The sequence below is a fragment of the Bidens hawaiensis genome, unplaced genomic scaffold (genome assembly GCF_021521415.1).
Source record: "Bidens hawaiensis isolate Kalapana, Puna unplaced genomic scaffold, B.hawaiensis_p1.1 tig00022929_1, whole genome shotgun sequence".
Lineage (NCBI taxonomy): Eukaryota > Viridiplantae > Streptophyta > Magnoliopsida > Asterales > Asteraceae > Bidens > Bidens hawaiensis.
Genome location: NW_027493591.1, coordinates 97,686 through 169,774, shown reverse-complemented (window position 1 = coordinate 169,774; position 72,089 = coordinate 97,686). Strand labels below are relative to the sequence as shown.

The window sequence follows — 72,089 nt, the reverse complement described above, 5'->3', positions numbered from 1 at the left end:
TGAGAACGAGCATCCGACGCGGCTTGAGACGACGATTGATCGGCCGAAGTAGACGTTGTTTTTGACCGTTTGGACGGTCGCGGTGAAGATGTCGGGATTGGATGCCACTTTGGCGAGCTCGTGCATTTATTCCAAATTTCAAACATCCCCATGCCGAATTGGTTTGTATTGCTTCAACATACCCTTAAGAAGGTCGGCGTCGTTCGTGCCGCTTTTTCTGTTGTTCTTAAGGCGAGTGTGAATTGTGGAGAAGTGGTTCATTTTTAAAACCATTGCCTTCCATTTGTTGGAGACGGAATCATCCCCGCGGTAACGACCTCGACCCATTATCTCAAAAAACTTACCACGTATTTCTGCCCAAAATATCGCGGTGCGTTTACCGTCACCTAACACCGAGTCTTTGGATGAGTCGATCCACGCTTGCGCCAACGCCGCTTCCTCATCGTCTTCCCACTTCTTCCTGCCGTACAATTCGGTTGGTGTTTGATCGGCAAAGACCTTCTTTTTATGGCTTCGCTTGCGACGAACTTGGGTTTCGGGAATTTGGGTTTCGACAACTTGGGTTTCGGGTGTTTGGGGTGTTTGGGTTTGGGGTGGCGGGGCATAAACGACATTGGCATTCGATAAAACATATCGTTTGGAGGCATTGTGGGTACATGCTGGTTGGCAAAGTAAGGGCTGGTAGGGTCATTGTTTGCGAGTAAACTAGCGCACCACCTTTGAGACGGATCCCACGGGTTTGGGTTGGTGTTCGGGTTTTGGTTAGGGTTTGAGCTCGAGCTCGTGTTCTGGTTTGGGTTCGGGTTTGAGCTCCAGCCGGTGAAATTTGAGAAAGGATTCATGATAGAGAGTTGAGAGTTTTTTGTTTTGAAATTTGATAGTATTTGGTATTTGTTTGTGTATAGAATGATAAAATGAGTTAGTATTTATAATAAAATAATTAGTTTTTTTTTAAAAAAAACTAGCCATTCAAAATGAACGTTGGAGGGGGGGGGGACCCACCAAGGCGGCGGCGGCAGCGGCAGCGGAATGCGTTTGTCACTCAAATTCATTATAATTTAAAACATTTTTCATAATCGAATTTCTTATGGAAAAAATAAATAAATAATCCATTCCTTCAAATCCAAATCCGGATTCTGTGATAAATTTTAGTTTTCCTTCAAAAAATTCTACAAACCAAGCGCACCTCTTAAAGTCCTTATCAACATTTTCTTTCTTCGCATTGATTGTAGTCATTTCGCATAGTTTCTAACTCTTGAAATCCAAATGGTTACATGTTAACAGTTTAGCTAAGTTGGTGCTTCAATTCACATTACTTAATTGAAAAGGTTAACTGTCTATTAGTGTCAAGGACTAAACATATTACGTTTATGCAAAATTTTCACTGTTGTCACACGCTTATTTTTATATTTGTTTCGATATAAACTTTATACCATCGTTTCAACATTAATATTTTTAATTAGTAATGTACAAGTTGTCGAAACTGATCATTTTTATACTTTTTTTTAAAAAGAATTGTTATTAATTTCTTTTTGTTTATTACCTTTTTCTTTTTCTCATATTTTAAGATTTAATTTTTTTGCATTTTTTTATGTGTTTTACATTTCAGGTTGAATTCCCAAGTCCCCTTCACAGCGCGAGGGAAGACTAAGAAAGTAGTAATTGAAAATAGCTAAAACTTAAGGAAAGTCTTCATTTATGAAACTAGAGTCCTAGTCGATGGAATTCTCATTTAACATGATCTTGCTCGTAGATACATTTATGTCCACTAGCTACTTATGAGCCCTGTAACTCCACCCCAAGTTAGAGCATCTCCAATGCACATGTTCACTTTATATTTAGATCTAAGTGGAGCTTATGTAGATGAAAGAAGAGAGAGAAATAGATGAGAGAGAAAGTCTGACATTTAGTTTTTTAAACATGGGTGAACAAAGACTGTGAGAGATGATTAGGAGAAAGGAGAGAGAAGAGGAAGAGAGAGGAGAGAGAATAAGCTGACTAGACTCATCCACTTTGTTTATGCATTGTGGATGCTCTTAGACTGGTAAAGACCTTCTTTTTATGGTTTCGCTTGCGACGAAGCCATAAGGGTTTGGGGTGGCGGGGCATAAACGGCATTGGCATTCGATAAAACATATCGTTTGGAGGCATTGTGGGTACATGCTGGTTGGCAAAGTAAGGGTTGGTAGGGTCATTGTTTGCGAGTAAACTTGCGCACCACCTTTGAGACGGATCCCACGGGTTTGGGCTGGTGTTCGGGTTTTGGTTAGGGTTTGAGCTCGAGCTCGTGTTCTGGTTTGGGTTCGGGTTTGAGCTCGAGCCGGTGAAATTTGAGAAAGGATTCATGGTAGAGAGTTGAGAGTTTTTTGTTTTGAAATTTGATAGTATTTGGTATTTGTTTGTGTATAGAATGATAAAATGAGTTAGTATTTATAATAAAATAATTAGTTTTTTTTTTCTAAAAAAACTAGCCATTCAAAATGAACGTTGGGGGGAGGGGGACCTACCAAAACCCCACCAAGCGCGCCGGCCGTTTGAAAGCTGGAATCAACCGCGCCCAAGGAACAACCGCGCCCCACGGCGGTGTTCCGCGCCCATCGCCCCTTGCCACCTCAGCCAACCCCGCCCCATAGCGTATAGTCATTGGCGGATCCAGCATACAAACGGGTGGTTCCCCGGAACCACCCGAGTTTCGAAATAATAGTGTACGGATATATAGAAGACGCGTAGGAACCACCTTATAAATTAAGAGGGAACCACCTAAAAAAAATTCCTGGATCCGCCACTGCGTATAGTCTTATATTCGTTTTTATGTTGGGGCCTCATTCTGCCCCGTTTTCCGATCCAGCTAGGAGTCGGCTAGCTATTGAATCACCTCCTTATCAATTATCGAGTGAAGGCAACCAATGAATGATAAAATAGACTATTCCATACAGGATCCCAAGTCAATACTATATTCAACAACACTTGTGTGCATTGAGTAGCCAAATGGAACCTTGATGATATCTCAACTATTCTTTCAAGGAGGCATCAAGTAGTTCAAGTCAACTCTAGTTCAAGATTGTGGCCACTAGTTGAAGAATGTTATATATTCCTTCTACTCCATATCTTGTTCCATTTTCTTCATATCGATGTATAGGATTGGATTCTTTAAATCCAGAAACCGGATATATTCTTCCAAAGGTGGCATATACATGAATGGTAAGATGACCGGATATCTATAAATAGATGGATGTCTAAGACGATTAATGCAGGTAAGTTGATAAGACGATAAGAAGAGAGGTTCTTACATGAATAGAAGAGTCTTGTTTGGTAGCCAAGGATGACTTGCCTTGTGTCGTGACAAGGTGATAGAAAGTTTTAACACTTTGTTTGGCTTGTAAGGCGGTCACTCCTTGGCTAACTTGACAGGCTCTTTTTTCTTATGTTAGACCTATTGTTCTTGATTACACTAGTAGTTGTAGATGATATTAAAAAATGCAAGAGATTTATTGCTTTTTGGTAGTTTACATGTCATTTTTATAAATTGGTTTTCTAATGGACACTTTTGAAATTCTAGCTTCTTTTTTGTTATAAATAATTTGGCTAAAATCATTTAAGGTGATTCATTATTGGATTATTTGTAAACGAGCTATATAGTGAATGTATTAAGATGATTTCTGAATACCGGTTCCAAATATTTCAAGGTTTTTCTTATCGGTATTAAGGTTCTCTTGTCATCTCTAGTATGAAGGTTGTATCAAATTTTGTTGATGGCGAAAAGTCTATCCCTAAAGAATTTCTATTAGATGAATGAAAGTGAATTAAGTGCTATTTATGTATCTATTTAATTGTCGACCTTTGGTACTATAATTATTTCGACCACGGGGAGGAACCATATTGTTGCGACCACGGTTTGTGTTATGAGCCGAAAAAGCCACAGTTGGAGAGTTGATTTCATGGAGGGCTTTAATAAAGAGCTTATGACTTTCAGCTCTGGCAACTAACTCTATAAAAGTTGTTGATGGACGGGCTGAACGAATCGGCGTTGAAAAGCTTTCAAAGGTCGGACCCAATCCATAAAGAAAACAGTGTAGTTGCTCCATAAGGTCAACGAGATGACCGATTACACTTAATTGATCACAAATGGCTTTGCAAGAGCAACTAAAATCAGAGACCGGCTACAACCGTCCCACTCCATGGAAATATGATCAGTTTAGTTCCAACCGAAATGGTTTGAAATATCAATGGTAAGTGCCTCTTTGAAATATGATCAATTTAGTTCCAACCAAAGTGGTCTGTACATGTTTTGACTTTTGGTTTATATTGTGCTTTGTTTGGAAAAAAAAATGGAAAAGGTTTCTACTTGCTATTCCTTTGTTCCAACAACATTGAAAACTTTTTATCTTGGTAGTAAATCCAAAATAGTACGAACGATAAAGAGTGTAGCTTGATAACTTAGGTGTAGGATGAGATTCCAGTTATTTGATAAACTTTTGTTCGAGAAAATTACAATTGTGCCCCTGTGCTATATGAGTGGGGCTCTCTGTGTGTCCAATTCTTAAATTAAGTGATGTAGCGGGCTTTTTTGTGCCCTTCCGTCTGACTGTTAGATAACTCATTGACGGCAAGGGCATTACAGTCAATTTAGATCCCTTCTGCTAACCACACGCCTACGTCGGTCTCCCCTTATCACACAGACTTGAACAAAGTGTTGGACTCTTTTTATATTAACTGAAACTGATTATAAGATCATGGTAAAGTAAATACGTGAACCAGGAATGAATAAAATAAGCTACTGCACTATTTATTAGTTGATAAATAACAAAGAAAATACATGCTCACGTACTAATCCATTTCACCAATACACCTCCAAATAACTAATAGTTTGGTCTAGTGGAAAATTATACGGACTACAACTTAAATGTTGTGGGTTCTAGTCTCACTTGAGACATGGTAGAACGAAGTGGGCGACCGACCGAGGCCTAGTCTTCCAAAAGGTCCATAATAGTTAAAAAAAACTATATGTATATTATATATAATTTAGTTTTAAGAACAAAATCCTATAAAATGACTCATTGAGGCTTGATGCAAAATCATACTGTTACTTCTTTTTTTGATAAAGACGATGTTTTTTTGAAAATATTATTGGTTATTAAAAAGTAGTTAGAAAACTCATTTACTTGTCACACAGAACATATATTTCTTACTCTGTTCAATTTTTGAGCCAGTTTATGCATAGTTCTACAAGTTCACACTTGAGGCTAGCATTAAGACTATTAAGATATCTTTAAAAACGCTCTTGGTTGTGGTATTATGATAAATAAAGAGGGTGGTTTTGAACTAAAGGCTTACGCTCGTTCAAATTGGAAAAATGCTTAATTTTGTGTTTTATTAGGAAACTCTCTTGTTTCTTGGAAAAGCAAAAACAATTAACTATTTCAAGATCTTCTGCTACATAGCATTATGTGCTGCTGCTGGTGAAATAGTTTGGCTTGTGAACTTGTTGGCTGAGTTAAAAGTTTGTGCAACTCTGTCTGTCAAATTGTTTTGTCAAAATGTTTGTAAAATATTTAGAAAAACTCCAAGAAGAATTCATAGATCAACTAGGGGAATTTTCCCAAAGCAAACCCGACAAGGAAAAAAGAAAAGAATCAAAAGTAGTAAAACTCATTCTCTGTTCATAGTGAGAATCTCTGCAAAAGTTAATAATTCATCTTCATAATAAGAATCTCTAACAAAGCCCAATAGTGCGGACTTTAGATGCCAATATAAATGACTAGACTTCTCTCATAATTTTTTTTAGCTTTTATGTAATATTTTTTTTTCCAATTTATTTTTATGTGGTTTGTTTCTTTCCTGTATGAAAGGGGTTTAGTTTTTATTTGGAGACACGCTAATTCTTAGCACCTCCTCTTTTGCATCCTTGTAAAATATTCATCTTATTAATAAAAAAAACTTTAAGCTTTGAAGTCTTTGAAGTCTTACTAGTGTATCTTTATCATTCTGATGCAAGTAAGAAATTCTGATTCTATTATATTGTAAGTTAGTCAACATCATGATGGGCTAAGTCATAAACTATTTACTCATGCATAAAACACCCATTTAAGAAATGGTTCTAATATTATTTAAATAATAATTAAGTAAAGGTGAAAGAAATTTACGGACCAAGTTAAAAGTATTAACTAGCCGTTCGTATGTAAGGAAACTATGTCCGTATGCTTAGTTTGTTATTAGGACATCTTTTATTTCTTACAAACTATCTTGATGGTTTATTATTTTGTAAAAGATCTTATTGTTGAATCTTTTGCTATGAAAAGAGACAATAAATATACGTGACTGTATATGGACAGTAGAGGACACTGTAGAAGGCTTTAAAGCCCCCCTCTATTGTGAATAGCCTAAGGGCTTAAGTTTCCATATTGTAATTAAACAAAGAAACTATTATGGCTTATAAAGCCATGTGAAATAAACTCCACTCTTTGCATTTTAATATTTATACAATGAAGTTCTAACTACCCACTTTAAAGCTGATAACTACTACTTTCGTATCTATCTATATAAAAATATCATAATAATGGTTACATATCTCCTTCATTCAAAAGCCTCCTCCACTTTTTGATCTCCAACCACCATCTCCGGCTACCCTACCACCTCCGACCACCACCACAGCGTCTCATTCTCTCTCTGTCTATTGATCACCTTTGAAAGAAGATCTAGCTGGCTGGGTAAGTGAAGTCCTAACCTGGGGTTTAAGTTATTATAATGCTCTTGATATATGCTTTCCATAATTACGGAAAGTATATATCATGTGTTAAACTGCCATGTTATGTTTGAATCTGAGGATTTGTGTTTACTTTGGTATTATTTTCCATGAATGAGTGGGAGTTTACCTAAATCTTATTCATGTGTTAAACTGCCATGTTATGATTGGATCTGAGGAGTTTAGTGACTTGTACACAAACCAAGTTTTTCATGTGCAACTTCTGTAAAATACGTCCTAAAAACATAGTACCTTAAAATTGTCATTGTTTTGGTCTATTTCTTATAAAAGTTAATGATAAATTTGGTTTTGTTTTCTAGTTATTAAAGGTATATAATATAAGTTATTAGCAATTACCAACTTGTATGAAAATGGTTCCTTGAGGTTAAATAATATAATTGAGGTCAGATTGAAGCCGAAATTATGTAAGTTTCCCAAAATACAAGTTAGGTAGGTTTCATGTGTTCAACATTAAGTACATATATTGATTTCCATGAAAGAAATAGTATTTAACTGAAAAATATTGCAGGTAAAATGTTCTTGAGTTATTGGTATAACAATTTGGGTGTTTCTTCTCTTCTTCAAGATCTAGCTAACCCCAGAATAAATCCAAACCGACCGACCTCTTAACGGTCCAGTCAGTGGTCTGAACTTTCGTTGAGTTCGGGTTTTCGGTCCGATTCGGGTAATTCCGGTTAAACGTGTTTGCACACCCAAGGTAAAATAGTATATATAAATCCCTCAACTAAACATCATCATCTTCTTCTTCAAAACATCATCACCATTCAATATACACCATGAGCACAGATAAAACCAAAAATACCTGTACGTCAAAAAGTGATAATATCCACCATTGCCGCGGGAATTCGGTTCGGCTGGGCGTTGCAACTCTCTCTACTTACTTAGTACATCCAGCTTACCGGAGTTTCACACACTTGGGCGTCCTACATTTGGCTAGGTGGCCCCATCTCGAACATGGTGGTCAAACCCCCTTGTGAGATGCTACAGATGCACCTCCTCATTTGGACGCCGCCCTCCGTTCATTGCAGGACGAGTTTTCCTTCCCTCGGTACTTGTGCTTCTCATCAGCTACGTCGCCGACATTGGCGTGTAAATCGGAGACACGATAGGACAAAAAACGAAACCATTGTCCTATGTTGCCTCCGATTAGCAAGCCAACGTCGGCGGCGTAGCCGATGAAATTCATGGCTACAGAGACAATGAAAACTCCTCTTGCAATGAACGGGCGGCAAGGTTCGAAGCAGGAGGTGCATCTATTCTGTAGTACCCACAAGCGGGTTTGACTACCAAGCTTGAGATGAGGCCGCATAACCAAATGCAGGACGCCCAAGTGTGAAATTATGAGAAGTTGGATGTACGGGGTAAGTAGGGAGAGTTGCAGTGCCCATCCAAACTGTATTCCGGTGGCAATGGCCGATACCACCACTATTTGACATGTAGGCCTTTTTGGTTTAATATGTGCTCGTGATGCATTTTGAAGATATGTTTGCTCGAGGGAATATAACAGTGAATGAGGGAGAATAGTTCTATATTGCTTTGTTTTTGGTTTCTGAAGAAACACTAAGTGACCCGGTACAGATTATAGATAATCTGGGGGTTAAGTAATGTTTCCCACAAATGAGGTCTAGCTGAGAAGATTGTTCTTCAGGAGACCTGCAAAACAAACACCGTAAGCTCGTCACTGAGAAGGGGGGGTTCCTCCTTGTGACCACCCTCCGGCGTGAGAATCAGACTAGGTTGCTCTGAATATAAGTGTATATTAAGAGATTGCTAGATAACTGGATAGCAGATGATCTTACCATTCCAAGATGTTGGAGTATTTATAGCCGAAGGTAGGTTTTCTAGAAGGTACAGCCGGCTGAATAGTATTCCTGTTCAACCAACAGTGGATTACGCACAGGCCATACTGGTTGGTGGGTTGGTTACGGCCAACAGTAACAAAGTCGGCTGCACTATTCCACCAACTGTAGACTATGCACGTCCCACTTACTGTGGATTGTACGCAGGCCATGCTGGTTGGTGAATAGGTTACGGCCAACAGTAACACTATTCCACCAACTGTAGGCTGCGCATGCTCCACAGTAAGGGTTGGTGAGTAGGCAGCGGCTAATAGTGACAAACAGTACTAGAGGGTGCTCCTCCTCGCACTGTTGTCGGTGAGCTGTCACCCTGTGATTGGCTCATGGGCTGTTCTGGTCAGATCGTCTGTCCTATCCATACCTTGGTAGGTATGGTACAAAAGATCTTTCAGAATCAGACTGGCTCATTTGGGCGGGATTGTTCCCGCCCTGCTCATTCCTTCACGTGACTGCTGAAGTAGCTAGTGTCTTGTGCGTGTAGCCCTGCTGTCTGCGGGTAGCCTTCCCTGATGGCTTGTATCCGCAACTGCGGGAACAGGCGGGGTACTTCACCATTGGGAGGCTTTCCCTGCGTGTACAGCTTGCGTACTGCGCGTAAGATTCTATGAGCATGGTGGGTCCTGCGGGAGCAGATGGCCTTTGCGCAGACGTCCCTGTTCAAGGTGAGTCTTGCGGGACCAACTGGTCTCTGCTGGGACCTACCTCTTCAAGTCCCCCCAGTCCAATGTTCTTCTCACGAATGTTTAATAAAGTGAGGTGAACTTTTGGACTTTAAGCAAGGGGTTTTGAAAAGGGTTTAGTTTTAAGGTTCTCCGTGGGGATTCTTCCCGCGGGTTTCCTAATGTCACTTGCAAAAATTCCCGATTTTTATTTTTTTTTGCTTGATCTTTGGGTATGATGCGGGTAGGTATGTAACCTTCTCGCAAGTCAGGAGCGTTGAGTCTCACTTGTGTGGATTCTCCTTGAGGTTTTAGTGGTTTTGAACATAGTGATCAATTATGTTTAAACCACCAATTCCATCCTGGAGCCTCAAACAATGTAGTTCTCGACGTTCCCGCTATGCGGGGATGTTATTTCCGTTTCCGCAAGCATTGCCCAGAAGATCCTTCTTGGTTTCAATTCCCTGCGGAGCGCTAGGTACGTGAAGGGTTTTGCCTGAACACTGTACCCGCGCTCGTCTTACGGTTACTTTACTTTCAAGGTGCCCCTGGCATCAATTCCCTGCGGGTGCTAGGTATGTGAAGGGTTTTGCCTTAACACTGCACCCGCACCCGTCTTATAGTTACTTTGTTGCCGGGGTATTCTTGGCTTCAATTCCCTGCGGGTGCAAGGTATGTGAAGGGTTTTGCCTTAACACTGTACCCGCGTCCGTCTTATGGTTACTTGGTTGCCAAGGTAAGGGGTGTTTTCCCGCTTACTTTTGAATCTTTTTGAATTTTGAAATTCAAAAGGTTGGTAAGGATAAGAACAATCCAAACATCTGAAACGTCGTGCGACAGTTTCTTCTGACTGTGTCAGGACGTGCAGGAAGTTATGGTGACGTGACAGAACATGGTCATTCCAGTCGCTTTTTCAGGCGCGTGGGCGTGTTTTTTCGGGCGCGTGGCCGCGAAGTTACTGGCCCGTCCTTTCAACAGCTGTTGCCAGCTTGCTTTTTGCCACGTGTCATAGTTTCATTGCACTGTCGATTTCTCTCTCCTCCGCATTAAATTCACCGCATTAATTGCGATTACTATATAAAGGGGGAGAGGGTTATTTGCAATTCACACTTTCACCTCTCTTCTTCTTCTTCTTAGTGATTTCCGGCAAATACTCCCCTTTTTCAGGCAAGCATTTTCCCGAAATCACTCTTCTTTCTGCAAAAATGTCTTCTCATGATGCTGAAGCTGTAGCCGACGATAGGAGTACTGCTGGCGAGTGCCAGTGTGCTCTACCTGTCGATCAGTACCAGTACATCGTCAGGAAGTTCATGCTCGAGTCTCTCGAGCCTGAGTTTCCTGAATCTCACCAGACTGTGTACGATGCCCCCAGTGGCAAGATCGGGGTATATGCTGCATTCTTTGTATATGGAAACCTTAGGTTCCCATTGACAAAGTTTATGTACCGTGTCCTGGAGAGGCACGGGGTGCACCTGACCGAGGTGCATCCGATGGCGATTGCCAAGGTCCGGCACTTCGAGTGGGTGTGCCGGATTCTGGGTATTGAGCCCTACGTGGACCGCCTGATGACCTTCTATACTTGGAGGTGCGTCCAAGGGTGGTACACCCTGACAACCCGTATAAAGGGTTTAAAGATCTGCGTGACCGAGCGCAGTCTCCGATCGTGGAAGCGGGAGTTCTTCTACATCTCTGCCCGCGCCATCCCCATTGCTATGAAGTTCAAGAAGGGTCAAGCGCTTCCGAGCCTTCACGCTTCCAGCTACCAGGAGGCGGAATGGTTCGCGAAGATATCCCGGGTCCAATCTCCGGTTTACCGGTTTGCGGAGTCCGGGATGGTGCTGCTGGGGATGAGCCGGGTATGGAAGGATGCGTCTCGGTTTCCTATCCTTCTCGAATACGGTTTGAACTCTATTCCTTATGGTATGTCTTGTCTTTCTTGCTGATATTAGTTTATTTTCTAACTGTTTCTTTTCTTTCAGAGGGGAATAATTTGGAGTCGCTCCTGTTCCCGCGGGAGGCTGACAGTCCCGTGCGGGTGGGCACTCGTGCTCTGGACGACAATGAGTTGCCCATCCTGGAGCAAACGGCGGATAGGTTTGTGGAGGTCTATCCGCCGGGCCAAGAGATCCTGAGCCACCGGCGGCCAGGTAAGGAGATATTCTATCCTGAACCCCTCAATGCTGTACCCGCTGTTGGAAATCCTTACATCTTATCTTCTTCTGAGGAATCCGCAGATGGTCCTCCCCTTGTGCGGAAGAAGAAGACTGCTGCCGGCGTGAAGGGGAAGGAGAAGGCCACAGCTGATCCAGTGGTTCTATCTGACACGGAGTCAGATAGTGAAGAGGTGGCGGGGAAGCCCGGTGGTGAGAAGACCACTGCTCCGGAGGCTACGACCGTTACCTCCGGAGAACCAACGAAGACGACGGTGACCGGTACCAAGAGGCCGGCTCCATCGGGTTCCTCCCCGCCCGTCCGTACGTTCAGGGTCAAGAAAACCCGTAAGTATAATCATAATGCCTTTGTAGATTTGTCACTTCATAATTTTCTTTTAACACTTTCTTCTTTGTGCAGGCGTGGATGTTGACGCAATCCTGGGTGAAACGCAGGGGAGTACCTCCTCGCCAATGACGGTAGGCTCGGTCAGCCTTCCTGAGGCGTCGACCCAGTCGCCTGCGGCTGCATCCGCTGGTCCAGTTGCTCGTTCCATCGAGCCAACTGTTCCGGCCGAGATGACGTCACCGCCGGCCGTGAGTGCGATTTTTACAGCATCCTTCACGGAACCGGCGGTTACTGCTGCTTTTGAGGAGGCGGCGACCGCGGCGGAGACCACGACGGCGACCACGGCGGCTGCCACTATGCCCGCGCCACCGGCACCGACAGCCGGACCATCAGGTACGCGCAGGGCTTCCCGCCGATCTTTGCCACCTTCCCATCTGCCTGACCTGTTGGATGGATTTCCTTTAGGTTCAGGTGATGGGTTTGGCGGATATCGGCCTGTCATTGACCCTACAGGTGCGTAGGGTTCCTTTGTTTTTCCCTTTTTTTTTTTTTTTTTTTATCATCTTTTCCTTACTGTCTTTGTTTCTTTTGCAGTGTCGGATTCCAATGAAGTGTATGTTCCACGATGGAACATACGCCGAGGAACAACCCTTCGTACCCCTGTGGAGTGCGTGGACTGGGCTCGCCACGCTGCTCCTCATGGTGCGTTGGGGGAAGCCATGGCTAGCTACCAGGAGGGTAGGCTAACCAATGAGCTTCGGGTTCTCCAGGCCCGGATGCAGCCGCGCATCGAGCTGCTTTGTCGTGAAAACGACAAGTTGAAAGCCGCTCGCGCCAAAGACGTATCTGAAGCGCGTGCTCTCCGGGAGGAGAACCAACAGCTGGCGGCAGCTGCCGCCACCAAGGAGAAGGCCTTCAAGGCCCTCGAGGTTGAAGTTCAGGCGCGACTCGAGGCCCGTTCCAAGGCTGCCCAAGCTGTGAATGAACAGCTTCGGCTGGCCAGGGAAACTGCGCGAAACGCAACCGAGAGGGCTGCCCAGGCTGAAGCCGTTGCTGAGCCTCTGCGTTTGGAAAATGAGGAGCTGAAAGGCAAATTAGAGGCTCTCCAACGCGCTCATGATGCCTTGGCAATGGAAGATGCCAAGAAACTCCAGGAAATCCTGGACCAGAGGGGGGTGCTTGACCAAACCGAGCGGAAGCTTAAGGGCGTCGAAGAGGCTGCCGCTAAGGAAGTTTTACTTGCCAACCTTAACAAAAGCGAAGCCGAACGCGCCCATACCGAAGCTCAAGCTGCCCTCCGATGGCTTCTTCGAGAAGCGTTGCCTCAGGTATGTTTAGATTTATCTTCACGCATTTCTTTTGTAAGAAAAGGTTCTAATACTTGTATTTTTTTCTGTAGGTTGTGCGTCGGGTCTTTTCAGAGACCTCCTACGATGATGCTATGACCGCAGCCCTCAACGCTTCTCATGATGATGGGGAAAAGGCCGGCTTCATGCTTGGTCTAGGGTTTGTTGAGAAAGGCGTCCCGCCTTCCAACTTCCCTTTGTTCGATGTGGATACCGAAGCCATTTACGACCAAGCATTGAACCAATACGCCGCCTTCCCGCATCCAGTGGTGGAAAAGGTGGATGAAGTAGCTGTTGCTGATGATGGGTTAGCTGTCCTCAAAGCTTTCCTCGAACCACCCCGTTCTTCTGACGGAGCGGGTCCTAGTGGAGGCGGCCCTGAAGCTTGACCCCGAAGATCCCTTTCCATTGCTTAAACTTGTATAGATTCTCTTCTAGGCGGGTAGTAACCCGGCCATTCTTGTAATATATTATTGAAATATAAATCTTTTTTTGCGTATAAGATTGTTATTTCCTTCTTTGGATTCCTTGCTTTATAAACTCATGACTTGCAGACTGTTTAAGTTAGCAATTTTCCAAGTGTTCTAGAATAAGTTAACCTCTTGAACGTGGTTGATGATGGGTTAAAGTTTCGCTTCCTCTTTCGTGATTGTGCGGGTAGAGCCGTCACTTGCACTTGGTAGGATGGCTAAACTTTAACCTTTATCTGACCTGCGTGCAGGTTTTCCTCATTTTTAAGTATTTAGGATAAGTTAACCTTTGAACGTGGTTGATAGTGGGTTAAAGTTTCGCTTCCTCCTTCGTGATTGTGCGGATAGAACCGTCACTTGCACTTGGTAGGATGGCTAAACTTTACCCATACCTGACCTGCGTGTAGGGTTTCCTTTTTTCCTTGTATTATTTTTTTTTTTTATTTTTTATTTTTAGGATAACCTTTGAACGTGGTAAATGATAGTTTAAAGTTTTGCTTCCTTATTTGTGATTGTGCGGATAAGACCGTCACTTGCACTTACAAGGATGGCTAAACTTTACTTACATCCTACCTGCGTGTAGGTTTCCCTTATTTTTAACGTTGTGTTTATGCGGGTTTTGCCGCCTTCCACACGTAACGACTTACTTCTCCCCCTTTATGTGGTAAACATCGGCACCAGTGGGGAGTTCATAAGAATAAAGGTAAACACATTATGAAAGGAGAATCATTTCCATTAGAAGTGGCTCTTGGCCTTTTCTTTACAAGTTTTGGAATTGATCTACATATAACATTTGCGTAATTGAGCTCCATTCCATGTTCTTGGGATGGGAGTGCCATCGAGCCTTTCGAGCCGGTATGCGCCCTTTCCCAGAACTTGTTTGATAACATATGGCCCTTCCCAGACTGGGGCCAACTTTCCTGGGCGTTCTTGGTTCGAAGCCTCGTTGTTACGCAGTATGTAGTCTCCTTCCTTGAAGTTGCAGAGTTTTACCCGCGTGTTGTAGTACTTTTGCATTTGTCATTTGTAATTCTCTTCACGCACTGCGGCTAAGTCTCTGCGTTCCTCGGTTAGCATAAGGTCCAACCGTCTTTCCGCATCATTGTCTTCTGGCTGACTCAAGACCCTTGGTGAGGGTAGACCAATTTCGACCGGGACCATGGCTTCCGTGCCATAAGTGAGGCTGAACGGGGTTTCCCCCGTACTGGCCTTCTTCAGCGTTCTGTTTGCCCAAAGGACGTGTGGAAGCTCGTCCACCCAGCCGGATCTGTGTTTCAAAAGTCTTTTCTTGATGCCTTCGACGATGCTCTTGTTTGCTCTTTCCACCTCACCATTACCTTGCGGGTGTGCCACTGAGGTAAAGGTGTGGGTGATTTGAAGTTCTTTCAGCCACTGTTGTAGCTTCTTGTCAGCAAAGTTGGTGCCGTTATCGCTCACCAAATTCTGTGGAAGTCCAAAACGACAAATTATAAATTCCCAAATAAATTTTTTGATATGCTTTGCAGTTGTTTGGGCTAAAGGTTTTGCTTCTATCCACTTGGTGAAGTAGTCGATGGCTACCACTAGGAACTGAACATTTCCTGCTGCTGTAGGAAATGGGCCTGTCACATCGATGGCCCACTTCTGAAATGGCCACGAAGAAGTGACTGGAACCAGTTCGTTTTTTGGGCGATGCGTGTTAGGTGCGTAAAGCTGGCAAGACCTGCATTTTCTGATGTATGCCAGTGCATCCGTATGCATCCCCGGCCAAAAGTATCCTGCGTTGTTTAGCTTGGCTACAACAGCGCGGGGGCCTGCGTGTACCCCACAGATGCCTTCGTGTACTTCCCTTAGGAGGTAGTCGGCATCTTGGTTGTCCACGCATCTCAAGAGTGGGCCAAGAAAGTTACGTCTGTAAAGGATGTCATTGACGAGTTGATAATTCAGTGCTTTACAGCGTAGTTTTCTTGCCTGTGTTTTTGACTCTGGTAGTATTCCTGCTGCAAAGTAATTTATTATTGGTGTCATCCATGTTTCTGTATTGCTCTGGATGACACAAATTTCCTTGTGCGGGACTGATGGTGCTTCGAGGAGTTCAATGCGGATGTCCTTTCCCAAGTGGGTGAAGGCTAGTGATGCAAGCTTGCTTAACGCATCCGCAGATTTGTTTTCGCTGCGCTTGACGTGTATGACTTTACAATCACTAAAATCACGCATAAGGGTTTTTGCCTGGGCAAGGTACAGGGCCATGGTGTCATTCACAGCCGTGTATGTTCCATTTATTTGGTTGGCCACCAGCATGGAATCCACGTGGGCTTCTAAGTTTTTCACTCCCATCTTACGCGCAATTCTCAAACCGGCCATGAATGCTTCATATTCTGCTTCGTTATTCGTACTTGGAAAGTCCAGCCGAATAGCGTAAGTATATTCTTGGCCTGCTGGGTTGGTTAATTTTAACCCTGCGCCTGAACCCTCGTTACTGGCTGCTCCATCAGTGTAGAGTCGCCAGACATCATTGACGTCCTGTGCTGGGGAGGGTTGAGCCTCCTCCTGGCACTCTTTTTCCCGCGAAACGGGGACTTCTGCAATAAAATCGGCCAAGACCTGGCCTTTTATGGCTGGTCTTGGCTTGTACTTAATTGCATATTCTCCCAATTCAATTGCCCATTTGGCTAGACGTCCCGATAATTCGGGTTTGCCTAGAACATTTGAGAGTTTGAAGTTGGTGAGAATGGTGATTGGGTGGCCCTGGAAATATCGTCTTAACCTGCGTGAGGCGTGTATAAGTGCTAAGACCAATTTTTCGAGGGTAGAGTACCGGGTTTCTACGTCTGTTAGTACACGGCTAACATAATAGATTGGCATCTGGATGCCCTTTCGTTCTACTAGAAAGACTGCCCCGGTTGCTCTATCTGTTGCGGAAAGGTATAGGATTAACTCCTCTCCCGCTTGTGGTGCTGTAAGCGTTGGGAGTTCGATCAGGCGTGACCGAATCTCCTGAAAAGCTGCTTCCGCTTCTGGTGTCCAGCGGAAGTGCGTTTTCTTCAAGCAGTTTCTCAGTGTTGACACGAAAGGAAACGACTTATCCGCATGGTTTGCCAAGAAGCGATTAAGTGCGACTAGTCGCCCATTCAGTGTCTGAGCCTGTTTGATGGTGGTAGGTGATTCCATTTTAACAATGGCTTCGACCTTTTCAGGGTTCGCTCTAAAGCCATCTTTAGTAACAATGACTCCCAAGAACTTCCCTTCTTCCATCCCAAATGAACACTTGCTCGGGTTGAGCTTCATGTTTATCTTTCGGAGCGTGTTGAAAGTTTCTTCAATGTCTTTCAACATCGCCTCAGGCTCGAGGCTTTTGATGACCAAATCATCCATATTGACTTCCAAGTTTCTCCCGATTTGGGCATGAAACTCTTTGTCCATTAGTCGTTGGTACGTGGACCCTGCATTCTTAAGTCCGAATGGCATCATTTTATAACAAAATGTACCATCGGGCGTCCGAAATGCGGTTTTGTCCTGGTCATCAATGGCCATGTGGATTTGGTGGTACCCCTTATACGCATCCAAGAAGCATTTAAGGCGAAATGGCGCCAACGAATCCACTTTGAGATCAATTTCTGGTAACGGATAACAATCTTTGGGGCATGCTTTGTTCAAATCTTTGAAATCTATGCACATGCGCCATTGTTTGTCATTCTTCGGTACCATTACGGGATTTGCAACCCATGTTTGATATCTACTAACGCGTACGATGCCTGCGTCAAGGAGTTCCTTGACTTGGGTTCTACACGCGTTAGTTTGTTCAGGCCCCATTACCCTGCGCTTTTGTACGATTGGCGTAACAGCCGGATCGCATTTGAGCTTATGCTCCGCCATACTTCGGGGTACGCCAGTCATGTCAGCTGGTGTCCACGCAAAGATGTCAGCGTTTTTCTGCAGTAAGCGCTTGAGTAAGGTGCGGGTGGGATCAACAATTGTTGGTCCAATGGTAACGGCCTGGTCGGGGTATTTGCCATTGAAGGCCCATTTTTCCGGTTCAGTGACGGTTGGTTTAGCCTTCTTCGGTTTGGGTTTAGATGAGACAGATGCAATACTTACCTGGGGAATGCCAGAGATCATTGCTACACCCTCAGCTGTTGGCCATCCCATCATGCCGTGGACTGAAGATACCACGGCGTTGAATCTTGCCATCCCATCTCTTCCGAATAGGATGTCGTATGTGTGGTGTGGCTTTTTCATCATGACAAAATCCACGTCTTCTGTGCGTGAATGATTCCCATCAGTAAGAGTAACGGGGAAAGATAGGATACCCAGGGGTGTTTCTGTACTGCCATCAAACCCTTCCATTGAAGCGTAGACCGTTTCCAAGCGTTCCTTGTCTTCATCATCCAGCTTATCAAAGAACTGCCTGTACATCACTGTCGACGAAGCGCCGTTGTCAGCAAGAGTGCGGGAGGTGATGTAGTGCCCCAGCTGGCTTCTGATGACGATGGGGCCTTCTTTGCTGGGGCCTCCTGGCACTCGCGGGAAGCGCACCTCAGCTTCCTTCCACGCGCATGGTTCTATCGCCCGTCTTTTTCTTCCTCTGACCTTGCCATGAACCATGTTGATGCTGATGTCGACGGGCTTTCGTCCGTTACCTCTGTACCGGTTGTCATTCCTTCCTCCCTTCCTGATCGATGCCACGAGATGTGCAAGCCTTCCATCCTTAACAAATGTTTCAATAATATCCTTCAAGGATGTGCACTCTTCAGTACCATGACCCTTTGTCCCGTGGAAATCACAGGATTTGCTTTGATCCGCATTAGGTTTCTGCCGGATCGATGGGGCTTTGGGCCATGGCAATTTTTCCGTGGCAAATATCTCCGTGACGCTCTTTGTGAGTGGCGTCCACCGGTGTTTTCGATTTGAAGGGTGTGTGTTGTCCCTTCCGCCAACAAGAGGGCGAGAGCTGGATGAGGTGTCAAAGTTTACCCTTGACTGCCAAATACCTAGCCTCCTCTTTTTGTTCTGTCGGGCGATCCGGACATTATTCTCTCTTGTCCTCTGCGTGTAGAGGTGCCTACTCTGGGGAAGGTCCCTTCCCAGTTGCTTTTCCGTCTCGGCAAAGCGCTTTGCCGCCGTCATGATGGCATCCCATGTGGATGGCATGCCATCCTTACCCGTCAACGTGCGGATAAGTTCTGGGTATTCGGCGCCTTGGATGAAGGCGGCGCGAACCAGATCCTCACTTATATTGCCGAGACTAAGCTTTTTGGAGTTGAAGCGAGTGATGAAGTCTAGTAAAGATTCATCCTCCTCTCTCACGCAGTTGAGGATCGTCCACTGCTCTTCAGTGTACTTCCTCTGTTGGCTGAAGTGCTGGCTGAACTTATTCTGAAAGTCCGCCCAGTCATATATGTGGTGGATCGGTAAACGATCGAACCATGCCCTGGCTGCTCCGACCAGAGTCATCTGGAACATGTAGCACCACGTGGGTTCCGTCCAGTTGCTGACGGTAGCCCCCGCAATGAACCTGTTCAGATGGTCGTCTGGGTCGGATAGACCATCATAAGTGCCAATGTTTGACATTTGTTTGGCACTTCTCGGGGCTATTGCCTCCGCAATGTCTCTTGCGAATTTTGACCTTCCTGCATTTGTAGCAGTTGGTCTAAAGGTTTTGGAGAAGTCACGCGGGTTTCTCTCCGCGATTGGTTTAAAAGCTTCCCCAAAATTCCTTTTTGGTTGGACGTCCGTGTCCTTACGCTTCCCTTTCGCCTTATGGCGAGGGTTCGCGTCGGTATCAGACTCCAACTCGTCTTCTGAGTACTCGCAGTCACTGCTCATATTGAGGTGTTGGCGAGTACTGGTGAATTCGTCCGCCTGTTGAGCTGAACGCAAGCGTTCATCCAATTCGGCTTGGAATTCTCTTTGCCGTGCTTCGGCCCACGCCTTCACTTGATCTAGTGTTTGGCGAGGGACCTTCGTTCGTTTTTCCAGTTGGGTATCGGTGAACCCCAATGGAATATTTACTCCACTTGCCCCGGCTTGGGTAGTCGGGGTAGTGTTCGTAAGGATTGTATAACCGCCGGTGTTCCCCCCAGTTGCTGGGGTGGTTACCGGGGTTTCTTGGTCAGTTACAGGCCTTTGGACCGGAGTAACGTTAATCATTTCTTCAGAAATTGTGAAAACTAAAATAGTTCTAGCTTTTATGCACGGATGGCGCCAATGAAGAAACACTAAGTGACCCGGTACAGATTATAGATAATCTGGGGGTTAAGTAATGTTTCCCACAAATGAGGTCTAGCTAAGAAGATTGTTCTTCAGGAGACCTGCAAAACAAACACCGTAAGCTCGTCACTGAGAAGGGGGGGTTCCTCCTTGTGACCACCCTCCGGCGTGAGAATCAGACTAGGTTGCTCTGAATATAAGTGTATATTAAGAGATTGCTAGATAACTGGATAGCAGATGATCTTACCATTCCAAGATGTTGAAGTATTTATAGCCGAAGGTAGGTTTTCTAGAAGGTACAGCCGGCTGAATAGTATTCCTGTTCAACCAACAGTGGATTACGCACAGGCCATACTGGTTGGTGGGTTGGTTACGGCCAACAGTAACAAAGTCGGCTGCACTATTCCACCAACTGTAGACTATGCACGTCCCACTTACTGTGGATTGTACGCAGGCCATGCTGGTTGGTGAATAGGTTACGGCCAACAGTAACACTATTCCACCAACTGTAGGCTGCGCATGCTCCACAGTAAGGGTTGGTGAGTAGGCAGCGGCTAATAGTGACAAACAGTACTAGAGGGTGCTCCTCCTCGCACTGTTGTCGGTGAGCTGTCACCCTGTGATTGGCTCATGGGCTGTTCTGGTCAGATCGTCTGTCCTATCCATACCTTGGTAGGTATGGTACAAAAGATCTTTCAGAATCAGACTGGCTCATTTGGGCGGGATTGTTCCCGCCCTGCTCATTCCTTCACGTGACTGCTGAAGTAGCTAGTGTCTTGTGCGTGTAGCCCTGCTGTCTGCGGGTAGCCTTCCCTGATGGCTTGTATCCGCAACTGCGGGAACAGGCGGGGTACTTCACCATTGGGAGGCTTTCCCTGCGTGTACAGCTTGCGTACTGCGCGTAAGATTCTATGAGCATGGTGGGTCCTGCGGGAGCAGATGGCCTTTGCGCAGACGTCCCTGTTCAAGGTGAGTCTTGCGGGACCAACTGGTCTCTGCTGGGACCTACCTCTTCAGTTTCTATAAAAACGAACTCGTATGACAGGTTATGATACACAGCTGTTCAACAAAAATTATGATGATATATTCTCCCTATATTTAGTTTATTATATGAAGACACATACATAATTTGAATTATTCTTGCATTTAAGTGTTGTACTTTTCTGCTACTTAAGTTGTTTGGTATCTCGTATCATTGTCACAAGTTCAATTCCTATGTATATGTGCTTGTTTCATTTTCGGTCTGCGGGCCAGTTGCTTCTTCGGTGATTTGAACCACCTCTTACTCATCACCGATTTCGTGTTTTAATCATGGTTTGCAGGAGGTAATGTTTTCCTTTTAGTTTCTATACACTATGATTTCTAATTCGTATTTTGTCTGCTTATTTTGTGTTGTTCATGGTTGTTTGGGAATTAGGTTACAAATGTTTTGACTTCTGATTTGGTTTATAAGCAATTGTCATTACAATTGTCATTAATGTTTTTTTTTTGGTACTTCCCACTTTCCCAGCTGTGTTTAGTCTTTATTGGGTTTTGAGTTTTCTTGCATGCGATTGGGTCTTGGTTCTTTGTATGCTGTGGCTGGCTCTTTGCATGCTTGTGGTAGGAAGGAACTTGAGGCTTTTTAGGTCAAAGTAGAAGTGTGTAAACGTTGCAAAACAATTAGTGAAACATTAAGGCTAAAGCTGCTTGGGATGTCCAATAAAGAAACTATAAACTCCCTGGCTTTACGCAAGATTTGGGGCTTTGAGGTATTAAATGATGACCAACAAAGAGCAGTCCAAAAAATGATTTGGGAATACATAAACATTGTATAGCTATGTGTTTTTTGATAGGTTATTCTTTAGTAAGTGTAGAGGTGCTAAGCCGATTTTCGATTTATGTATAGCAGGAAGGAAGGCACCTAAAAAAATATCTTTTGTTGAAGTGTGTAAACGTTGCAAAACAATTATTCTTTTGTTGCTTTCATTCCGGGCCTATTTCTAACTTAGGGAAATGTCCCGGTTAGGTTAGGTGCCTTTTATTGTACCTTTTTGTTTTCTTAATAAATGTTGGAAAAAGGAAAAAAGTAACCTTTAGTTATAAAAGTTGTATTAGTTAACAGCAGGCTTTAATGATGCATTTTTCTTATTGTTGATCTATTTGTTGCTAGACTTTATGGTAGTTGTATGGGTTAACTGCAGGCATGCATGATGCATTTTTCTTATTGTGGACATATTTGTTGGTGTTTATTGTTGATGAAATATGTTTTTAGTTTTTACTATAAGGCTGCACGGAGTGCCCTTCGGGGTCTTCAAGATAAACTTTCAATGGGAAGAGCGGTGTTCCCGATTCCCTTAAAAAAACTCAAGAATGAAAAAAGAAAATTTTATTATCTTTTCTTTTCCAAACCTTTAAAAAACTCAAGAATGCAGTCTTAGTATTTAGTAAAGTAATAATTTATATTAAACGCAATATAATTTATAGTAATACACACATATATAATATGTAAAATATTTAAAACATATATAATTAAATCATACAGTCCAGTCCAGTTTTTTACGGTTGATTTTTGGTACAAATCGTAAACCAAACCGCTGGCTACGGTTTGAAAATTTTCAAACCAATCAACTGTGAAACCAAACTGTGAACACCCCTAACCCAAGAGATACAACCTGCTTGTTCGAGGGTAGTGGCGGTGGCACGCAAAGCTACGATAACACAAACTTTTCAAGAACAATTGACGCATTGTTTTGATATTAATATATGTTATTTAAAGCGTCATTCCATTAATAACAATTGAGAATTCATGTATTGTATTTTATATTTTGTTTATGTTTATGATCTTTCTTGTTACTATTCAGTGGTTGATTATAATATACAATTGTTTATTTAAAAAACCATTTGTCTACACCGGTCTCAAAACCATATGGAACACCAAAACCATATGGAACATTATATATGTATTTTTAGAACGGATTTTATTATAAGAGACTGGCAAAAGCTAGAAACAGAACAATGACAGATTGCATGACAATGAGAGGATTCTTAAATCACTTAGTATAATTAACAATGATTTAAAAAACTAAATTGAAAAGAGTTGAAAATAAGGTCTTTTTTTCATCTCTTCACCAGCAAATGACATGGATTATATAGACATATATATGTGAGTGTATAAATAACATGGATATTGCAACGTCTAATGAGCCACGCACTGTTATTTTTTAGGACCAACTTTATTCAATCCATGTATGAGGGTCACAAGGAAGCCAGATGCTTTCTTGAATATTTTTGTCATCGAATGTGTGATAGCTGCATGTCTCAAGAGAATAAAACACTATCTTCGTATTCGTGTTGGGTAACAATTTTGGAGAGTAGATGTTATTCCCCATTTGTGGTGATTTGACTTTCGTACCTTTCCAGTGATATCTTGGAAAGTAAATCTTGTTCCCCATTTGTGGTGATTTGGCTTCAAGACAGGTACATGATGTATCAGAAATATAGATCATGTGTTTTCCTAAACTATCTATTTTCTCCCACCCTTTTGTAGTATCATTTAGTTTGAACACCTCCACGGATTCGCTAATCTCACCACCCACGATAACAAGTAAAAGGTGTTCATCACATTTTGATAGAAAGCACTTTGTCTTAGATTTGCAGCAACTTCTTGGGGCTTTGTCTACAACAACCTCACGTGAGCATAAATATAATGGCCACTAAATATTGGAAAACGGAGAGAATATGGATCGCTTGTGCCAAAATTCAAACGATAGCCACGCCATGATGGCGGTTCACGAGACATAAAGTGGACATAGACATGGCATGGCCTGTGTGTTGTGAATCCAACAACCATACATTTAGGGGAAGTAGGTGGCGCCGAAAAACAATGGCTTCCAAAAGAACAAGGCGATGCTGGAAGCTTACGGATTTTGCCTGTAAATGGGTTACAGAACACCAGCTTGCATCCAGGAGTTTCAGACAACAACAACAACAACCATCCATACCTGGAACATAGTATGTCGAACTGGCCGTGGAGTTCTTGAGGTATTTTTGAAACATACTCGTCACCGCACATTGGATCAAAAAATGAGAAAATGCCTTGATAATTGCGTAACACCAACAACCATGGTGAATGCATAGGCGGTCTCTTTAGTGGTGCTGCTAAATAACAACGTTTGCATGTAGCGCGGAAATTGTAAAGCCCCATTCCCGGTGCCTCACTTTAACGTCGGATTTACTCATAAAAACAGTTGTACAAATCAGAGTTTATTAAAACTTTCGTGGAATATAAAACTTCAACCGTTTATTACAAAACATTTAATCTTTACTTTAAAACCATAGCATAAATCATCATAATAAAACATCATTTCTTCCATCTTCATATGCCAGTCGTTCGATCCATGCCATGTGCCAACCTCATGCTAGCTCTTTAATCATATTCACATGCGTGCATACTAAAAGTCAGCTACGCTGAGTGAGTTCTAGTTAATCAGGCGACATACAATACATACACCTATCTTACGTACGTACATATCTTAACCTTGTATAAATATCCATAAGAGGAACGTCAGAGAATATCTATTAAAAGAACTATTACTATTATCCCTGCTATTTATATTCTCCATAGAAGGACGCTCTGTATAAATTCTCCATAGAACGACACTCTATATACTTTCATAGAAGGAACATCCTATATATTTCCATAGAAGGAACACCAGGCTTTCCATTAAAGAAACACTATGATTTCCATTAAAGGAACACTGTACTTTCCATTAAAGGAACACTATGCTTTCCATTAAAGAAACACTATGCTTTCCATTAAATGAACACTCTATATATTATCCGTAGAGTGAACTCTATGTATAAGTTATTATTTAATATCCATATAAGGAAATCATCACTATTCTTGGCAATACATGCAATATCCGAAGATCGTTCACGTATCGACAAGCAATCATCCTTACATTAAATAAAATATTCATATCTTTATTATTAACCTGGCAGTACCTGCAATATCCGAAAATCATTCACGTATCGACAAGCTATCAACATAACATACATACATCATTCTTACATCGTATATATCAATCGTATCTTTAACTATCACCTGACGATACATGCAATATCCGAAGATCGTTTACGTACCAGCAAGCAATCATTTGTATCTATCACATATATCATACATGGCATACACTTACCGTTTAAGGTAAGTGTATTAATTGTCACATCGAGTATGCACACAGCCCCGAAAACATAACAAGGAATGAGGCTAGAAACTCACATGAATCCTGTTTCGTTCTCTATTTATGGTTACTCCTGTCCTTAACTGAGCTCGACTGACTGTACATTAATTATTCGTATCAATATATAAAGCCAAGCCATATTGTATTTCTAGTTTAGTTAATACCCTTAAAGAACGGGGGTCCGGGGGTAGCGCCCCTGGAAGCGTGGTTCTAGGGGCGGCAGCCCCTAGCGGGGTCCAAGGGGCAGAGCCCCTAGCTGGGGTTAAGCTGCCTGGTCAGCTTGGAAATATTTTATTTCCATTAACTGTCTTAACACATTTTTTTATTAGAATTTTAAATTATTTTACTACTTCATTTAACTCATTCTTCATAATGAATTAAGTCTGATTTGCTATCTGATTCGTTACCTTGTATTTATGCGCGGACATCAATTTAAGCGAACATACATGTTAAGCGAACTTCACTTACGCGAACTTAACTTAAGCGAACTTAACATTAAGCGAACTTAACATTAAGCGAACTGATGTGTGTATAACGATGCTCTCACAAATAAGCTTTAAATTTATTAAACGAAAATCCTAAAGAAGCCACACAAAACTGGCAAGTGTGCCGATCACTAATAATATAGCACTAAGGAAGTCCGAGTGTCGAACACAAGGACACGTGAAAACGTATTTAATACTTAACCCTAATAAGACTCACCTAAGAATAATAATTTTTTAATTGATTTTTAATTATTGACTACTTAACCTAAGTTAAATTAACTTAAAAGACTTAAATTAAGAAAACTAGACGAAACTGTGAAAATAAGATTTATCAATGGGAAAACGTATACTTAGGTAAGAATCCTATTGAAGGTATAGTAAGCTATTAGATTGTAGAATCTCACGACACCGGTTCCTAAGGAATGACACAACTAAGGTTCACTCAGGAAGCTAGATTACCTCTCTGTCTCACTAACAAACCCTAACCTACCCTTAATTGATTTTAAGAACTAACCGGGTGATGAATTGTTAACGTGCTCTAATGCCGACTCTCCTCTCGGTCTCGCTGACACACTACCCTAATGGAGACAAATACTACGCAACCACGGATAGAGGAACAATTCATTTCAACTTAAACTAGGTCAACTAATCGCTCACAAGCCCAAACCCGACAAGAACCGAACTCGCTCTCGCGCGATCCTACTCCTAACAAGTAAAAGCTATGATACGAGTTTACTTCCTATCACCTCTCGGTCTCTAAGAAGGTGTCTACCCACTGATTATATTCAATTAATACACTCACTTAACCCTACGGTTGTACTTCCCGCAAACAAACCCTAAACACCAAGTAAAGAGTTCTAACAGGCAACAATCAATCAAAACTCATTCAATTAATCAAAGAAAGAGGTAAAAGAGTGTAATTAACAAATTCACAGCCACTACACAACCTAATTCAATGTTAAAACAAACTTTACATTAACAATTCAAGCCATGATCATCAACAATCCAAACTACTTACTAAAACCTAACAATGATCATCTAACCTAGGTAGAACTAAAAGTTTAACTACACATTAACTTTGGACAGCAGTTAATAATGGATTTAAACATCATAAACATCAACATAAACATAGTAAAACTCATTCAATGATCAAGAACAATCAAGCACAAGTCAATCTCTAAGTTACTTGCAAAACAATCCAACATAAAAGATTAAACTTAACAAGTTAGGGTTTTTGAACAAAAGATAAAGTTTATGGATGATTACTTAAGATATATGGCTGAGTTTCTTGATGAATAAGGTCCCTAGCTGCTGTACCAAGTTGTCCTTAACGATCTCCTTCCTCTCCTAGCCACCACAAGAAGCAAAAACTGATTTTTCTTTGTCTTTCCTTGGCTGCCCAAATTCCAAGCGGACTATATGAGGCTGTTTTGGTTTATATATTTTTTTTGTTGTTGTTTGTTGCTCCGTGGGTTAAATCCCAGCCACCAAAAACCAATTAAGGTTGTCTCAATCAAGGAGACAACACCTAGCCGACCACTTTTACAAAAACTCCAAACTTGCTTTCTTTTTTCTTTCTTTCTTTGCTCTTAATTCCAATCGGACTATGTAGGGGTTAGGGTTTTTCTTTTTTTTTTTAATTAATATAATAAGGCATGAAAGGCTTCTAATTTATGGGCTTGGGTCGGGCCTTGACTTGTAGTATTAAACCTTGACCAAATAAGCCCCTAAAGTCTTCAAACTTAACTCTTTTTTCCACCAAATCTCATAACCTTCAAGTAACATTCACTCTTTGTAAAATCAAGCATAAAAAAGCCATAAATCTCAATAATTAAACAATTAAGTACGTAAAACATGACAAAACGATAAGGAAAGTAAGTGTGTTTTACAACACATCAAACATCCCCATACTTAAGTCTTTTTCGTCCCTGAAAAAGTAATCTACATAGGATCATAACCAAGTGAAAAACAACAAACTATCAGATTATTATCATTTTCAAAGCACAAGAAACAACCTGACATATTGACCGCGATTGCCGATATTGTTGTCCACTTAAACCCAGCCACCAGCCAATCAAGCCCCCCTTTTGCATTAAACATTTTAAGTTCAAAAAATTAAGGCTACACCTACCCCATCTCAGACAAAGAGAGCTAGAAAAACTAGAGTCGAAGCAAACTGGTTCGACAAATCACCATAAGCCAAGGACTCATTGATAGTACTAATTAGATACACTCGGTGAAATTTTGATGGATGAATGGTCATGTGGAGGTCGTACGAGCTATTCCTAAATATTATTGGACTTTGTCCTATAAATTCCTAATTTTTATTTATTGACTAAGAACCTTCGAGCCCCAATAGTGTATCCTCAGAGTCACCATCCCCAAGGTAACACGTAAACTCTAAGTCCAGTCTAGTATGTGCATCATTGGCCTCTTTTTCTAACTTTAAACAATGCTCATTTGGAATTTTACAATAGATAACTTTCTTCATAAGCATTTTGCTTTTCTTGAACAACTTTTGAGAAGACACAAACATAACTTTCAATACATACTTTTCTTTTTCTTTTTTTTTCAATCTTTTATATCACCCTAAAATATATAACTATTTCTAAGCTCGTAAAAGATGGACATGTGGTGTGTGCTGATTTGAGTGCATTTAATTCTTACCATCTCAAAATTTTTAGATTATGGTAATCCTCCCTAAGCATTGAAATTCGGTTTCACCGCTTTTAAATCATTATATATATAAAAACATGCTAAAGAGGACTATCAAAGCTAGTTGGGCCTACCGACACATCCCAAATCAGATATGCAAACCATCCCTTCTTTTATTATTATTATATATTTCAAATGTTCCGAGAGTTCGTTAGCACATTGGTAATAATATCATTTCCTACTTAACGTAGAACAAAAACAATTTTCAAGAGATATTTTTCTTTTAAAACTTTTTTTATAAATTTTTTTTAAACTTTTTAAAAACTTTTTTTCTACAACTAAGTAAAATAAATTCCCATCCCCACGCTCAGAACGAAATCGTCCTCGACGAGAACAAAAAAAAGAAATAAAATAAAATAAAAACTGAAAAAAACAAAAGTAAACTTAAAGCAAAAAGTAAAACAGAGAACGAGTTACTCCCCTGGTTTAGATGCAGATTCTTCATCAGTTGTGCATAAATCAAACAACCGTATAGCATTTCATTCGCGGCCGCAACCTCGGGTGAATCAGTTCCAGAACGCCATCAGAGCTACCATGCGCATAATAATACCTGCAATCACTCAAACTCGCTCGCATGTAGCGGCGTACAAAACAGAAAACAAAACATAAGAAATAAACATATTTTTGTGTTTTTGATTTTTTGATTTATTTATTTATTTTTATTTTTATAATTTTTATAATTTTTTTGTATTTTAATGTTTTTATAATAAAAAATAAAACAAATAAAAACAGATAATAATGAAAATCGTAATACAAACTCTACAACTGGGCTGTCTCCCGATTGATGCATCCATCACGTCTACGCTTTGGTGAATGATTCAAGGTAGAACACCTCGACTGTCTGATCAGTTATCGGCTCGCCTATGTAGTGCTTCAATCTATGACCGTTCACCTTAAACTTCCCGCTTTGATCTTGTATCTCAATTGTACCATACGGGAAAACCTCAGTGACTGTGAACGGTCCCGACCATCGGGATTTCAACTTTACCGGGAATAAACTCAACCGGGAGTTAAACAGTAAGACCTTATCCCCACACTTGAACTACTTATTACCCTTCAATTTCCTATCATGCAGTTCCTTCATGTGCTGCTTATATCTAAATGATTGTGCATATACGTGGTCCCGGAGCTCCTCTAACTCGTGTAACTGATGGAACGATTACCCTCTTTGGCAGATAAATCAAGATTAACCCTTTAAAGGGCCCATGAAGCACGGTGTTCCAACTCAACAGGAAGATGACAGGCCTTCCCATAAATCATCCGAAATTGTGTGGAACCAGTCGGAGTCTTGTAGGCTGTACGGAAGGCCCACAGAGCGTCATCTAATTTTTCGGACCAATCCCAACGATTTGAACCAACCTTTTTTTCGAGAATACGTTTGATTCCCCGATTAATCACTTCTACTTGCCCACTAGTCTGTGGGTGGTAGGCGGTCGCAAGCCGATGGGTGACCCCATAGCGCTGCAACGCCTTATCCATCTGTGAGTTGCAAAAATGAGTCCCTCGATCACTGATCAAGGCTTTCGGGACTCCAAAACAAGCAAATAGACTTTTTAGAAAACGGACTACCACTCGTGCATCATTCGTGGGTAGAGCTTTGGCCTCAACCCACTTTGACACGTAATCAACGGCCACGAGTATGTACTTGTTCCCACGCGAAGATGGAAACGGTCCCATGAAATCAATAACCCAAATATCAAAAACCTCACATACTTGAATAGCATTATGGGGAATTTCGTTTGGCGAAGAAATATTGCCGACACGTTGGCAACGATCACAACTCGTAATGAACAAATGAGCATCCTTAAAGATAGACGGCCAGAAAAAACCAGAATCAAAGAGTTTCTTCGCCGTAGAACTCACACTGTGGTGACCTCCTGTCGGTCCCACATGACAATGGCTCAGAATTTGCCATCCTTCCTTGACATCTACACACCTCCTAATAAGCTGATCAGCAACGATGCGGAAAAGATACGGGTCATCCCAAAGGTAAAATTTGATGTCACCAGAGAATTTCTTCTTTTGCTGGTAAGGCATCTTCGGGAGGTATCCGTCAGCAAGATAGTTCGCGAAATCAGCGAACCATGGAAAACCTTCCTCTTGTGCAGTAACAAACATTAGACTCTCCGTCGAAAAACGATCGTCGATCCTGATCCCCGAATCTCCTAAATCAACTCCCTCTAGACGTGAAAGATGATCGGCCGCCACATTCTCGGCCCCCTTTTATCACGGATCTCTATATCAAACTCTTGAAGCAACAAGATCAAACAGATAAGACGAGGCTTAACATCCTTCTTGCTGAAGAGATATCGAATAGTGGCATGATCCGTGTAAATAATCGTCTAGGACAGGACCAGATAGGACCTAAATTTGTCGAAAGCGAACACCACAGCTAAAAGCTCTTTTTCGGTGGTGATATAGCTTTCCTGTGCGCCATTTAAGGTCCGGCTAGCATAGTAGATCGGATGGAAGTGTTTATCCTTCGGTTGTCAAAGAACCGCTCCAACTGCGAAGTCACTCGCGTCACACATCGGTAACGACCAGTCGGGAGCGACCATGATCGGGGCGCTGACGAGTTTGTCTTTTAGAAGATCAAACGCCTCCATACACTGCTCAGAAAAAACAAATGGAGCATCCTTCTCCAAAAGTTTGGTCATGGGTCTCGCGATCTTAGAAAAATCTTTGATGAACCGGCGGTAGAACTCGGAATGACCTAGAAAGCTATGAATGGATCTCACAGAAGTAGGCGGGGGAAGATTAGAAATGGTCTCGACCTTTGCTCGGTCAACCTCTATCCCCGCACTTGAGATCCGATGCCCCAGAACAATGCCCTCGCGAACCATGAAATGACACTTCTCCTAGTCAACTCAGTGGGACATCATCCTCTCGAGATTTGATAGCCAATGATCGAAGGAACTCCCAAATACGGAAAAATCGTCCATGAACACCTCCATGGAGTCCTCGATCATATCATGGAAAATTGCCACCATACACCTCTTGTAACACCCCGGCTAAAGCGGAATACGCCCGAGTGTGACGTACAGATTGCCCAAAACACATGTGACACTATTAAGTGACAATATTATCATTAATTAATTCAAATATCAAGTACACAAGTTTGTAACAAGAAATACAAGGAAATACAAGAATAATTAACATCTTGACCATTTATTAATATAACCTAAGTACTAATGTCTTTGTCACGGCAACATCTTCTAAATAAGGTACCTGTAGCATATATATAAAATAAAGGTCAACTATATGTATAGTTGGTGAGTTCGCACAAGTTTTGATATAAGTACATAAAAATCTACAATTCCATGAACAAGTGTAAATGAGCAAGTAATGTCCTTTCCAACTGGGATTGTGCACCAGCGTACTCAGATAAGCGCAATTAAGGTCCTTTCCAGTTGGGATTGTGCACCAACGTACTCGGATAATGAAGCCATTTTCCACTCATAACAACAAATGTATTGAGCGCAAAGGGGGGTGTATGATCATACTATCTTGAAGTAATCCATGAGCAAGTAATTTGTAGCAAGTAACAAGTAAACACACAAGTCCATGTAGCGAATTGTAGTTTGTAAATAATGAATAAACGAAATTGTAATTTGGATAGGATATATATGCTACCCCCAAAAGTAGTAAAAGAGTAAAAAGGGGGTGTGAGAAACTCACCTTGATGTTGAAGACAAACTTGAAATAAAACCAAAAGCGCGTAAATGAAACCAAAGCAAATGAACTTCACGAACTATAATTAAAAGTACAAAATATTAACTAACAACTTATAAAAGTAAACAAACCGATTTGTTGGAAATTAGAAGAGTTGAATGTATATTTTATCATTCTATTTTTATTGTATCTTTTATGGCAATTGGTATTATAGTATTATTAAAAATTGTAACGGTAATTTAATGATTGAATTTATTTTAATATTATCTAAATATTAATTTAACACGAGATTGAGGATTATCACGTTTGTAGAATATTGTTTTTAACGAAATTTCAAGTTTTAACATGTTACTTAATCGAGTCCCGAACTAACCAGGTATAATACGAAAATAATCCAACTCGGTAACTTTTATCACCTTTGTATAATATCTAAAAGTATAAGGCATAAATTGTAATTAAAATTTTTAATATGTTTTAATATAACATAAAAGTGGAGGGACCTATTATGTAAAGTTTGTTTAAATATAATAATAATTATTATAATCATGAAAAGCAAGCAGCCTCCATCTCGTCTCCATGTTCGGTTTTCCGGCCAATACCTCCGGCGGCCGGAATCCGGCGCCGGAGAAACTGAAACATCGCTTTTAACTATCAACCGATTCGTTAATCCATCCTAATCGACATCTCCACTAACGCTAAGAATTTATACATTATTAATTTCATCACTAACAACCTAATAAACTCGTATTAATACCAAGACTATCGGTTTATAATTAAAACTTCAATAACACGAATCCGAAGCCAATCGGTTCAATTGAGACTGTGAGAAATTACTCTAATCATCATACAAACTCGTCCATATCAACAAATCAATCAAAAATACTCTCTATAACCTTTAAATTGTTCATCCCGTTTCCGATTCCGGCGAGGTCCGTTCACTTTCATTTCGGCAGCAATCCAAGTAAGTTTTATTTGGTTATGATTCGTTTCAACCCGATTAACAAAACCCCTAACAAAGATTTATCAAACATTGAACTAGTTAACAGATTTGAATAGCTAGGGTTTTGATGAGGAAGATTAACCTTAATGTTAAGTTAAATATATTTGTTTCTGGTTAGATTACAAAACTAACAAGCTGGCCAAGTGGTTAAGTCTTCTTTGTATACTCAGTAGGACCCCGGTTCAAACCCGGGTCTAGACAGTTTTTTTATTTTGGTATTTTATTTTCTACCCATTTTTCTTTTATTTAATCAATTTAACTTATTAATATATATTATAAATCAAATAAAATTATTTTAAGATTAGATAAAATTAGTTATAAATCATGTATCACTTTCTACCTAAAAACCGACTTTTGTTTTCATTAAAGTTTCGTGAAAATCCGATTATAAATTATATTATTAACTATCCTTTCACTAACTTTATAACACGCTAATGTAATAGTTTTGAAGTTAAAATTTCCGTTAAAAACAATATTCTACAAACGTGATAATCCTCAATCTCGTGTTAAATTAATATTAAAATAAATGCAATCGTTAAATTACCGTTGCAATTTTTAATAATACTATAATACCAATTGCCATAAAAGATACAATAAAAATAGAATGATAAAATATACATTCAACTTTTCTAATTTCCAACAAATCGGTTTGTTTACTTTTATAAGTTGTTAGTTAATATTTTGTACTTTTAATTATAGTTCGTGAAGTTCATTTGCTTTGGTTTCATTTATGCGCTTTTGGTTTTATTTCAAGTTTGTCTTCAACATCAAGGTGAGTTTCTCACACCCCCTTTTTACTCTTTTACTACTTTTGGGGATAGCATATATATCCTATCCAAATTACAATTTCATTTATTCATTATTTACAAACTACAATTCGCTACATGGACTTGTGTGTTTACTTGTTACTTGCTACAAATTACTTGCTCATGGATTACTTCAAGATAGTATGATCATACGCCCCCTTTGCGCTCAATACATTTGTTGTTATGAGTCGAAAAGGGCCTCATTATCCGAGTACGTTGGTGCTGTAACACCCCGTAACCGCAGCGGAAACGTAACCGGGGCGCCACAGACACCTCTGATATCAACCACATTGTTTATAAAGAAAACTGAATACATTAATATACTTCAAATTACATTATCTCGTATTTCATTACCGTCTAGGTGATACACACATCATACAATACGATACATAATTCTATTTATTATAATGTATCCTAACATCCCACACGCAAATCTTACACACATCAAGCACTTAGCACATAAGCAATCACTTCATCTTAATTGTACCTGAAAAGCATGTGAGAAAACGGGTCAACTACGAATAGTTGGTGAGTTTCACAATTTGAGTAAACCATGATAAATCCATATCATAATATAATATTATCGATGTAATTATGCTGAGCCCACAAGTGAAACCTTTGACTATCCACACACAACCCCGTGGCATACTCCGCCCACGGACCTGCCCCAAACCGCTATGCCTAACATTACATAGCAAAATATATAGAACAACAAAATAGACATGTGCAACTGGCTGGGAAACATCAGCAAATCCATGCCGGACCAGTTGGGTTTGTCAGACCAATAGTACTATCCACACTCTACCGGCTTTCAGTTAATCACTCGTGTTCCGGGGCCTTAGAATGTCAGCAACTCAGACAATTACCATCTTAGTACATTTCCGTACGATTCCCGTACAATAAAATATATGTAAATACACGCAAATCCATGCGTTCAGTATGTACTTAAACATTTCAATAGTAACATGCTTCCGCCCCGGGAAAATATTTAAAACAATTCAGTAAAAAGGGGCTCGTGAAACTCACCTTAGCACATGCAAGCAGGTAACAACAATCATTATCAGTTAACACGTCCAATCTGTAATATGATCCCTACGATCGTTACTATACACTCATTATTAATATAACTTTAACCGTGTTAACCGGTACATCTGGGGACACTGTTAACCCAGTACTGTACCCGTTCCGGGGGCAATGTTAACCCAGAAACACTTCTCCGGACTCAGATTGTGATATCGTTTAGAGTTCACTAGTCAAAATCACTATTAGTCATTATTCCCGTTTTGCGTGCCTAGCACGGTTATCCGTTTTTACGTTTCAAAAATGAGTTTGGTCACACACGACCCGAAAATAGTTGTTGACTGATAATTTAATTGTAGTTGTGAAATTAGAGCTCGGTTTAGACGCCCCGATTGGCTGCGGGACCCGTTTCCGTCTTTAGTACAACGGAAACTGTTAAATCGTTTAAAATTACCCAAATCATCCGAATTATTTTCGGATGATTTATTTTTACTTGTTTAACTCAGTTATATGAAAATAGTTCATTTTTAGGGTTTTTTTATACACCAGTCAGTTCGTCTACCCGAACTTTGCTGGTTTACGCGTTTTATATTATAAAAGTTCACTTTTATTCCAAATAAATATCCGTTCATCCTCGGATCTTTAGATTTTGCACAAATAACATTTTGACAGTGGGGAAATTTATAAAAATACTTCCAGAATTAATTTTTTATATTTAAAATTTATTTATCTATTTTTAAACACCATTTAAACACTAAATATGTCGTAAATAACAAACGACCTTAGAAAAATCCCAAATTTTTTCTGGATGGCCCCTGCCATCTCCATAGTCCCCTGTAATTTTTCCAGAATAAGAATCTTTTTTTACATGCCATTTTCACTAAAACCAAGCTAGAAAACCCTATAACTCATTTAACCGAAAAGCCTACTTAGACTTCTCCAACTGACCTAAAATTTTGTGTGTGACTCTTACATATTATAAAAAGATTATCTGGAATTTTCCAGAATTTTTCATGATAATTAAGTATTTTTCACCATTTTTAGCCAAAACCGAGCGTTAAATTCACCAAATATTCATCCTTTGTCCAAAAATTACCAAATATTCACAGAACTCATATTTTCATGTATTTAACACCTCTGTAAAATTTCATGACCTAACTCTAAACCGTCAACAATCTGTCCAAAAACTCATAACCGAACATAAACCGAATATACCTTTTGTTTTCCGCCACTACAAGCTACAAACTCGTCTTTCCGTCTTATCTACCACTAAATACAGAACCTACAACCAATATACCACAATACCAAGCAAGTTACACTCACGATCAAGCCTCTTACACTATAGTTTCGGTTAATGTTTCAAAACTAAAGTTTAAACCGTAAAAATTCGTTTTTGGTTCGTTTAACTCCTTTCTTGGACCAAGATCCCTTGTATAGCCCGTATACATCACTTGATCATACCAGAATCGGTTTTCATCTTTGAACCCTCATTTTCTTGCAAATAAACTCAAGAAACGAAGATGGACACGTAATTAACTCGGTTTTTACCTCGGTTTTCTTGCTCCAAATATCGGTTTTGAGTTCATGAAAGTGGAGAGACTTGAAGATTGTTGAATGGTTGGATGAAAAAAAAGAAATGAGGGCTAGGGGAATAACCCCAATCCGATCGGCATATCAAGAGGGGTGGGGTGGGACCCACTTCTCCAATTCTAGCCACATGTTTGGATTCTCGTAATCCGGATAATGTTTTGGATAATCTGGTTCAGTTCGTTTTTCGGTTAAATGTCTAATTCGGCTTAAAACGAGGCTAAAACGGTCGTTTTCGGCTTAAAAATGAAATTTATATAAAACCACTTTAAAAACTTTAAAAACTTAAACAATGACTTTCATTAACTTAAAACATCATATTATTAATAATTGCGCATCTTTTTCGGCTTGATCGATCGTCTCTTGCTCGGTTTGGTATTAAAGGTTTCGGTTAATGTACCGACGTACCATTAAATCGAAATTCTTTTTCTGTGCCGTACTTTACTTATCCTGAAGCATTAATGCTTCGTAAAATCACTAAATATTATAGATATCGTCTATAATTGAACCCTCGATTCGTTCGGGTTTCAATAACTATCGATCGATTAATCGCATATTTAATACGATGAATTATATATCACTTACAATCAATACAGTGAACCATGTATTCTCGTATAATTACTATGGTAATTCATGTACCCGACATTAAATATAACGTAACTATGGTCTACCGGTTAGGGTATACCTGGTTTAGTCGGAATCGTTACATTCTCCCCCCGTTAAGAAATTTCGTCCTCGAAATTTTACACGCCCCCTATCCCCTTCCGAGAGAAAGGTGGGGGTTTTTCCTTCAGAATTCACCCTCGCGTTACCAGGTATAATCTGGTCCTCGCTGTGAATTCCACTTAATCTTAATCAATAAAGCTTGGTATGTCCAAACTGTTTAATTTTCCCGTCTACTATCTCTATGAAATTATTTATGATATCAAGCATGTTTTCTATGAGTACCTCCATTACTAGTACTTTCGTTGCCTCATCGCTTAGGTACTTTTCAATCCGTATACATGGCAAAACATCATGTATAGTACTTAGCCCCTGAAGTACTTTAATCGATAAACTAAATGACCAATCATAGAGCTAGTCTCATGAGGTCCAATATATTAAGGAGCTATTTTCGGTTTTGCCAAACCTCATATCACCTCTCGAAGGTGATGCCTTAAAAATGCCTTGTCACCTCTTTCCAGTGACAATGGTTTCTTTTGAATGTTGGCATAAATCCTTTGCCAATCTCGCGCTGCTTTCAACTTATCTTAAATATTATAAATCCGATTGGTTGTTTCTCGAATCAATTCAAATCTTATGGCTTGATTGACGCCCATTTTCAATTTATCAAATTGGTGATAATTACTTCACCCATAGAAAGCTTCAAGCTCTCGATGCTTCCTTCCCCGCCTTCCAATAATGGAAGTAGGATTACTATTTCGATCTGAGATAATTGAAAATGGTACTCTACGACGTGATACCATTTCACCATCATACGTAACCATATCTTTCTCCAAACTCGGCCATTAATAAAATCCTTTCAGATATTCGTAACATCAATAGTCTAATCCGATCCCGGATGTATGGAATATTTCGATCTATGCGCTTCGTCCATGATTAATTCACGAAGGTCATTGAGGGTCGGGATCCAAACCCGATTTTTCCTACTCAAGGCATCGGCTACGACGTTAGCCTTGCCGGGGTGATAACGGATGTCACAGTCATAATCGTTTAATAACTCGACCCATCTTCGTTGCCTCATATTCAGTTCTTTCTGATCGAATATGTGCTGCAAACTTTTATGATCGGTGAAGATGGTGCACTTCGTACCGTAGAGATAATGTCTCCAGATTTTAGGTGCGAAGATAACCGCTCCCAGTTCTAAGTCATGAGTAGTGTAATTTTTCTCGTGTACTTTTAACTGCCGGGAAGCATAGGCTATAACCTTATTATTCTTCAACAACACGCATCCTAACCCTATACGCGATGCGTCACAATACGCGACAAGACCACCGTCTCCATCGGGGAGACTTAAAATCGGCGCTTGGCGCAATTTTTGCTTTAACGTTTGAAACGCCGTTTCCTGCTCTTTTTCCCATTCATACTTTCGATTCTTTTGAGTCAGGAGAGTTAAAGGTTGGGCGATGCTGGAAAGTTCTCTATAAATCGACGATAATATCCAGCTAAGCCTAAGAATTGGCGGATTTCCTTTGGCGATTTAGGCGCTTGCCAATTCTTAATTACTTCAACCTTACTCGGATCAACGTGTATTCCTTGGTGGTTTACAACGTGACCGAGGAATTGCACTTCTTGTAACCAGAAGTTACACTTGGAGAATTTTGCATACAACTTCTCCTGATTCAGAAGCTCTAAAATTATTCTTAAGTGTTGCTCGTGCTCTTCTTTACTTTTCGAGTAGATCAAAATATCGTCAATAAACACGATGACGAATTTGTCGAGGTAGGGTTTACAGACTTAATTCATGAGGTCCATGAACACTGCCGGCGCATTTGTTAGCCCGAAAGGCATAACTAAGAACTCGTAATGGCCGTAGCGTGTCCGAAACGCTGTTGTTGCAACGTCCTCCTCTTGAATTTTTTTTTTCATTTAGTGATAACTATATCTAAGATCAATTTTCTAAAAATAAATCGCCCCTTGCGGTTGGTTAAACAGATCATTTACTTCGAAGAAGTGAATACCTATTCTTGATCGTCACTTTATTCAATCCTCCCTAATCAATACATATCCTAACACTTCCGCCCTTCATTTCCCAAATAACACTGGTGCACCCCATGGTGACTAACTAGGTCGTATAAAACCTTATCCAATAATTCTTGCATTTCGGTTGGTGCAAGTCGGTAAGATACTTTAGCAACAGGGCCAGCTTGAGGTATTAAATCGATTCTGAATTCGACCTGTCGGGTTGGCGGTAATCCAGGAAGTTCTTCTGGGAAAACTTCAGGATATTTACGTAAAACCAAAACATCTTCTATATGTTTTCTTTTAAATACTTTTCTCTGTATCTAATCGCTTCATCGTCCGAAAGAGATCTTCTAATCATCTTCTTTTCATATTTGATTTCAGCTTCATGTTGAGTTAGCCAATCCATGTTAACTATTACGTCAAAACTTCCTAACTTTACTGGTCGTAGGTCAATAAGGAAAGGTTAATCGTTCAGAATAATAGGACAATTCCGAACAATTTAGTTAACCATTAGGGATTTACCGTTAGCGATTCTACAGTATAGGGTTCTATAGTTTCACTAATCGGTATCTTTCCAGATGATAGGAGGTCAATAGGAACTAACTTCTATCGACGACCGTAAAAGTATCACTGAAGCCTATTGATTTAAAACTACAACATATTTAATACCACCTTTGGATCATGACGTGCTTTATTCGAATTACTCACAAAAACACAGCTCCTTGCTTGATCAGAGGTTGATGCTTGTCATGAGGTTCGTCTTCCAACGACACCTTGGTTCAACTTTGGGCAATTTCTCTTGAAACGTTCTGTACTGCCACATTCATAGCAAGTACAACTGTTTGGCATAATTTGGTTTCTTTGGATGGATTGTTATTGAAGTTGTTGGGTTCGGAGTGGTTGTACACGAATGGGTTGGGGTTGCCGGTTCACAAGGCTTCAATTGGTTCTACAATTGGGGCATTATGTCCATCTTTACCATACCTGTGGCCTACTATCACTCGGCATTCTATTTCCTGCCGATAACCATATTTTCCACATTTAGGGAAGGACCCTTCATGCGGTTCATGTTTTCACACCAGAACTAGTCTTAGTATAATTCTGGGTTGTAGGACATACCTACTTATTCAAAAACCTATCTTGCACTATACCTTTATCATATCTCTTCTTTAACACTCGACGTCTCACCTAACGTCCTTCCATTCCGCTTCCCATAGAGTCGAATATATCAATGCTGGCTTGTGACACAACCCTTCCAAAGGTTGTATATTTTACAGGATTGACTATACTCCTTATCGATGGAGTTAGTCCCCAATATAGCGCTCACTTCGCTTAGTTTCAGGAGTAATTAGCCATGTTACCAGACATGACAATTCCTTCAAACGATTAGCGTGTTCTAAGTGATCAGCACAAGAATTTTAAATTCTGACCATATCATCTGAGTAATAATTTTCTAACTATAATTTTGTACCATCGTGTTCCATCACGATACAACATAATCTACCAACATATCTGTAGCATATTTCACTACACAATGTTCTAGACTCTTACCAATATCCTTAACCACTTCGATCTTTTCTATCCACTCGCTAATCTATTTCTCCCTTTACCATCAGTAAACTATTAATAATTTCATTAACACAACCAACAAACATATCCTTCATACCGGATCTAATTCATTACGACTACTATTCATGTTTAGTTTATAACTAATACTTGTAGTCATAATAGTATTCGGTGGGACATTATCACTCTTAGTAATACCACTAAGAATTGAAATATTCCTATTCATGTGATTGCTCGATCCATTATTCTGCGATCACATTTGCATCAACACTAGCAGTGATCTATGATACGTCATTCGGTATTATCATCTGCTATCTTTGAGCAATCAACTGAATCATATCAATCTCCATCATTGGAGTTACTCTTTTTATGTCATTCTGCCGTACTCATCCCGTACGCAGTAATCAATACTAATCTCACAGTATAGCTCGTTACCAGCTCAATCATAACAGCAGGTACACATACACACCAAATATTATCATACATACTACACATACCAGTATCTAGTATATATGTCCCACAAATATAATAACATATGGACTTAACCTGACGTCGGTTAACGTTTCAATATGTTTCATAACCCTTGTCACCAACTGACATATAGATCTTTCTCAACAAAGATTAATGTTTAATATGCTTGATTTCAATATCCTTCTGCATGTCAGCATAACCGATACATGCTTACCGTGAGCACCAAACGATTACGTACCACGGAGTTATAATATCCGTGTCAATTTGTATATCCGGCATACACGGTATACCACCTACGAACGAACAACCAATTATGCTATAATGATTCCAACACCTCTTTGTGTATGGGTAATCATTCTATTCGAGTATACATGGGTATAGGCATCTACCGGATGTAAGGATAACATAGGGAGTTGCACGGTTCAAGGTAATCGCGCAACCCATGTTGCCTTCAAATATCATCAATTACTATTATGGGACACTCTATCACTTGCTCAGTCAATGTCCTCAGGCGTTCTAGGTTCGCTAAAATCGGTGATTCTCGATCTGGAGGTAGTATGACTCATATGTTTGAGAGTGAGAAATACATATATATATTTCTATATATTATTTTTATCTGCTCATTTATTATCAAATTTATTATTATTATTATTATTATTATTATTTTATTTTTTTTTTATTTTTTTTTTACCTTAATGGAATAAGAATGGGTTCAGGTACAGGTCCGTCCGTACGTGAGGGTCGGCGGTTCGGGTGAACATAGGGGATTATTAGGATATACGGTACCGGTGTTGGTAGGGTAAGGGATTTATCAATTTTGATTGGGAGTGACGGTTACTAGATATTTCTGGTTAATGTCAAACGGGAGATCTAATTTGGTACTATCATAACTATGGCCCGATAAGTCAGACTTATCATCAACCGATGCTCTAGAAATTTCAGCATCCTTGGTACTTTTATTATTTCATCCCCCGGTTCCTTATCCGGGTCCTATTTCTCAATACATGTACCCACAAGATACGTACATATATATATACACATTAGCACGCATAAATAATATTATATACTTTACACATATGTTGCCATTTTTACCTATTAATGTACCCCGTGACTTCCCCTGAATTCCCTCGTGCAGACAAGTCTGTTATTATGTTCCGGACCATAATAACTCACTTGTCCATCAAAGTTCATCCAGATCTCGTCACTATAAATTATTAGTTGATATTCAGATCCTATAATACTTGAGCTACTGGTTATATTTTAGGTATCTTTTAAAGACATCCTAATTCTTTATAACCAATGGCTCTGATACCAAGTTCTGTAACACCCCGTAACCGCAGCGGAAACGTAACCGGGGCGCCACAGACACCTCTGATATCAACCACATTGTTTATAAAGAAAACTGAATACATTAATATACTTCAAATTACATTATCTCGTATTTCATTACCGTCTAGGTGATACACACATCATACAATACGATACATAATTCTATTTATTATAATGTATCCTAACATCCCACACGCAAATCTTACACACATCAAGCACTTAGCACATAAGCAATCACTTCATCTTAATTGTACCTGAAAAGCATGTGAGAAAACGGGTCAACTACGAATAGTTGGTGAGTCACTTACAACATTTTGAGGGATATGGGTGGCTCAATGAAGGAAGACTGAGATCTTTGTGATCTTCAATTCGATCCTGAGGGTTACTGGGTTTTACCACCAGTGAGTCTTTGGGCGGGTGAAATTTTCTCGAAACTGGCGATAACTTGGAGGCGCTTAAGAGTTTCGTACCGCTGGGTTGTGCTAGCTAGGTGGTGGTTTTTAGCCATTGGGTCACCCCATTCAAAGCACCTAGACGTTCTATGTTTGTTGAACGTTCAAAAAAATTGTCATTATCAATGTCATTTAATCAATTTAAAACACGAATTCAAACGCCATCTTAATAACTAATACCTTGTGCAATGAATAGTAAATTATCATAAATCAAGCTAGCAATGTTTATTAGAAAAAAAAATACATAAGTTCCTCATACAATCATCAAATCTCTTGAAAACATCTCTAGAATGATTATAACTTTCTTAATTTCTTCATGTAACAAATACTTGTGCGCCCAAACATCAAGCGATTGGAGGCTTAACTACGACAGCCGGGAAATCAAGAAGAACGATCTTTCCAATCGCGGTTGAGAATGTTGCCGAGAATTCAAGATGGTTCGGGTGGGCTTGGAAAGCATTGAAATCATCTTTGGAGCCAAATGTCATCATCAAAGCATGAGTGAACCCTTGTCTTAGCATCTCCATGCTTTCAATATCAGTTCCCTGTCACATCAAATGCTAATATCAACAAACTAATATTTATGCAATAATGTGTAATATTACGATTGTATCTTATTAAATTCGAGTCAAAGAGTTGACCGGTCAAAATTCGTTTGGAGTGTTTAAACAAACAAGGGATCCTAGATCATCAACCCATTAATATATTAAAAGATTTGCTAGTTATTTTAAATTATTTACTTATAAAAAATCAGACAACACGTGTGTAATTGATGATCTTGGCAGCACTATAAACAGTCGAACCAAACTCAAAAGCTGGATCACGTTATAACTAAATTTAAAAAATATATATACATCACATAGATATTAAATACTATAATGTTATAACACTATGTTCAAAAGAATAAATTAATGAACATTTTTCTGAAATAAAAAAAATAACTGATTTTTTGAAGTTGATTGAGTACTTAAATTTATAAGGTAATTGCATGAACAGTACGTGTTGTTTGCTTCTATTGCATCTATGGTCCCCCAGGGGTTTAGAAATTACATGTATGGTTCAGTACATGTATTGTGGACTTGTGGTCCTTGTGGCTTATATCACCGTTAACTTTTACTCAATGGGTTAGTAATAAAACATAACAAGTCACATAACTCCACCAACTTTCAAGATTAGTGAGGGCACTAATAAGTAGTCATGGTTGTAACAATCTATGTCGCCGATTAATCGTTATTTAATCAAAATCGATCAAACTTGAAAATTTTATATACAAAATCAGGTCAATACATGTCATATATTTGAAAATTTACATATAAATTTAAATATGTTAATCCCAATCCCACTGCTAGACTAGCGCCTAACGTATTATGCAACACTAACTTAACCATAACAAGTTTTATAAACCCCGAATGTCTTCATAAAAATAATAATAATTAACAACTTTAGTTTTAAATACCCAATATAATACAAAAACACCCTTCATCCTCATCTGTAAACCAAACGTACCTTAAATCTTTTGCTAGAGCTAGTACTACAAATAATCATATAGTATTTTACACAACATGTATTACTTATCATATATTCATATTTCACCATTTGGTAACTTGAAAGCATAACATTTCTATTGAATCCAAACCAAAATGATATAAAAGTGTGTGCCTCATGCATTAGAATATTATTAAACTTACCAAACAAAGGATTTGACAAGCTCAACATCAGAAACAAGCTTCTCCAAGCCTTTAATAATATCCTCCACCACCACCTCTTCTTTAAACTTCACCACCACCAAGGGTATGAACTCACCCATCTCCAACCGCCCAATAACACTTATGACTTTATGTGTAAATCATAATAATATTTATAGACAAACAAACCAAGGCTCCTAGCCTCCTACATATAACAACATGCATGTGACACACACTGGCACACACAATTATTATAATAATAATATTCTCGGTGTGTACAACTCCCAATGCACAATGTACAAGTGGGTCAATAACCATAAGTCAGCACTTCCGTCGCTGCGCCCCCACAGTCAAACCCACCGACACCGGTGTCGGAATCATGACATAAGTCCAAGTTGTACATCTTGTAGTAGTTGTTGTACCATCTTGACTTGGTCAATCTCAGTTTTTACATTAGCAAAAATGAAAAGTAAGGTTTTAGTGTAGATCTTTTTCACACTTCTGGCACCTTGAAAGATGTTTTTAAATATAGATAAAAAAAATTAATATTTACAAAATATATCCCCTAATACATGGTTAAACTTTCAAACTAGCTTCCGTTATCAATGGGACGGTGGTTCATTAACAAAAATAAAGTCTTTAAACATCTGGATTTAAGAATTGGAGGTCTTAGGTTTTAGTCCAACAAACAAGGATTAAAAAAAATTCGCCATTAATAAAACAAAATAGGTGGTTAAACTTTCAAGTTTCAAACTAATGTTTTACTGTACACAAATGTTGATGCATGCCAATGGTTAAATATAGTTTAAACTGATGTATTTTTTAAAATTAATATCTAATATTATTTTAAAAAGGTATATATCATCTGCCACCCTTTCATTTTCTTATTTTCGTTGGTTATTTTTGTTAATTGTTGGTGTGTGATGATTTATAATGAAGTACACATTTTTTTTTTAAGTTTTGACAATATGAAATATATAAATATTGATACATTCATATATATTCATTCTAAAGCCTTCATAATTTATAAACAAATTGTCTGAAAAACATATGATTAAAGAACATTAAGAAAGGAGGACGTAAGGAATAACAGAGAATGCACAATTCAACTATGTTGCAATCACGCACGGAGTTGGCAAACCATTTAAGTTAAAGAGTTATGCTCAATCACAACATTTAAGTGTTCTAGATAAATTCGAGCTAGTAAGGTTAAATAAGGTGTGTTACAATTTTGAATGGTTACTTGAAAATATATAGTTTCTAAAACCAAATATAAATTATCACATATTTGATTTAATTAAGCATAAGAATGGTTCCAATCAGATTCTAAAGTATCATAACTAGAGCAAAAGGTGACAAGTATATCTAGACAAAGGACGATCAAAGCACGTTCGGATTGTGGTACTACCTTGCCCCTTTATGTCGCGCACCTAACATATATTCCAGCTTTCCATAAAACTTAAAATATACGACTCGTAATATATGTTAAATAACAAAAATAAAAGTCTAAACCCGTACAGAGTTAAAGTCCTTAACGTAAAATATATTTTAAAACAAGGTTTAGGCCTCAAAACATATGTGACATATACATACACACAATTTAACAAGTGTATAAAGTATTAAGGGAATAGCCTTAAGTCTCTTAATGGTTATATATAGATAAAAATGAAAGTAAAAAATTGTTAAAAGGTAAGCATTAAGAGGTAGCATCTTAACCATTCAGACTTAATGTTACCTCTTAACCACTAAGAGGTTATGAGTTATTAAGAGGTAACCTCCTAATGACTGTTAAGAGGTTATCAAACAGCTTATATATTAATACAAAGATAAAAAATTGTTACTGTTGCTCCAAAGATAAAAACCTTTTTAACATAATAGCATTATTATTATTATTATTATTATTATTATTATTATTATTATTATTATTGTTATTGAATTATTGGCTGCACGTGTGGAGCGTCTTTAGCTGCTGCAGCAATTTAGTACAAAGGGTCATATGTCCATAACGTAATTATAAGTTATTTTTTGTCTCCCACCAAGAAAAGTGAAAATCTTCAAACGGTGGAAACTGCATATATTTTTCTCATCAAACCCCACAAATGTTTATAATATGCTTAGTATACAATGTGTATAACTTAACTTGTTTTTATTGAAAAATACCGGTCAGGTTTGAATTAGTATTTTCTTGGTTTCACCTTAGAATAAGCTTATTTATCTTTTTTTAGAAAGAAAAAAACAAGTCTAGTAACCTTATAAGTTTCAAAGAGAAGCTATCCCAAATAGTCCGTAAGTAGAAAGCAAATTGTAGTCATTTTATATTTTATAGCGAGGATATTTTTGGTTTTATTGTATATTATCTTACAAAATATGAAGATAATCTATAAATATAAAAAAATGATAATCCAGGTAAGACGCTTTATCTATCAATAGTTTTAACGTTTTTTAGAACGACCAACAAAACCCAACCCGCTATCAATTATATATAGTGTAAGCCTACCACCTAAAGACCGACTGTGATCAAACATCTGGTTCACATACGACATTTTGTCACAAACGAGATTCAAACTAGTGATATATCCTAGAGAAAGTCAACATGGTGTCACTATAACACTGCTCTTTTGATATCAACAATTTAACTACTAATACACATGTAACCTTGTTTTACAAGTAGGTTAGATGTGTATATTTTTGTGTATTTACTTTATTTACACGTATCTTTCTTTTAAGTAGGTCAGATATGTATAATCAAGACGTCAAAAGGTGATACGCAAACATAAAATGGATATAAAGAATTTACACAAGTATTTCATAACTACAAACCTAAACTCTTGTCTAAAAGTATATATTTTCATATAAATATATATGCTTATAACGATTGCTCTACTAATTGTACTATAAATAACTTTATTCAATAATTGATACTCCCTCCGTCTCAATTTAAATGTCCTATTTTGACTTTTCAAGTCTTTCTTTTGCAACTTTGACCGTAAATATTTTTGTTCTTGTCATATAATACTTGATGAAAATTATATCAATGTAAAATACATTTAAAACTCAATCCATTCATATAATTTTCATCAAGAATTATATGACACGAACAAAAATATTTACGGTCAAAATTGTAAAAGAAAGACTTGAAAAGTCAAACTAGGACATTTAAATTGGGACGGATGGAGTATATTTTAGAAGGGGTGAAAGTGGAATGTGTCTCTTTTTCCTCTCAAGCATGATGTTGATATCTTTATGAGAGACATGTGGGGTTTGTGTGAATATTATGGAGAGATTCTCAACAATGTGCATTGTTCTGTTTATGAGTTATCAACTTTCCAATCTTGATAAGATATGGATCCGATGAGATATCTTGTTAGTTGTCTACCTATTGTTTTATGTTCCATCCTTATATAGTATTACTTATACTATAAAACAAAATAGTTTGTATGTTTTGTAGATTTAAATTTCAATATAACTCATTAGAATCGTGTATTAATCACTTTTAGATTAAAGCAAACTGACGGCATTTCAAATCTTTAATCGAATAATTCAAAAGAAGCCAAGAGCTCATACATGAGAAAAAAAAATCGCCCATTGTAGGTGGGGAACCAAGTCAATGAAACATTACAACTTTTTGCAAAAATTATCGGTTATGACCATCAATACTTGATGTCTTGATAGTTATAAATGTCAGAAAATCCACGGTCACCCCAAGTATCACTGGCAAGTTGGTGTTGATTTACAATTTCAATCAGTAGTTAAGTTGCTATGGATGATCAGTTGTCACGAATGATTAGTTGTCATTTAGGATTAGTAGCCTTGTTGAACCGCTGGTTTGAAGTGCAAGAAGGAAACATAGTTTTGTAAAAGGGTGTACTTCACACTTCATAGCTAGTAACAATGTTTATCATCATTTCTTTTCCATGCTAAGTAATCCAACTAACTAAAGTGCTTTAGATGACATTATAATCACCGTAGTATATGTAATGTTAATTAGTATGTAAAATGTAGTTCAAAGTTTAGACAAAAATATCTAAAACACGTGATAGTGTTATTTATTTTACATATTATTAACGACTAATATCAACAATCGTCTCATATTGGCAAAGAGCTTTTAAGAACTTTAAGCTACAAGCTTTTAATAACAAACTCATATTTATTGAAAAGTCTTGTTTGGTTAAAGTAGCTGCCTAGCTGGAAGCTTTTAGGTTAGGAGAACAAACTTGAAGCTAAAAGCTCCAATTACAAGCTTTTGGTATTTCAAATTTTACAATTTTGGTACTTGAACTTTCATAATTTTTTGTTAATTCATATAATAATTACATATTTAACTCATATTCAAAACCAACTACCCCTATGACTTTTTAAAACACCATAACTTTTTCGCATGTTAATATTTTTTTAAAAAAAATTGCATCATTAAAACGAACATTTTATTCTCTTTAATTTAAGTATCATATTGTTATACTTATTTAACTTTAAAAAATTAACATATTATGTGAATATTGGTTAGGATCGACAACAAGTCGAGTCAGGCAAGGCCGGGTCATGTGTAAGACCAAATTAGGGTCGGAATGAGTCGATGCAAAAAATGGCTAATTTAGTTCGGCTCATGTTGGTATGATTTTGAGTGGAAAGGGTCAAGTCAGAATAGGTTTCGGGTAAAAACAGTGCACCGGGCGAGCACCCAACTAGTTTTATTAAAAGCTTCAGCTACTCTACCAAACACCTAAATATTTCTAAAAAGTTACAGCTAACAGCTACCAGCTACAACTTCTAGTCACCAGCTAGCAGCTTCCAGCTACAGCTATCAGCTAGTTTTGCCAAACATGAATAAATATGATTTTGCCATAATGAGTTGTAAATTCTTATAACGTGAAATACTTTCTATTTTGAAACCTTTTCAAAAATTGGCCTTGCTAAAACGTTCACCATTTGTTTCTTTAACAATGGGCATGATTAAAATAAATCTTAAAAATTCAAAGTTGATATATTATTTTTTAAACTTTACAAAATATGTCTATGTACAATTTTTTTTATATAGAGTATGACTAACACTTGCGTATTTCTGTATTATAATCTAACTATCTATATAATTGTCTACCATGAAATCCTACGTGTCGCTCTCAGGTTGTCCCCCCATTTTCTAGAGCCACCAGATTGTTTGATTTTTAAATGGAGGCTTCTTATGCATTTAACCCGAAATCGCGGGTATGAGTCTTACCAAACCCATATAGTCTTTAAATGGGTTATAACATCTCATTTATTTGTGAAACTCTTTCATAATCAAACAATAATTTTCGCGGGTCATGGGTCTCACCAAACCCGAATAACCCTTAAATGGGTTATAACATCTCATTTATTTGTGAAATAACCCCTTAATCATCAAAGAATAATTTCCACCAGGTTATGGGTCTTACCAAACCCTAATAACTCTCAAATGTGTTATAAGATCTTATTTATTGGTAACTACTTTCATCCTCAAACCCTAATTTAAATTATCTTCTTTACATGTTCTCCATTGCTGGTCTAGCATCTCCATCGCCGGTTAACTTCCGATACTACCCGTCATCGTCAACTACATCAGTGTCCCCTTTTTCATTAGACAAATATGTGTGTTCATGTTTGTTCATTTAAAAAAATCAACATGTTCGTGTTTGTGTATTTTTATTCGTTAAAAATCTAAAAAACTTACACATCTCATTTGAAAATACCCAAACGCAAAAAACTATAATAACAAACTAATATATATGTATTAAATTAAAACAAACTACGTTAAAAAATAAAATAAGTCATCATAAAATAGCAAAATGATTAAAAACAAAAACTTAAATAAACTTCCATAACACAGGATGATCAAACTAGTAATATATATTTATCTCTTTTTACAATTACTATAGAATTTTATATATTTAGATAACACATGTTAGTTACAGGCCCTGGACGCTGGTATAACTTAAAAACTAATAAGGTTAGACGTTTAACAAAAATGAAATATAAATATAACCAGAGTATTTTAAAGCATAATGAAACATGCAAGCTAATATGTTTATGTAACTTTGTCTAAATAACATTTTACTTTTACTCCGTATGATGTGACAGGAATTCACTTCACAATATAAACAAAAGATAAAATAAAATTTACAATATTGTCATACATAATCAAATAAAAGTTACAAATATAAAGTTGCTTTGTACGTTGTCCTACGACACCACTTTGGTACTGGTAGTGAAATAAATAGCATAATAATACAAGTACAATTGAAATGACCAATACAAACTTTTATTTAAGAACCAACTTACCAACACCATAGATCTTTCCCTTTGAAATCCTGGATGGTGACACAATCACACAATTTCATTGTGAATGAGATCCTTAACATATGAACTTTTGTCTTTGATTTTGCCCGCTTAAATAAAACTATGTTAGGCACACAATCAATATGGTACTTTGTCTTTTGAAACACACATAAACATAAACAACTTGTCAGATTCACCATCATTGGCGAAGCTTCATTGAGACTCGGGGTGGCCCCGACCCCCCTGTTTTTTTGTGTAGTAGTGTAAATTTACCCATTTTCGACCGAAAATTTTTATGCGTAGTGTAAGTTTAGCCTTTTTTCGGTCAGAAATTGGAGTCTGGCCCCCCTCGTTTGTGAAATTTTGTATACATTTTGAGCTCCCCCCCCCCCCCCCCCCGATGCCTTAGTCCAAGATTCACCATTGTTCACCATCCTACCCCACTAATTGACGAAGAACCAAGAAAAGGGGAAGAATATGGATTGTGATTCACTTATATATAATCTGTGAGATTTTGAAAGTTGACAAGCCGCTCCAGTCGCCATCATGATTCAAGAGTATCTATTGAACTTTAAAATCGTTCTTCGGTTTCCACAACCCCAATTTCTCTAGTAAACTTGTAGAATTGGCCCTATTAACACTAAATTCGGTTGTATATCTTCATATGGTATCAGCCAGGAACCCTATCTTCCTTCCAAAACACAGCAGCCGCTCATTATAACTCATCTTCTCCAGCGATTTTTTTTGGCAGCCATGACCACCGACAATTTTGTTTTCTCTTCAACCATTGGAACCATTCCCCTCAACACCCCCTCATCTCTCACAATTGTTACCTTGCCTCCCTCCCTTAAAGTCACTGACACAAATTACTTAAGTTGGAAAACACAGCTTGAATCCCTCCTCTACGGTCTTGATTTATTCAAATACATAGATGGTACACTTCCAGCACCCAAACCCTCAGTTGACAAAGATGGAAACTTAATCCCTCTCTTGTCCCATTAATCACAAATGCCAAAACATCACTTGAGGCTTGGAAAATCCTCTCTGAAACCTATGCCTCCACCTATCGTGGTCATATCAAACAACTCCAATACAGATTAAAGCAATCTACCAAAGCCCCAAACCAACCATAACTGATTTCATGCAATCGGTTTATTCCATATATGATGAACTGTCCATTCTTGGTAAACAACCTGATCCAAAAGATGTTGCTGATGTAGTCCTCAACGGGCTAGACCCGAATTCCTACAAATCTGTCATTGATTCCGTTCATGGCCGTGATACACCCATCTCGTTTCATGAACTTCATGAAAAACTCATTAACCAGGAATTAATATTAGCCTAAAAACAACCTACTACTCCCATTCTCCACCAACCTACAACCGCTTTTGCAACAAATACTCGCCACACACACAAACCTTGGTACACCCGCAACACTTCACAAGACCCAGGTTTACTACCCACACCCTCAAAACCCCCGGCTACTCAACAAATAGCCTCTCAAAACCGCCCATTTTTAGGAAAATGTCAATTTTGTTTTGCCAAAGGCCATTCACTAACTTCTTGTTTTGCTTTCAAGAAACAGTACCCTCAAATTAGCCTGCCTTCTTTTCCCAAAGGAACCCAAAATAATTCTCCACAAGCCAATATGTTGCAGGTTCCAAACGCAAATACTACTGACACCCGCCCATGGCTCTTCGACAGTGGCGCTTCTCACCATATAACCAATGATCTTAATGCATTATCCCTTCATGCCCCATATGATGATACCCAAGAACTCATCATCGGTGATGGTTCGTCTCTTAATATTACTCATGTAGGCTCTTTAACACTTCATTTTGACACCGTATCCTTAATTTTACATAATGTTTTATGTGTTCCGTCCATCTCCCGTAATATTATCTCTATTTCGCGATTATGTGTCGATAACAATATACTAATTCAGTTTTTCTCTCTCAATTTTGTTATCCAGGACTGTCAAACCCGGCTCCCCCTCCTCCAAGGAACAACTGAACATGGAATCTATGAGCATCGTCTAAAATCACCGCCTCATGTTTTTTATGTTCAACAAAATAAACCATCCTTGTGGCATCATCGTCTTGGACATCCGCATGCACAAGTGTTACAACATTTATCTACTATTGTTCCGTCTATTTCTATTTTTAATAAATCATGTAATTCGTGTGGCATAAACAAAAGCCATAAGCTTCCTTTTTTTCTTCTTCAATTTCTTCCAATGCACCACTTCAACTTTTATTTTCGGACGTATGGTCATCACCGGTTATCTCATATGATGGTTATAAATATTACATAATCTTCGTTGATCACTATACTAAATACATATGGATTTACCCTCTTAGAAAGAAATCCGATTCTCTCAATACATTCATTAATTTTCAAAATCTTGTAGAAAATTATTTCCAATGCAAAATCAAGCAATTATTCTTGGATAATGGTGGTGAATATATTAAGCTTACTTCCCACCTCGCATCATGTGGCATCTCACATCTTACATCCCCACCCCATACACCCGAACATAATGGTTATGCCGAACGTCGACATTGTCATATCGTTGAAACCGGCTTAACTCTCTTATCACATGCCAAAATGCCTCTTAAATTTTGGCCTTCTGCATTCACCACCGCCGCTTATCTTATTAATCGCTTGCCTACTGTGACATCTGACCCGATCCGACCCGACCCAGGTACCCGTTTCTCCGATCCGATCTCTTTCTTTATGATTTAATATATATTTATACTTATATTTTACTTTTAATAATAATATATATATTTTCCTTCCCGCCTCTTTCTCTCTCTTTCTTTCCGCCGTCCCGTCCCTCTCCTTCTCTCTTTCCGCCTTCTTTTCCCTCTTGTCGCCGTCCCACACTTACGCCTTGTTTCCCTCTTTTCTTCTAACTCTTTGCTTGTCCTTTGTTCCTTCCCGCCTAAGGTTGTCTGCGCAGCTCCACGCGCCAGACCCCTTACAAGGAATCCTGCATGAAGACCACCTGTTTCAGCGATACGCGAGACGAACTCTTCTCGCAGCGCGCTAAGAATTGTAATTCTTCTCGCAGCGCGCTAAGAACGGTAGTTCTTCCCGCGACGCGCTAAGGATTTGTAGTTCTTCTCGCAGCGCGCTAAGAATCGTAGTTCATCCCTCGACGCGCGAAGAATTATAGTTCTTCCCGCGGCACGCTAGGAATTTTAGTTCCTCCCGCGGCGCGCTAAGAAATGTGATTCTTCCCGCGGCGCGCTTAGAAATGTAGTTCTTTCCGCGACGCGTTAAGGTTGGTTCTGTCTGCCTTCGCGCTCGCGCTCTCTTGACCTTCTGTGTCTGCCTTCGCGCTCGAGCCTCCTCGCGCTAAACCCTTTGAGTTTTCTTCTGTTTAATCTAGCCGTTTGCTTTTGTGTTGTCTTATCTTTTGTGCTGTTGACCTAATCTGCTTTATGTCTGAAAAGTTACTTTCGGCGCAGCATGCGCACCAACCCCATTGGTTGACAGAAAAAGTGACTGACATAATCTTTTGAGAATCTGCTTTTGCCATGCTTGACCAGTAACTTTATCTGTCCTCTCCCATGCCTTTTTCTGAATCCTGTCAGCCTTTTTCTCTTTTTCCCTGCTACCATATCTTTTGATATCTTTACTTTTCAGAACTTTTTACTGTTGATATCTTTTCTTTTACTTTTGGAGATCTTTTCTAGGGTTTGTGTCCCCTAGGGTTTGCCTATATATAGTACTATTTTCTTAACACTTCACACACTACACTTATTCTCTTCCTCCCTTTTGCTCTCTGCCGCTGTTCTTCAGCCGCCTCCCTCCTCTCTTGCCTCCGTCTTCCTCCCTGTTCTACCCTACTTTTCCGGTAATATATATTATATATAATAATTTACTTATTAATTATGCTAACTTATAATCAAGACTTAAAACAGATCGTTAAAACAATAATCTTTACTTATAGGTTAACTTGCTTGTTCGGTTCTTGCTTTATCTTACACCGCATCGTTTATCAAGTGAGTAATCTCGTACCTAATCCCTTTTTATTTTAATGTTTTGGGATGTTCATGTGTTCATACAAACTTAGAGTCTTAAACTGTTTATGAACTTTAGTCGCGCAGTATCCCATGTGTTGAGGACGTAGACTTGGCTGTTTATTTGTATGTGTGGATCATTAACCGTCTTGTCGGTCTATTCCGCAGTTTTCATGGTACCATTAGATGAACACGGGAGAACTATCGTTTATGATTTTCTCTTTTGTTTGCACATGCACAGTTTGTCTTGTTTGTGAGCTCAATTGTGAGCACTGGCAGTCTATGAATCTTAGAGTTGATCCCGATCAGATTACACCCTTGTTGAAAACCAGACATACACATGTTGCGCGCAGATTTATTGTTATCTATGTATTGTATTAAACTTGATTTCTCACCAACACGCAAGTGTTTGACGTTTATTTTAACACATGTTCAGGTTTGCTGTAGCTACATTTGGAGCTTGTGGACACGTAGGACGTTTTTACTTTTGGACCTAGATTAAAATGTATCAAGACAAGTTATTGTTGTTCGAATATTTTGCCTTATAATATATTGAATTATGTTGCTTTATGTTATCTTGTGTTTACTTTGCGCGTGCGCGAATGAATGTATTTATTAAATATTGACACCCAATAGTGTCACGAGTAATGAAACAATATGTGGCGCCCTGATGTATAATCCGCCTTTGGTCGGGGTGTTATAGATTGGTATCAGAGCTCGTTGACTTTAGGATAGGTGGTTAGACGTAACGGCCTAGAATACCTAAGAGTCCCTTCTCGCGCATGAGGGAAATCTCATGTTTGCGCGCTTATTGTTAATTACTCGTTATTTATAAATATGCTCGCGCTTGCGCAGTATATGATTTTATGTTTTATTCCGCGATATTTCGATTCTTGTTAAATTTCGATTTTTATTGATTTTACTTACATATTCGTTTGTTGGGTTTGAAAATCCGAAAAGTCATGGTGATACATGAATAGTTGATTTTCAATTTCCATTTACGATTATGTTCTGAGGTTGGAGACTTGAAAAGTCATGGTGATACATGAATTGTCAACCTCCAATACTCATTTTCTTGTATATTTTATATTGAAGATTGAAAAGTCATGGTGATACATGAATCGTCAATCTCCAATACTCGTTTGCTCGTATATTTTAAATTGGGAATTCGGAAAGTCATGGTGATACATGAATTGTCGATTCTTGATTCGAATTTGCTACCTTTATTAAGTCTGCATTTAGGGTCATTTATTTTACTTTAACTTTTGACAGTAACTGACTCCGCGAAACCAAGCTTTATAAGATTAAAACTTTGCGCTAAAATCAAGATATTAACTAAAATTAAAACTTTTATAGAATGCCTCCACTATCAGCTCGCCATCTCAAGAAGAAAGAAGCCGCGCGCAGACGCTCGCAGCAACGTTCCCAGGAAATGGCCGCCGCAATAGCCCAAGCTTTGAGCCAAAACAATACCAACACCTCTGGTTACAACATTAAGTCCTTTAACGCGGGTAACCCTCCAAAGTTCACAGGTCTTGAAGGAGCCACCGTGATGCTCCAGTGGCTTGAGAAAATAGAAAACACTTTCCTCCACACCCAATGCCCCTCAGACAGACGAACCTTGTATGCTTCCAGTGTCCTGGAATCTAGAGCGCTTACATGGTGGAATGGAGTAGCTAATGCGCGTGGCGCAGAAGCTGCTTCTAGCATGCTCTGGGAGGAATTTAAGGAAATTCTGACGCGAGAATTCTGCCCTCCCAACGAAGTTAAGCGCTTGGAGGAAGAATTTTGGAACTTGAAGCAATACAGCGGTGAAGCGCGCGAGTACGCGACGCGCTTCCATGAACTAAGCCTGCTTGTCCCTCACCTTGTTACCCCTTCCCGCCGAGCCATAGAGAAATTCCTTGGGGGTCTCCCCATGGAAATTCAAGATTCTGTATGGGCCAGAAACCCAGTAACCCTCTCTGACGCCATCGAGTTGGCCGCTGTGCTCAGCGACAACCATGTCAGAGCAGGAACCCTGTTCCTGCGGGGAACAGAAAAGACCAAACCCACCAAGACTGCCCCTGAACCAACAGAAACCAAACCCGAACCCTCAAACCGTAACAACCTCAAGCGCAGGCGCAAGGCCTATGCGCTTACCAACCCGCCCATTGTCCAGCAACCCACCTACCAACCTCCAGTATACGCGCCTAACCCACTGTCAACCTACCCAACACCTCCTGTAGTCCACAACTATGCCTTAACCAATCCAGCACTCCCTGCCCTGCCAACTAAGAAACCTTACACAGGAAACCATCCCTTTTGCCCAACCTGTAGATTTCACCACCCAACCCAAACCCCGTGTCGACTTTGTACCCGATGTGGCCGTACTGGTCACCTTGCAGAGAACTGTAGAGTCCTTCTCGCCAACCCAATTGCGCCAACGCCACCAGTCTACCCGCAGAACCCACAACCAACCTACCAAAACCCACGACCCAGATCGTGCTTTAACTGCGGTGATCCCAGTCATTTCCGGAACGCGTGCCCGAGACTACAAGTGCAAATTACGCAAGCGAATCCGGTGAACCAGATTTCAAACCAAGTAACGCGTGGACGAGCTTTTAACATAACCGCGCACCAAGCGCAAGCGAATAATGACGTAGTTAATGGTACATTTTTGCTTAACGGATTTTATGCTTCTATACTTTTTGATACTGGCGCCGATCGAAGTTTTATCTCTCGCGCCTTCGAGCAGAAGCTTGCGCGACCGCGCAGCGACTTAAAAGAAGATTTTTCAGTTGAATTGGCTAACGGTGAAACTGTTTTAATTAACTCTGTGATTAAAGATTGCACGCTTAACCTTAACGAAAACGATTTTCTGATCGACCTCATCCCCATGCCTCTTGGAAGCTTTGATGTTATCATTGGTATGGACTGGCTTACGCATAATCGCGCCGAAGTTATTTGTGCCAAGAAGATGATTCGCATACCTCGAGAAAATGGTGATCTTCATATCTACGGCGAAAAAGCCTCCCGCGGTCTTAAACTTATGTCTTGCGCCGAAGCCCGAAGGCTCATGCGGAAAAGGTGTATTGCATTTTTAGCCCATGTGGTTAAACCTGCTGAAGAAAAAAAGAAGCTTCGCGATATCCCTGTTGTGCGTGATTTCCCTGAAGTTTTTCCTGATGATCTTCCTGGTATCCCTCCCGCTCGTGAAGTCGAGTTCCGTATTGATCTTGTCCCTGGTGCTTCCCCCGTAGCTAAATCTCCTTACCGTCTTGCGCCCGCTGAGATGCAAGAATTGGCAAGCCAACTTCAAGAGTTGACTGCTAAAGGATTCATTCGCCCTAGCTCTTCGCCCTGGGGTGCTCCGGTGTTGTTCGTTAAAAAGAAAGATGGATCGTTTCGCATGTGTATTGATTACCGCGAGTTGAACAAACTCACCATTAAAAACCGGTATCCCTTACCGCGTATTGACGACCTCTTTGATCAACTCCAAGGTGCCTCTTGTTTTTCCAAGATTGATCTCCGCTCTGGCTATCACCAGTTGCGCATCCGTGATGAAGATGTTCCGAAGACTGCTTTTCGAACTCGTTATGGCCATTTTGAATTCTTGGTCATGTCCTTCGGTTTAACCAACGCACCCGCCGTTTTCATGGATCTAATGAATCGGGTGTGTAGGCCTTTCTTGGATAAATTCATGATTGTGTTTATCGATGATGTTCTGGTGTATTCTAAGACCAAGGCCGAGCACGAGCAACATCTTCGGTTGGTGTTGCAAAAGCTTAGAGTTGAGCAACTCTATGCTAAGCTTTCCAAGTGTGAATTCTGGTCTGATGAAGTACAGTTTCTTGGTCATGTTGTAAACAAGATGGGTATTCATGTCGACCCATCCAAAATTGAAGCAATCAAGAACTGGATCACGCCATCCTCTCCTTCCGAGATTCGTTCCTTTCTGGGCTTAGCTGGTTACTACCGGCGATTTATTTCGAACTTCTCAAAGATCGCTTTGCCTTTAACAGCTCTAACGCACAAAGGTAAACCGTATATTTGGGGCTCGAAGCAAGAAGAAGCCTTTCTATCGCTCAAGCGATTGTTGTGTGAAGCTCCTGTTCTTGCGCTACCTGAGGGTAATGATGATTTTGTCGTGTATTGCGATGCATCCAACCAAGGTCTCGGTTGTGTTCTTATGCAACGAGGCAAGGTTATCGCTTACGCATCAAGGCAACTCAAGATTCACGAAAAGAATTATACAACTCACGACCTCGAACTTGGTGCAGTGGTATTTGCCTTGAAGATCTGGAGACACTACCTTTATGGTACTAAGTGTATCCTCTACACTGACCATAAAAGCCTTCAGCATATCTTTGATCAGAAGGAACTTAACATGAGACAACGCCGATGGAACGAACTCATCAGCGATTACGATTGTGAGATCCGGTATCATCCTGGTAAGGCTAATGTGGTAGCCGATGCGCTCAGTCGAAAACCCTGCCAGCTTAACTGTATCTTGCCGCGCACCCAGCTTCACTTCGCGCCGATTCAAAGCAACCTTGAATCGCGTATTCGTGACGCGCAGCGCGCATCCATCAGTAATGGTAACCTTCGCGCCGAGTTAGCGTGTGGCGCGGAAGCGCATTTTGTCCCTAATCTGAGTAGAATTCTCTGCTATCTCAGTCGCATCTGGATTCCCTTTGATGAGAATCTTCGCGCTGACATCCTGAGTGAGGCGCACAAATCTCGGTATTCTATTCATCCTGGCGCTGATAAGATGTACAAGGATTTGCGCATTACTTATTGGTGGCCCGGTATGAAGAAGGATATTGCTGTGTTCGTAGCTAAATGCCTGACTTGTTCTAAGGTAAAAGCTGAACACCAACGCCCATCTGGTTTGCTCGAACAACCAGAAATTCCTACGTGGAAATGGGAATGTGTAGCGATGGACTTTATTACCAAGTTACCTTTGACAACAAGCAAACATGATAGCATTTGGGTAATAGTGGATCGTTTGACTAAGTCTGCTCACTTTCTGCCCATTCGTGAAAACTACCGTGTTGAGCAACTCGCGCAGCTTTATGTCAAGGAAATTGTCTGCCGTCATGGTACTCCTTTGAGCATCATATCCGATCGCGATGGCCGTTTTATATCTCGCTTTTGGAAATCTCTCCAATCTGCGCTAGGAACTCGCTTGGACATGAGTACGGCATATCATCCCCAGACTGACGGACAGTCTGAGCGAACTATTCAGACTCTTGAGGATATGCTCCGATCTTGTGTTCTTGATTTTGGAGGTAATTGGGATTCACACCTGCCTTTGATCGAGTTCTCTTATAATAACAGCTATCATTCCAGTATCGGTATGGCCCCATTTGAAGCACTTTACGGTCGTAAGTGCCGCTCCCCGATCTGTTGGAGCGAAGTGGGTGAAACTCAAATCACAGGACCCGAACTTGTTCAAGAGACAACCGATAAAATCGCCAAGATCCGTGATCATCTGCTGACTGCCAGAAGCCGACAGAAGAGTTACGCAGATCGTAGGCGAAAGCCTCTCGAATTTCAAGTTGGTGATCTTGTTCTCCTCAAAGTGTCGCCCTGGAAGGGTGTTGTCCGCTTTGGGAAGAAAGGTAAGCTTGCTCCTCGTTATGTTGGTCCATTCAAGATTCTCACGCGTGTGGGAAAAGTTGCCTACAGACTTGACCTGCCGCCCGCGCTCAGTAATGTGCATCCAACGTTCCATGTATCCAATCTCAAGAAGTGTTTAGCTGACGAGAACCTTCACATTCCACTTGATGAAGTTCAAGTTGATGAAACTATGCGTTTCGTTGAGAAGCCTGTTGAGATTATGGATCGCGAGGTTAAGCAAACCAAGCGCAGTCGTATCCCTATCGTGAAAGTTTGCTGGGAGTCCAAGCGCGGAGCCGAGTTTACATGGGAAAGGGAAGATCAAATGAAGATCAAGTACCCGCACCTGTTCTCTGCGCAACCTACTTCGAGATAAATTTCGGGACGAAATTTCTTAAAGTAGGGGAGACTGTGACATCTGACCCGATCCGACCCGACCCAGGTACCCGTTTCTCCGATCCGATCTCTTTCTTTATGATTTAATATATATTTATACTTATATTTTACTTTTAATAATAATATATATATTTTCCTTCCCGCCTCTTTCTCTCTCTTTCTTTCCGCCGTCCCGTCCCTCTCCTTCTCTCTTTCCGCCTTCTTTTCCCTCTTGTCGCCGTCCCACCCTTACGCCTTGTTTCCCTCTTTTCTTCTAACTCTTTGCTTGTCCTTTGTTCCTTCCCGCCTAAGGTTGTCTGCGCAGCTCCACGCGCCAGACCCCTTACAAGGAATCCTGCATGAAGACCACCTGTTTCAGCGATACGCGAGACGAACTCTTCTCGCAGCGCGCTAAGAATTGTAATTCTTCTCGCAGCGCGCTAAGAACGGTAGTTCTTCCCGCGACGCGCTAAGGATTTGTAGTTCTTCTCGCAGCGCGCTAAGAATCGTAGTTCATCCCTCGACGCGCGAAGAATTATAGTTCTTCCCGCGGCACGCTAGGAATTTTAGTTCCTCCCGCGGCGCGCTAAGAAATGTGATTCTTCCCGCGGCGCGCTTAGAAATGTAGTTCTTTCCGCGACGCGTTAAGGTTGGTTCTGTCTGCCTTCGCGCTCGCGCTCTCTTGACCTTCTGTGTCTGCCTTCGCGCTCGAGCCTCCTCGCGCTAAACCCTTTGAGTTTTCTTCTGTTTAATCTAGCCGTTTGCTTTTGTGTTGTCTTATCTTTTGTGCTGTTGACCTAATCTGCTTTATGTCTGAAAAGTTACTTTCGGCGCAGCATGCGCACCAACCCCATTGGTTGACAGAAAAAGTGACTGACATAATCTTTTGAGAATCTGCTTTTGCCATGCTTGACCAGTAACTTTATCTGTCCTCTCCCATGCCTTTTTCTGAATCCTGTCAGCCTTTTTCTCTTTTTCCCTGCTACCATATCTTTTGATATCTTTACTTTTCAGAACTTTTTACTGTTGATATCTTTTCTTTTACTTTTGGAGATCTTTTCTAGGGTTTGTGTCCCCTAGGGTTTGCCTATATATAGTACTATTTTCTTAACACTTCACACACTACACTTATTCTCTTCCTCCCTTTTGCTCTCTGCCGCTGTTCTTCAGCCGCCTCCCTCCTCTCTTGCCTCCGTCTTCCTCCCTGTTCTACCCTACTTTTCCGGTAATATATATTATATATAATAATTTACTTATTAATTATGCTAACTTATAATCAAGACTTAAAACAGATCGTTAAAACAATAATCTTTACTTATAGGTTAACTTGCTTGTTCGGTTCTTGCTTTATCTTACACCGCATCGTTTATCAAGTGAGTAATCTCGTACCTAATCCCTTTTTATTTTAATGTTTTGGGATGTTCATGTGTTCATACAAACTTAGAGTCTTAAACTGTTTATGAACTTTAGTCGCGCAGTATCCCATGTGTTGAGGACGTAGACTTGGCTGTTTATTTGTATGTGTGGATCATTAACCGTCTTGTCGGTCTATTCCGCAGTTTTCATGGTACCATTAGATGAACACGGGAGAACTATCGTTTATGATTTTCTCTTTTGTTTGCACATGCACAGTTTGTCTTGTTTGTGAGCTCAATTGTGAGCACTGGCAGTCTATGAATCTTAGAGTTGATCCCGATCAGATTACACCCTTGTTGAAAACCAGACATACACATGTTGCGCGCAGATTTATTGTTATCTATGTATTGTATTAAACTTGATTTCTCACCAACACGCAAGTGTTTGACGTTTATTTTAACACATGTTCAGGTTTGCTGTAGCTACATTTGGAGCTTGTGGACACGTAGGACGTTTTTACTTTTGGACCTAGATTAAAATGTATCAAGACAAGTTATTGTTGTTCGAATATTTTGCCTTATAATATATTGAATTATGTTGCTTTATGTTATCTTGTGTTTACTTTGCGCGTGCGCGAATGAATGTATTTATTAAATATTGACACCCAATAGTGTCACGAGTAATGAAACAATATGTGGCGCCCTGATGTATAATCCGCCTTTGGTCGGGGTGTTACACCTACCTCAACCCTCAAAAATGACTCTCCATATCTCCGTTTATTTCACAAACTACCAATGTCACACCCTCAAAATCCACTAACGGAGTTTTACCGTCAGAGGGTGTGAACTAACAGGATCGGAATCATCAGTTATAATCAAACCATAAAATAAAGTTTCAAAACCATGAAAAACGTTTACGAGTAATTAAATGCGGAAGCGTAAAAACCTTTAGTCAAAAGTTGCGTCACGCAGGACGACTTAAAACCAAAGATAATCGTCAAAAATAAGTTTGCAGGACAAAAGCGTTTTCAATCAATGCATGTTCCTAAACCGCGCGCCCGCCTCGGCTACCTGAGAATAACATACTAAAAGTGTCAACACAAGGTTGGTGAGTTCACAAGTTATATAAAATAAATCGTTTAGCGTTTGCGTTCAGCGTTTTACGTTAAGCGTTTTGCGTTAAGCGTTTTGCGTAACCACGTTACGGCGTTTTGCGTTACCAGATAGTGTTATGTCAAATTATATATCGATAGGTAGCTAATCTATACAACAAGTATTACTAAGTGTTCGACACCGAAGCTTACTCGTTTAGTAAGTGCCTTGTCACCAGGTCCTCCAGACCATGGTACGTGTTAGCCAAAATTACACCCGCTCGACCTCCAGTCGAGTTTAGCGTTGGGTGGGGTTTGTCAAACCCAGTAGTACTACTCAACAGTGACTCGCTATTATAAATATTAACCGGTTCGATGTGTAGGACTTCAAATATTTCGTTTGCCACTTAGCCTTTACAAGTGATATATAATTTATAACAAAATCTTAAATGCGTTGTGGAGTATGTTATCTCCCCCAAGTGAAAAGTGTTTGAAAACAGTTTAAAGAGGGGAAAGTGAAACTCACTGTTTGCGAAGAATTTCCCAAAATAAATCACCAAGATGCGCGTCACCGAAAAACTCTCTCTAACGTTCTAAAACAACAAAGAGATTTTTCTAAGTGTCGGAATATTATCGAGTCTCTAGACCCGGCACACAATACCTATGCACATAACATGTTTCGTGTTTCGTTTATGAATCGTGTGTGACTTTAACTATGTATTTGTGATACGTTACATGTGTAAGCAATCATATACGTGTCATGTATTCATAACGTACACTACTAGCAAGTATTCCCCGTAAGGGCATTTTGGTCAAAACACGATAATAAATTAGCAAGTATCATATTTCATGCATTTTCACAAAAACTCAGCAGCTATTTTCACTGAGACAGAAATCCTACTAGAAAGATTGTACTATTTCACCGATCATAGTAACTCAATTAATTTACCAAAAATCATCACAGAAGCACATATGTTTTAGGTTTCCAGAACATATTTTATTACATTTTTATTCCTAATAGTTTTCTTACAATCATCAAATCATTACAGCAAACTCATAACAGTCAGATTCATGCACAACATAATGTTATTTGCAATTTCCGTTAAACGAAAAATCCAATAAATGCAAGACCACTTGGGTTAGGTTCCTAACTCAATGAGTCAACTTCCAGAAGTGGAACCAACCCAATTGGTCTCGTAGTTCATGAGATATAACATTTACAACATAACCTAACAGCAGGTCTAACAGCTCAGCTTTGCACAACGTTTTTGTAAAATCATAAAAGTTAACTTCTACTTGTCCAAAAATTACAAACTTATACTTTATAGAAACTAGACTCAACCTAGTTTACTGCAGTACCCACAATCTCAACCAACTTTCACGTTTACACTTCGTTACAGTCACTTAAACATCGTATACACATTCTGTCCAGAATCTGTTTGCATCCAAACTCAACATAATAACAATCTATGAACTATCATGCATCCATATAATCCTCTAGACTCCATAAACACCATTCATACACATCAATTACATATTACATACTTGATTAGGGTTTGTGTTTGAACTCAAATCAAAGACACAACAATCAACATGCAACAAGATTCAATCTACTTATCAAATCATCATTCAATCAACCACAATCATGTTAGCTATCTACATACACAAAATCGGCAGGTCTAGGGTTTGTGGTTAACCCAACAAACATCAAAATTAAGCTACAAGAATGTAAAGGATGATCAATTATACCTTCCTAGCACCTAGTTCTTGGATTAAACACTTGATTTCTTGATGTATGTGTGTGTGGAAGTCGACGGCAGCAAGGAGCAAAGGGGAGGGGGGGGGGGCGATCGGGTTGGGATTAATAATAATAATAGTTAGGGTTTAATTTTTAAGGTTATATTTATAGACACACAAGTTACACTCAAGTCCCTCTACTTTCAAGTGTTGTTTTTCTAACTTAACTAACTTAGTTCTTGTTTAGCATTACACACAATATAATCAAGTAACACATATGTTAACACATAATTATCACATAATTATTATGTTGACGTTTTTCGTTTATTCCTCAATCGTTTGCGTCAACTTGTTTGCGTTTCGGTGCAAATCCCGAAAGACTACACATGTAGTAAGTGTTAAGCGTCATTTAAACCCTAGTTTAAATGTAATGAAGTGTGCGTTATAGATTTAGTGATCTTAAGTTTGAATTGACGGAGTTGAGTTAACGGAGTTAACCTGAAATTGACGATTGTCACAACCAAACTACAACAAACAAAAAAGTTTTGGTTGTTTATCCTATCCTTGGTTACAACCATACTCTTCCCACAAACTTCAAGCTAAGTCCAAACCATGTGTTTTTGTTAGATACTCTTCCACTCAAAGTGCATATTATCTTCTTGATCCCCAAACAAATAAAGTTTACACATCGTGGTCATGTAAACTTTATTGAAGATCAATTCCCATATTAAATTCTATCTCAATCATATACCCCCTCACCTCCAAATCCAGATACTTGGTTACCTTTAACCATTCACATTCATCCTAATTCCACCCCTGCCATACCATCAAATACAAACTCATCAATAATTATTCACAACTTAGCACACATTCTCCATTAATTTCCCATCCTGACTCCAGCCCAATCAACTCACAAAGCCCACACCACCCATCCATTCATGAGCCTATCTCTCAAAACTCAAATACTCCCACCACTCACCAGTCTACTTCACAAAATATATCCATTTAAATCATGCACACATATGTGCATACACACCCATCTAAATCTTTAAATGCAAACCCTACAATTTTCGCATGGTTACATGTGTATTTACTCTTTTTTTAAAGAAAAAATATGCAGGCCAGGAAAAATAGATTAACTGAAACATAATTGAGAAAGTCGAAACACTAATTGTAGATAACCAAAGAAAATGAGAAACCGATAGTTAGGTTATGAATCTTTGATAACCGACAATTTTCATATGGTACTGGTATGCATCTATAAAATTGAATTAACAAAATCGAACTATTGTTGTAAAGTAAAGAATTAAATCTAACCGGCTATGCATTATTATTTTTTAAGGAAACCATGGTCATTGTTTCTTTTCTTAGTCACGAATCAAAAGCTCCTAGAAAGCGTGTATGTAATTCACTGTTATCACAATTTCAAACTCACATCAAATGCACGCCTCATTGTTATATTAGTTATGTACTTTTGTTTATTAATGTAAGATAACACGATGAGTTGTTATCTCTAAACAGTAACGTGTTAGGACTGATGTGTATTTATAAGAATAAATATACAAGTCGCGCTTAAGTTCATCAATTTCAAACCGTCAACCTGACACAATGTCATGCGTTGACATATAATGCCATGTCAATTGTTGTGCTCAAATCATCTGTCTAACCCGACACAATGTCACGTCGTCGAAAAAATAATTCCACGTGAATAGTTGTGTTCAAGTCATTTGTCTAACCCGAAAAATGTCAGGTCGTTGAAAAAGTAAAGTCAAAGCTTTGAACACTTTTGGTCACCCTTATAAATCAACCCAAGCTTCACCATTGTTGGAGTGTCCTCTCTGTATTGAAACTTGTATCATATCTGTACCTTATAAATATGTGTAATTATCCAATCACATGTATCATAAATCCGTGAGTCTAATATACATTTTTTTCTTTTCTGCTATTACACATCTCACCCCTTTGTAACATACGAATTTACAACTTGTAAAATAAAAAATTCTTCATTACTAAACAACTTATAACAAATATGTGAAAATGCCCCTCCCTCTTCTTCTTTTTAAAAAAAAAAAAGTCTCAGACACCCAGGACCACTCTAGCAAATTAATCACCCTTCCGTCCGAAAAACAAAACGTGGCAATCCAGCCCACCAACTCAGGAACAAAAAACCCACTAGAATACTCTTGTCTCAGTCCGAAACAAATTGCTTCAGGTGACTCAAACTCTGACCTCTCATAAGAAAAGTCATCACCAATCTACAAATGGTGTGTACAAAAGAACCGGTTAATCGAAAATCGAACCACATGATTCGGTTTCTAAAACCGGTTTCAAACCGAATGTTCGTATAGCGGTTTGGGTACAATCAAACCGGAGCCGGTTCGGATTAGTTTGACTAGTTCTATACTTAAACTGGTTTCAAAACCAAACATGTTTGCCGGTTTTGAATATGCAAAACCCAAACCAATTCTGTCAGAAAAAAAACCCGGTTTTGTACACCTCTATCTGACAATGCTCCATTAGAACACATTTTTCTTTTTGAAATCCTTGGCTTCTTTTATTAAAAAGAATAATAATTCTAAGAGTTAAAAAAAAAAGATGAAAGAAAAAGCCCAAGCCCAAGCCCAGTAAAGAAAGCCCAAAACTCTCCACCCCCAAATTAGACCGATTCCATCGTGTCTTTGAACTCTTGTCTGTCTGTCTCTCTCTCCAGGTCATCATCAATCCATTCTCCATTTCAGCTTTCGCACAGACACCTTGCAACTTAATCATCAAATCTTCAGGTAACTCATTTCACCTCAATCTGACACACACGCGCAATCAATATTAATTGTAATATTTTATTATATTATATTCGATCTGCGTCGTTTCGATTCAATTTCTAGGTTAAGCTTAATCTGTACACAATACCTTGATTATTGATATCAGATCTATTATTAGCGTCATGAATTGGAGACTCAGTTTGAATTTGTTGCCTGATGTTTTTGACCTAATACCGATTGAAATATATAATATTCAATATTTGAATTTATGTACGCTAGTATTATTGTTGACATGAATTTGTTAATTAATTGTATGGATTTTGTGGTAGTTGTGATTATTGTTGGCTGTTAGCGGTGCTGCGGGATCTATGTTAAACATGAGTGCATGTAGATGTTCTTACAAAAGTTAGACCTATGTAGGCATTTTTATTTTTCTGATATGTGCTGTTGATGGTGATGCATTTGAGTTTGAGCCTGGTTTCAAATTATTAGATTTTATCGAGAATGTGTTGGTAGTGGTTGCTCGATGTTGCTGACCTAAAATTGAAAGAAAATATAAATTATTTGTGTATATTAGTATTAGGGATATATTATTGTTGACACGATTTGTTTTATTATTTGTATGGATTTTGTGGTAGTTGTGATTATTGTTGACTGTTTGTGGTGTTGTGATTTTTTGTTTAACATTAATGCATGTACATGTTTATACAAAAGTTAAACCTGTTTTGATTTTTAGTCATTCATTTGTAGCTATTGTTATTTTGCTGATATGTACAGATAACTGTTCTAAAACCTATTGTTGATAGTAATGCATTAGAGTTTGAGCCTGGTTTAGAGTTCTGACCTGTTTGTTAGATCTTATCGAGCTGGCGTTTGTGGTGGTTGCTTGATGCTGTTGTCTTAGAACCGAAAGAAAAGTATGCTATTAATTTTGTGTATGTTAGTATTAGAGATATATAATTGTTGACATGATTTGTTTAGGGCTGGTATGGATTTTGTGGTCATTACAATTGTTGTTTATTTTTAGACTGTCAGTTGTGTTGCAGACTTGCAGGTTCTATTCTGAGCATGAGTATATATGTAGATGTTCTAACAAAAGTTAGACACGCGCTAATTTATAGCTTTATTGTTATGTATATGCAGCTTTTTTTTACAGCCATATTGTTGATACTTGATAGTAATGCATTTGATACAAATTGATTTGTCTGTTCAATGAATCTATTGTATGTGATATTTGATTATTAGTTACACAGTATAATATAATCCACTTTTGCATTATGTAAAAGATAATTGATATGTTAACAAGCTCCTTTTGAGTAGAAGATTACACGATGTCTTTGAGTTTAGTAATTATGTTTACATCTTCTTAGACCTGCAAATGGTGGACAAATTTTTGTATTTTTAAAGTTCATCATTGATTTCTAATGTCATCAATGTGTTTGTATGACTGTATTATTTGAGTTAACATTATCATGGATCTGTCTTGAGTTGATACAAATCTGATTGGCTGTATCGTTTTTTGTCTTTATATAAGTTTATGATTTTCATTTGTTGGTAGGCTTATAGAACCAAAAGACCACTGATTGGGCAAAATTTAGGCTAAAATTCAAAAGCGTATTCTTTGCTTTGTAGTTCTTATATGTTTTGTTTGCTTTTCTATTGTTAGGATTAAACACACACACGAAACTGAACACGACACGAAAGCAATAAACGAACACGAGGATTTAACGTGGTTCAGTCTAAACTGACCTACGTCCACGGGTGGCAACTAGGTATATCTTTATTGAGTGACCAAAATTACAAGTACATAATGTTGTTTATATAGGGACTGAACTAGGGTTAGTAAATTATTATGCAAGAAATCTAAACCGGGCCGGGCTTGGGCCCGACCGCCCACACCCGTCTCCTCTTTTGACTTCATATAATAAACCGGGCCAACAAGGCCTACGAACCCAACAATCTCCCACTCGGAGGCCTTGAGTACTCTCGTCTGCACTCCTGATTGTACTTCTGTAATCTGAACATTAAACTTCTTCTAGTTGCCACCGCCTTCTCATCAATTAACCTGAAGGCCCGTTGAAGCTCCCCGGAGCTCCAACACGTCAGTCATGGCTGAAACTGCCCCTGACCCGTTCTCTGTCCCTACCGGCTCCCACTGTAACGAACTACCGGATCCTGAGATAACCTGAGAACAAACACTCTCCATATTCAGCAAGTAATTCATTGGAGAGACTTTTACAGCTGGAATACTGGTTTTCTTAATCCACTGTCGACCTGGAACTGTAACTGAAACACGACCTGTGCTCCCACTGTCACGATGTCCCCCAACTGATTTAACCTTCCTAGCTCGTTCATCCTGAATCTTCACTTTGGCTCTGGGTTTGTTACTTGCAAAACGAACCTTCTTCTGCCCACGAGATTCTGTGAACCGGACTTTGTCTTTCACCAAAACTGGATCCACTCCTTTCGGTGACATATCGACCATATACAATGAACCCATTTTCGTGCCACGAGCAACCACAAGATTCCCTTTGACTACTTTCCACTGCCCATTCCCGAACTTAACATCGTGCCCATGGTCATCCAACTGCCCAACTGAAATCAAACGTTTCTTCAAACTTGGAATAACCCTCACGTCTTTCAAAGTCCAAGAAGTACCGGCTGAAGTTATCAAATCAACGTCTCCCATACCCGTAACCTCTAAAATATCATCATTCGCTAGTCAAACCTTTCCAAAATCCCCAAATTTAAGATTCTTCATCGTTTCACTACAGTGAGTGGCATGAAACGATGCACCAGAATCTATCACCCAAGCATCAACGCTACTCTCAACACTACAAACCAAAGCCTCATCACTACTGACCCCGTCATCTGTGTCGTTTTCTGTAACGTTCACCTCTTTCTTACCATTCGGACACTGATTCCTGAAGTGTCCTTTCTCTTTACAACCCCAACATTCAATATCCTTACGAGTCTTAGACTGACTCCTCTTCCTGCTCCCACTGCCTCGCTGTTTTCCCCTACCTCTACCTTCTGTGACTAGCATATTGCCTGATGATTCACCTGAACTTCTGCGTCTTGAATCTTCTCCCAGAATCAGATCTCAAATCCCATCGAAAGTAATATTTGTAGACGAACTACAAACTGCAGTCACTGTTTGCGACCAACTGTCGGGCAAAGAGGATAATAACAAGAGGCCTTGAACTTCATCATCAAACTTAATGTCAACTGACACTAAGCGGGACAAGATCGAATTAAGATTATTGATATGAGTTGTAACTGACCCACCCTCTTTCATTCGAGTTGTCACTAGCTCTCTGATAAGATAGACCTTATTCGCTGCCGAAGGCTTCTCATACATGTTGGATAGTGCGTCCATCATACCACGGGATGTGGTTTCTTTCATGACGTTAAACGCCACATCTTCCGACAACGACAATGTAATACAAGCCCTAGCTTTCTTGTCTAACTTCTTCCAATCTGCTTCTGACAACTTTTCTGGTTTTTCATCCTCAAGCACTACATCCAAGTCTTTCTGACAAAGTAGTGCCTCAATCTACATCTTCCACCAACCGAACTTCTGTCCGTCAAACTTCTGTATCGAAAACTTTCCGTCTTCTGCCATAACAATGACTAAAACGAAAAACTGGATAAAAACAGAGACAGACACAACAATGGCACGGGCCTGAACTTAACAACTGTTCTACTAAACTCTGTTAAAAATCAACCTATTTATACGCAGCGGAATATCGAACTGAAAATCAGAAACTGAAACTTTAAACTGAAACGATAAAACCTGTCAAGCGCGGTTGACACTGGTTCACTGCTTCTTTAATTCTTCTTTTGACTTGAAACTGTTCTTCAACAAAAATAAGATCTTGATTCAACTGTTCCTGGCTCGTACTTGGCAAAATAGGATATCGACCCAAATTTCTTTACGGGCTAAACTGCCCAAACTTTGGCCCCAATGAACAATTTAAATTCGGTCAAATCTTGCAACTTGGGCCAGCCCAAATCGCTACACAAATTAGTCAACTTAGGTTTGCCTGGGTTCTTAACCTGGACGCTACTGCCACGATTTTCCCAGCCAACAAAATCTTTCTTCTTGTCGGCTCTATAACCAGAAAACCAGAAATCGGCGAAGCAAGGTTTCTGATGATTCCAGTCAACTTTAATCTGCTGACACACCAACCCAATCTTTTACGGCGATCAACCGCGACAACCGGCTGCTGTGGCGGTGAGAATCGGACGACGACGCGGGCGGAACCCTGGCGCAGTAGGGTGGCGGCGACTCGGTGGGTTTCTGTGTTCTTCGTGTGATCCGAACCTAAGCTCTGATACCACTTGTTAGGATTAAACGCACACACGA

The 72,089-nt window shown here is 39.5% G+C and overlaps 2 protein-coding genes and 1 pseudogene across 2 annotated transcripts in view; 1 reads left to right on the top strand and 2 right to left on the bottom strand.

Moving 5' to 3' along the window:
* Positions 1-22,998: 22,998 nt before the first annotated feature.
* On the bottom strand, positions 22,999-23,971 carry LOC143566641 (F-box/kelch-repeat protein At1g57790-like; annotated as a pseudogene).
* A 19,168-nt stretch (positions 23,972-43,139) lies between these two features.
* LOC143566640 (stress-response A/B barrel domain-containing protein At5g22580-like) lies at positions 43,140-44,883 on the bottom strand. Its single transcript, XM_077053284.1, has 4 exons — positions 44,796-44,883; positions 44,484-44,628; positions 44,302-44,326; positions 43,140-43,340 (listed from the first exon to the last, which is right to left on the bottom strand). The coding sequence occupies exons 1-4, from the start codon at positions 44,881-44,883 to the stop codon at positions 43,140-43,142; spliced, it is 459 nt and encodes a 152-aa protein (XP_076909399.1).
* A 22,721-nt stretch (positions 44,884-67,604) lies between these two features.
* LOC143566629 (uncharacterized) overlaps positions 67,605-72,089 on the top strand; it is a 5,721-nt gene continuing 1,236 nt past the window's right edge. The window contains exon 1 of the mRNA XM_077053276.1: positions 67,605-67,741. The gene's annotated coding sequence lies outside the window, so the exon portion shown is untranslated. The remainder of the gene's footprint in view (positions 67,742-72,089) is intronic.

Bases quoted from the DNA above. Each gene is read 5' to 3' on its own strand.
- LOC143566640 (XM_077053284.1), bottom strand. From the start codon at position 44,883: ATGTACAACTTGGACTTATGTCATGATTCCGACACCGGTGTCGGTGGG. The intron at 44,629-44,795 runs GTTATTGACCCA...TTACACATAAAG, and splicing joins GACGGAAGTGCTGACTTATG to TCATAAGTGTTATTGGGCGG. The intron at 43,341-44,301 runs GTACGTTTGGTT...TTGATGTGACAG, and splicing joins GCTCTAGCAAAAGATTTAAG to GGAACTGATATTGAAAGCAT.